At 44.9% G+C, this 72089-nt stretch overlaps 2 non-coding genes across 2 annotated transcripts; both read left to right on the top strand.

The window, feature by feature from the left end:
- The first annotated feature begins 11969 nt into the window (after positions 1 to 11969).
- TRNAL-UAA (transfer RNA leucine (anticodon UAA)) lies at positions 11970 to 12052 on the top strand. The gene has a single exon. It is a non-coding gene; the product is annotated as a tRNA-Leu (tRNA).
- Positions 12053 to 43176: 31124 nt separating this feature from the next.
- Positions 43177 to 43259, top strand: TRNAL-UAA (transfer RNA leucine (anticodon UAA)). The gene has a single exon. It is a non-coding gene; the product is annotated as a tRNA-Leu (tRNA).
- Positions 43260 to 72089: the final 28830 nt, after the last annotated feature.

Raw genomic sequence — 72089 nt, 5'->3', positions numbered from 1 at the left:
GCTTGCCAACAAATGTTCATGAACTCAGCCGTTGCCAGGGATCGCCACGAAATTATTAGGTTCATCTGCCAGCCCGCTTCTACATTGTGCCAGTGCAAGAGTGAGAGACTGCAAGTCTGCAACATGGCTACTACCTCTGACAAACTGGTCACTTGGAGGTTTTGGCGACGAGGTATTGCTTTATCGCCACCTACAGCTGTCACTATTGCATTGGAGCACAGATGAGGGGAGATGGCACATGAGGAGGGACACAATGCTTGTAGGCGTTGTTTGCTTTTTTTTACCCACCCATTGTCTCCCCATGGCTAGACTGATCCCTATGACCATTCCCACCCGCTTGCTGCCTGTCCCCGCCCAAAACACACCCTCCTGGGATCTCTTAGAGCTCGCTTTATCAATCCTTAAAATCAACCTTTGTGCTGGAAGTGCCTGCCAGTGTTTCTTCAAAGCAGTCTTCTGAGAGTTAATGGTGTACCTGGAGCTGTAAACGTAGCAGGTCTGGCTTCGGCCACTTGATTTATAAGCAACATGTCCTTTGCTGAAGTACTGTTAAACACAAGCATTGTAGTTTTCCAGTTTCATATTTAGCTTTGCCCATTGGTGTTCATCGTCTTACTGGTTAAGGCTTTGTTTGCGTGTGCATGTTGTTCTTGTTTGCAATAATGTTTTGCATTTTTATTAAAGATTCTTAAAAATGCCCACAGTAACAAAAATGGTTTCTTGGCACACAAATTGTATCAACCATGTGAAAAGAAATGAACATCAGATCCTTTAAAAAGAAAAGTTGCCCTTTTAAAGGAAACCAATCAAAGAGTGAAGCAGCAGAATGATGCATATGAGTGGGCATTCAATACAGTTTTTGTGTTTTAAATATGATCAAGCATTGGTGTCTTGTGGCAAATGCCCAGGTAATGCCTATACAAGAGTCAAATATGTTTGCTTTTCCAATGCTAGTTTTTAACAGGAATTCGGTGCAAGGAACAGCTGTGAGGAAACATATATCATCACAATGAAAAGTAGCCCAATACAGCCCCAAGGGGGGGGGGAGACACCCCAATCAATGTGCTAAAACTAGGTTATTGAAAATATGGGTGTCGCTGTGGATCCTAGTAAAGATGGGACACTCCCTTGTTTCAAACACATGATTTTTATCAAAAGATGCATAGGATGCCTACACACTTACCCTTATACCGATATTCACACTGGGTTTGAACAAGTCTAAGAGAAAAAAGGTTTCACACAAATAGTTGATTAAATAAATTGTGATTTATGAGTGATGAAATGGATTCATAATATATTCCAATCATTAACAAATATAAGCTAAATTTAACAGTGTAACACGAAAATGGGTCAACATGTGTAAATCAAACCCAAAACAAATATAATTCATGTAATGACAAAAAAAGGTGGCAAATTAATAATTGCCAAAAAGAAACACATATTGGAGCACCATTACGAACAACATTAAACATTAAATAAAACAAACAGAGATAAACGGGGTGTTAAAAAGAAAATGTTAGTCATGGAATTTTATTTAGGCAAAATGTGTGTCACTATTATTCAAGCATAAGTATTAGTCAAGCCTACGTTTCAAACCTAACAGCTCTTCCTCAGGGCTCCTTAAGTTACAATCAAAGAATTTGTGTCCGAGCTTATAGTAACAAGTATGAATTTCTGACCATTAAGGTAGAGAATGAAAAACCTATTTCTTGGTAAATAGTACAGAAATGTTAGTAAATCAAACCGAAAACATATATAAATCATGTAATGACAAAAAAGATGGCGAATCAAAAATTGTCGAAAAGAAACAAATATTGAAGCACAATTACAAACAACACTTAAAAAGCCAACAAAAAAAACCCAGATGAACAGGGTGTTAAAAAGAAAATGTTAGTCATGGCATTGTATTTAGCCAAATTGTGTGTCACTATTATTCAAGGCAATATAATTCCCTGTACCCACCTCTTACATCCACGGAACCCAATCAAAGCTATGAGCTTTGGGTCCACACAATATGTGAATTAACCCACTTTAGTACTACTGCATACTATTTATGCATACTACTTATATTCAAGACAAAACCAAGCTACAGGTCCACTACTTATAATGTAGACAAAACCAGACTACAGATCCCCGAATACAAAGGGCTGTTGGTAGCAAAGGCAGAACTTGGTCAGGATTGGCAAGTTTGCAGCTTTGATGGTCACTTACGAAGTATTGCCTCTAGAAAATTAGCTGGTTTATTGTTGTAGCAAAATAAACATACCTACATATTTAGAACTCTGCCAAATTAGAAAAAGAAACCTATATCTATGTTTCATACTCAATTTTGGAGTGAAGCTTTAATATAATGACAGCAAGTACACACATTTAGCTAGGGTCTACAAGCACTAATCAGGAAGTGTGCGTGATGAAGTCTCCACCAACAGTTCAATCTGATGTTTTTAAGATACTGTTGGTGTCCTTGACAGAACATTTTGAATATATTTTTATAAACCGAAACATAGAATTCTCAGTGGAAAAGGAAGGGAGAATTTTGATGCACGCAGTAACCAATAGAGCAGAATGAGTTGAACATCACCACGTATCGCTGCAGTAGCAGCTAGTGGTCACTAATTGACTATGAGGGGCGACAGCGTATATGAGCGCGGTACCAAGTCGGAATCGGGGTCCTTTGGGTGTTTGAACTGCCCAAAGCATACTCCGCCCACCGCTTGTGTAGTTTTGAATGCTTGGACCGTGCATCCTCCCCTAGCAATGGGGATATCTTCTCCTGCGTGAGCATGCTCGGAGTGGAGAGCGGACAGACTTGGGTTGCCTGGCAACGGAGACGCTGTTTTCGATGTGGGGGCGTTCCAGCGTATTGTTTCCTTTTCGGTGCCTGGTAACGTGAGCAAAGGACTGAAGCTGGCCATCGGACAGTCGCTGGTGTGTTTTGGCAGCAAGACAGTTTGTTGAGCTTGGGTGCGAGTGCAGGATTTCAGTGGCATCATAAGCTAGCCTGCGATACTGTAGCATCTGCTTGTGTTGTGTGTACCAGTGCAGGCAGTGGAACGCTATGAGGTTGCCTGAAACCTTACAGGTCATCAGGGTTCCAAGACTGTGGGCCTCATTACACGTTAGGCGGTAAGGGTTTACCGGTACTGGTAAGGGCACCGGTCCTGGGAAACCCTTACCGCCTTACTACGAGTTCCCTTTGCGGGACCCGACCTTAACGGCTGGTTTTACCAGCCGTTAAAGTAGGGTGGCGCAAAGGGACCTCGGTGCTAATTACGGTACCGCAATTTGCGGTACCGTAATTAGCTCCTTCCCCATTCCCATTATGCCCTATCGGGGCAAAAATGGGAATGGGGAAGTGCCTTGGTGAATGGGGAATTACCGCCCCCGCTCACCTTGGAGTAGGGCGGTAATTCCACCATCCACCAAGGCGGACACAGTAAAATACCGGCGGCAACCATGGCGCTAATAGCGCCAGGGTTACCGCCTACCGTGTAATGAGGCTCAGTCAGTTGGGATTCAGGATGGGAGATCTGACTTGAGAGGATGCTTGTTACTTAGCTCCTGCCTCCCTTACCCCAATTTGCCCTGTAACTTAACTAAAGCAACTAACGTTTATATATATCAGCCTCCAGTGTCATCTCTATCTTCCTGTGGCTCCAACAGTATCCCCAATACTACAGATACCAGTGAGGCACAGGGTTAGAAAGAACTATCTGCAGAAGCGTATGTGGGTCATATATTAGTCACTTGTGGTGACAATATTGGTGAGGTGCGCCATATAGGACTTTGAGACTGCTTCCCGGAGGACCAACTTTCCAGAAAATAAATTGTGCCTTTCTTGCCACAGTTATTTATACATTATATGTTCCCCTGTTGTGTTCTGTGTGGTCACATACTGTTGAGAATGCAAATGATCCAGGTCCTGTATTCTTGCCTCAGGCAGGTGAGCCGAATGTGAGGTGGAAGGACTGGAAAGAGGACTTTCTGAAATGTGTGCTTGCTGTCTATGGTCCCAATTATGCTATAGAAAGGAAGGATGCACTTCTGTGTCATTGTTTGGGGCATGCTGGGCAGGTGATATTTAAGATATGTCCTGATCCTGTACAATCACCAGATGATGCAGTTTTAAGCAGTTTTGAGGCTGGCATTGCCAAGCTAGATAAACATTTGAAAGTGAAAGAGAACAAAATATTAGCTAGGTATCATTTCGCACATAGAGAACAAAAAAAGGGGACACTATCGAAGAGATTGTGACAGTGTTGAGAGGTCTATCAATAATTTGTCAATTTTGACACTGTCAGGGGGACCATCTTCGCGATCAACTGATGATTAAGTGTGCCAATGACCATGTGAAGGAAGAGTTACGGAAAGAGAAAGACCCAAACTTGGATTTGAGCCATAGAGATTGGCAAACATGTTGAGTACACTGCGTTATGCATCAGAGGACTCAGCAAGGCGGATGGTAATGGTTCTGGTTAACACAATGCTTTGTATAAAGGGAGGAGTGGGATGAATCAGAGTCAAGGTTTCAAAAAAAGATGGAGGGTGAAGAATTAAGGATAGAGGGAAGGCGAAAAAATGCCCTTGTGAGGAACAAGGAGGGTGGTGATCATGACCGGTATGCACAAAAACTATTTGGCTGCAAACCTAGAACATGTTTTAGATGTGGTAGCTTGCAACATCTTGTAATGGATAAGGATTGTACAGCGGTATTCGTGGAGTGAAGAGGATGAGGTTTATCAAGAGGTGAAGAGGCAAGTCAAAGGGTGGTGGAGGGAGAGTTATGAGGAAAGAGCTAAAGCAGTGCACATTATGAAATTTAAGCGAGTGGGAGATTAATTAAGCATTCAGGGAGAACATGTTTGTAGGGGTCAAAGGTTATTAGTTCCTGATGGGATGAGAGAGATCATGGTGACGTTAGGCCATGAAGGGCATATGGGAATTTCCAGGACAAAGTCTCTTATAAGGATAGATTTTTGGTGGCCAGAAATGGGTGAATTCATTAAATGTCAGGTTAAAGAATGTGGAGACTACAAAGACAGGGATGAAGTATTAGAGGTGAGGACCCCTCCCATGGAAGTGCCACAGGCTCCAGATGTTCCCTGGGAAACCATTGCTGTTCATTTTCTAGGTCCTTTTGAATTTTGCAGGTGTGTATGTTAGTTATGTCATCATTGTGATGGATTTACTGTCAAAATGGCCAGAGGCAGGAATATGGAGAGAGGTGATGATGGGAAACATGATAAAGTTCTTGTAGAGTGTATTTTGGACAGAAAGTTTAACCTTCCAAGATATTGAGTGACACTGGACCTCAGTTCATGTAAAGAGAGTTTCAGAGTTAGTTGAATTGTGTGAGAGTTAAACATAAGAGGACTGCATTACATCTTCCACAGAGTAATGGCTGTGTGAAGAGGTTAAACAGAACAACCCTGGATGATATAAGAATTTCAGCGAGTGTTAATAAAAATTGGCAAAGAGCATTGATGCAAAGAATATTTCAATGTAGGATTAATCCCCATGGTATGACAAAAGTGTCTCAGTTCAAGTTATTTAGGGGACGCAAACCAAACACAAACAGGACACCGGTACCCTCCCCTACAGCAATCAGGCCGCGAGCCATGTCGGATGAAGAAGTCACATCTACATGCGGTGGAGGGCTGTCAGGACAGGTTCCCCCCTCGAGTGGAGGTTCCCAAGTACTGCACCTGCCTCAATTGTTCGACATATGCAACACCAGCAACCTAGGCCCCCGATGGACGACCTGGCTGCGAGACCTCAAATTCTATGTAGGGGCGACATGGCTCCATGATGGTATACGGCTCAAGAACACGTTGTCGATGGCAGTGGGACCGGAAGTCAGAGACATTGCAGATGAGCTCATCAACCTCGACACTGCATCTTATCACGACCTGCACACCAAATTATCTGAATATTTCACACCCCATACAAATGCCGACTATGAAAGGCATGTTTTTCATACTACACGCTAAGTCAAGGGAGATTCCCTGGACAATTTTGTGATGAAGCTAACAATCAAATTAAAACACTGTGAATTCCATCGATATTCAAATGAGGAAGCCCTATGATCCCAGGTCATAGCTTGTTGTAACTCCCAGTCGTTCCGAAAGAAACTACTGCAGAAACAGCGGTCACAGGAAGAAATTCTAGCTCTAGCATGCATGGAGGCAGCGGTTGAATCACAACTGGACAGCCTAGTCAAAGTTTCACTACAGCCAAAAACCCCCGAACCAGACGCCATGAACAAACTCTTCACCACACCGAATCAACCGCCTAGATGCACGGAAGCCACATGCTACAGATGCGGGTACGAATACCCTCACACCGGTGACTGCCCCACCCGTGGGAAGAAGTGATCACTTCAGGGCTGTGTGCAAGAACGCGCCCACCACCTAAGCAGCCGGAGAAGTCTCAGGGAATGAAGGAGACCAGCACCGCCAAGCCCCCGGAAGGCCGTACCACTGACCCACGATGTTAACGACGCGACGGGCGCAACCACTAAAATCATACACACAAGAGGAATCTAGGCGCAGATGCTACGTCCGCTACATTGATATGAGGTTGCCGTCCAGCAGTGACTCACCCTCATCGAGCGTAGACCAGAGGAAAAAGGGATACATGTGGGCTTTAAACAGCAGCACGCCAACCCAGCACTGTCTAGTCCTGACACTACAAGTCAACACCACGCCACTGGACTTCCTAATAGACACCAGAGCCATGGTTAACATCATCAGTGAAGAGGCATTCAACACCCTCATGAAGGCACCGAAGCTCAAAAGGTCCACCGTTGATATCTACCCATACCGCTCTACCACGCCACTGCCAAGCAAAGGCGTAATCTCTGCCATGTGCACGCATAAGGCCCACGCAGCAAAAATCCAACTGCATGTTCTCAAGACGTAAGTAAACAGCGGCTGCATACTTAGCTTTAAAACTGCTGTGGAAATGGGCTTAGTACACAACCTACATCAATTGATGGCCCATAAATACTTTACAAGACCTGAAGAAATTGAAGCAGCTTTTCAAAATCTGTTCAAAGGGCTGGGAAAGCTGTGAAATCGCAAAGTCCAACTCCACATCATCCCAGAGGACAAACTGGTCGCCCAGCATTACAGGGGCATACCCATTAATATTCAAAGGCAGGTGGAGGAGGAGATAAATAAACTCTTAAAGCAACACGTCATAGAGCCTGCCACACGGCCCACCCCATGGGTATCACCCATAGTGCCCGTCCGGAAGAAATCCCTGGACGGCTCCATCAGACTATGCGTGGACATGAGGAGGGCGAACAAAGTGATAGAGAGTGACGGCACCAGGCACTCCGGATAGCGGACATGAAACACATATTGCATGGTGCCAAGATCTTTTCAAAGTTGGACCTTACAAAAGGCTACCACCAGATTGAGATTGCACTTGAGTCACAATATATTACCACCTTTGTCACCCACATGGGCCTATTCCTATACAAACAGCTCAGCTTCGGCATCTTGTCTGCGGCAGAGATCTTCCAGGACGAGATTCACATGGTCATCCGCCATGTCCCAGATCGCCTGAACTACTCAGATGATGTACTTGTCTTCGGCAAATCAAAAGAGGAACATGATGCGGCCCTACACAAAGTCTGCTCAGCACTTGATGCGGCGGGACTGACACTTAACCGAGCGAAATGTGAATTCAGAAAAGGCTCACTCAGATTTTTCGGCAACATATTCTCTGAGGCTGGACCCCGAAAAAAGGTAGCGGCATTAGACACCACCCAGCCACCCCAAAATGTTGCAGTCATTTCTGCGACTTGGGAGCTACTACTTGAGATACTTGCAAGATTACACCACAGTCAGCAACCCCCTCTGCCTACTCACACGGAAGGACCAGCTCTTTGAGTGGTCGTCGGACTGCCAATGCCCCTTTGAAACCATTCGGTACAACATTTCCAAGGCAGAGGTCATGGCCTATTTTGACGCAGGCAGGAAGACCGGAATCATCGTCGACACCAACCATGTCAGCCTCAGCGCCATCCTGATGCAGCGGGACCCGGCGTACCCGAACACCAAGTTTGGAGTGGCCTACGCAAGCAGGAGGCTCACAACCACTGAACAGGCATACTCCTAGGCAGAGAAAGAGAGCCTGGCAGTGGTGTGGGCCTGCAAGTACTTTTACCTCTTTCTGTACAGGATGATATTCAGTGACCCCAAGGCAAGAATTCCCCCCAGAATAGCCAGATGGGGACTGTGGCTACAGGAATATAAGTTTGACATAGTGCATTGCCCTGGCAAAAAAAGGCAACCCTGCAGTTTACCTATAAAGACACCCTACGGGTCCCCCACAAACATGCCCGTTCATTTACGATGCCTGCATTAACTATGTCATCCATCACCTGCAACCCCTACCAGTGGATTGAGACACTCTATGGAAAGATTCGGCGAATTACCCGGCCCTCGCAATAGTGACTCACTGCATCAGAACTGATAAAATGGCGCACATCAATCACCAGGCCAGGCAATAGCGATAGTCTGTGAGAGACGGCATAAGATTGCTGGAGCTAGTGAAAGATTAGCTGACGGTGGTGGACGATCACATCGTCATGAAGGGCTGCAAGGCCGTCATTCCATCGTTGCTGTGAGAACAGACAGTCACGCTGGTGCACGAGGGCCACCGGGGGGTGGTGTCCACAAAATGCCTCCTTCGTCAAATGGTATGGTTCCCCAAACTGGATGCCCTAGTAGAAGAGGTGGTCGGCAAGTGCAACATCTCTGTGCTGGTGGCTCAACCACCGCACCCCAACCCACTGCAGATGTCCCCGCTTCCAGAAGGCATCTCGGAAGAACTGGCCATAGATTTCTTCAGACCTCTACACAATGGAACTTATGTGGGGGGTGCTAACTGACGAGTACTCCCAATTCCCAGATGCCCAAATGATCAAATCCACAGCGGCGACATGGGTCATTCCAGCATTAGACTGCATGCTGTCAAGCTACGGGATACCGAAGGTAATAAAGTCCGACGACGGGCCACCGTTCACGAGCTATGATTTCGAGAACTTCACACACTACATGGAGTTCCAACACCAAAGGATAACCCTGCGTTGGCCCCAGGCCAATGGCATTGTGGAACAGTTTATGGCCAATGTCAAGAGAGGCCTGCAGACAGCCCAACTCGTCAACAAGCTGTTTGAACAGGCGCTGTATCAACTGTAACTGAATACCCCCACACGCCACACAGCACCACACGAATCAGCCCATCTGACCTCATGTTTCGTCAAGCGGTGACAATGAGACTGCCTGAAGACCCTGTTCCACCGCAGGCTGCACCTTTGGAACAACGGTTCCAAAGGTGCAGGTGGTTTGAGACCAGGAACAGAAGGCAAAATGAAAGAGAAAGCCGATTCCCAATGAGGGGCGAGAGAGTGTGAAATAGAACCTGAGGATCAGATGGTGGTATGCCAGCCGAAGGCAAAAAACAAAGATACAACATTTGTGCCCGAACGGCTGGTGGTAACCAGCAAGAAGGGCACTGTGATCGCCACCATTGGAGGACACCAACACTCCATAACCCGGAACTCCTCCCATTTCAAGAGACTTGCGGGCATCATGCCCCAGAGGTGGGAACAATCCTATGACAGCACAGCACTATCTCTATCTCTACCTGTGGTGTTTCCCAGGGGTCTAACCTCTCTCCTTGGCTGTTCAACCAATACCTGGCACTTCTTGCCCACCGCGTTGCCGCTCTCTGCCCTAACTTTTAGTGCTATGCGGATGACACTCATCTCATTTTCAGGCTCCCCTCAGCCACCTCCTCCCCTCCCTCATATCTGACTGTTTGTCTGCTATCCAGGAGTGGTGTGCCAATGATCTCTTCCTTAATGCCAGTAAGACTGAGATTCTCCTCATCGGCACACCCGGTCCCTCCTTTCCTGCCACTCTCTGGCCGGCCTCTCTTGGCCCTTTTCCTGCTCCCACCTGTGAGGCTAAAAACCTCATGGTCATCTTTGACTCCACACTCTCCTTCTCTCCTTACATCTCTGATGTCTCTAAGACGTCACACTACCAGCTGCACCTCCTCAGAGGTATTCTTCCTTTCCTCTCCTTCCCCCAGAAGCTCACTGTCTCCAGAACTCTGGTTCTCTCTGGGCTGGACTACTGCAACAGCCTCTTTCTAAATCTGTCTGCCTCTACTCTACGCCCTCTGCAACTCATTCAAAACAGGACTGCGAGCCTTGTCCTTGGCCTCAAGCCCAGCGATCGTATCTCTCCAGGACTTAAATCTCTGCACTGCACTGGCTCCCAGTGGCTGCAAGGATTAAGTTCAAAACCCTCTGCATTGTCCACAAGGCCTTCTGGGGCCTGGGACCTCAATGCCTTCAACTCTCTCTTCCTAAATATCTTCCTTCTTGAGCCCTTCACTCATCCGCCTCCAACTCCCTGATGGTCAGTTGTTTCCCCAAGCAACGAGTTGGTGGTAGATCTCGTTCTTCAGCTGGGGCCTCTCTCTAGAACAGCCTTCCTGCCTCTCTGAAAATTGAGGAGAACCATCTCCGGTTCCGGAAGCACCTCAAGACCTTCCTCTTTGCTTCTGCTTTCCCTCCTCTTCTCCCCTGCTGAATTCCTGGCTGAAGCTGTAACTCCACTGGTCACCTGGCAACCCTCTGTTCTCTGGCCCTGGTCTCCTCCCCACCAGTTGCACACCTGCACTGCCCCCCTGGCAACCCTTGCACTAGGGGCTGTTTCTGTATCCCTACAGCCCCCTACCAGCACTTGACACCTGTTGTCTGCACTTACCCTTTCCCCTTGCCACCATTGGCCACACTTCTTATTATTCTTATTTATTCTACTTATTTACTGCTATCCTATGTACTACACTCCCCCTCCCCCCAACCCTCCGCCTCACCTGCAGTTGCGCAATCTCAATGTCACCTGAACTAGTAAGATTGTTGTCTCTGTCTTCCCTCTGTCCCCTCCCTTGCCTCGTCGCGCCTTGAAACACTTGTGTATAGGCGCGTTATAAATGCCAGATCATATCACAGAGGGCCTGCTCTCAGATGATCCCTATCAAGGAGATAGGGATCATCGGAGTCAGACGGAGAAGAGAGTATTGGAGGAGAGTGGCAACCTGCACATGAACTCCTTCTCCCCACAAGGCCACAGCAATGCTGCATGAAACCTCAAAGACTAATTGAAGAGATGGGGTGAGAGCGTAAGTGATGTAGCATGTTAAAAAGGGGGGAGATGTCACATTGTGGCGTGGCAAGACCCGCACCCTCCCGCATCGTTATGTGGGTGGCCCATGTTTGTGCCCCAAAGGTTGAGGGAAGTGACTTTGGGCTAGGGAGGGTGGCGGGATGAAGGGTGGAAGAGGTTCCTGTATGGAAGTATTACACAGTGCGTAAATAAAGAAGGTTCACCACGTTGCTGTGTCCGTATCACAGTCATCACATGCGTGTGTCCTGTGACAGAAGCCGTGCAGGTTAATGAGCGTGGTCTGCTCAAGTTCACAGATGCATTCATCAGAACCCAGGCCCGGCTGTAAAGCCTATTAATTTTTAACCGAACATGTTTTTACAAATGTACTCTAAAGTTCATCATCCCTGTGTTTAAAACTCATTGGTACAGGGGTCGGGTGGAGGGGTGGGGGTGACATGTTGTGCTGGTTCTAACTTTAATTTCTTTCATTTCTACCTATTATTTGGAAATGCTGCTCCTCGCCAGCACAATTGCTATACCATTCAAGCCATAATGCTCATGTCATTCAGGAGATACTGTTATTTAGATGTTGACACTTTGCAGATATGCTGATACATACCCACCAAAAGGATAGCTTCACCATGTAATAAAGTGCCTCACTGCCTTCTGGCTTTGCAAAGGAGAGTATTATAATAATGAGTACACTTAGATAAGGATATCAATTGCAGTCCTTTGAACGAACATTCAGGAGCAGCTCAGTATAAAGTTTTCATCACCAGGATGGCCGAGTGGTTAAGCCGTTGGACTTAAGATCCAATGGACGTTTGTCCGCGTGGGTTCGAGCCCCACTTCTGGTATGTATTTTGTTTTCCTCTAAAAAATGAGTGCTGGCTTGAATGTTTACCGTGAGCTTTTGTTTGGAAAACGGAGTTCTACTTTTGTGTTCTCCAAATTATAACAATTGTCTGACTTTTGTATTGTTCGTGACTCTTTCGAATACAGAACACAGCTCCCCCTGGTGGACTTGATGTCCAATGTCATGTAAATGTCGAGCGTGGACACTTGCAGAACTACTCACTCTTCTTTACATACAAACCTTTTATGGCTGCATTACTTAGGTTTGCATCACAAAGTCATTCGTTTGCATTTATTAGCCATCACCATTTGCCAGTTTTAGCCATTATATGACATCCCCTAATATCATTGCCAGGCGTTTGCATGATATGGTTTGAGGTGTCCATATGTAAAAAGGCCAAGTACTCGCAATGGACGCTTGTCCGCGTGCGTTCGAGCCCCACTTCTGGTATATTATTTATTTTCCTCTAAAAAATGAGTGCTGGCTTGAATGTTTAACGTGTGCTTTTGTTTGGAAAACAGAGTTCTACTCTTGTTTTCTCCAAATTATAACAGTTGTTTGACTTTTGTATTGTTCGTGACTCTTTCGAATACAATAGACAGCTCTCCCCCCTCCCCCCATGGACGTGATATGGCTCACTCTTCTTTCCTATGTACAAACCTTTTACGGCTGCATTACTTAGGTTTACAAGCATCACAAAGTCATTTGTTTGCATTTATTAGCCATCACCATTTGCCAGTTTTAGCCATTATATGACATCCACTAACATCATTGACAGGCGTTTGCATGATATGGTCTGATGTTTCCATATGTAAAAAGGCCAAGTACTCGCAAAATTGGTAGGGCTTTCCAACAAATGTTCATGAACTCAGCCGTTGCCAGGGATTGCCACGAAATTATTAGGTTCATCTGCCAGCCCGCTTCTACAATGTGCCAGTGCAAGAGTGAGAGACTGCAAGTCTGCAACATGGCTACTACCTCTGACAAACTGGTCACTTGTAGGTTTTGGCTATAAGGTATTGCTTTATCGCCACCTACAGCTGACACTAATGCATTAGAGTACAGCTAAAGGGAGGTGACATGTGAGGAGGGGCACAATGCTTGTAGGCGTTGTTTGATTTTTTCTACCCACCCATTGTCTACCCATGGCTAGACTGATCCCTATGATCATTCCCAGCCGCTTCCTGCTTCTCCCCACCCAAAACATACCCTCTTGGGATCTCTTAGAGCTCGCTTTATCAATCCTTAAAATCTAATTTTGTGCTGGAAGTGTTAAACGGGAAATCTTATCGTGCCTCCTTTTGATTTATATTGCCCTAAGCCTAGTCGCTCTGCGAAGAAAACCACGTTGCAAAGTCCGATTTTAGATCGACTTCGCCGCCATTTTAGGTTCATCCGCCATTTTGATTTCTGTTCGTATGTGATTCTCTGTTCTAAAATGGTGGACTGTGTTTCTAACTTGCAACCAAGCCTTCCCGACCTTTGAGTTCTGTTAATTGTTAGACTGCCCAAGGGCCGACTGTTTAGACTAGGTAATAAGACCTTGCCCCGAGCATGACTTGTGGTCTAAGGATTGTCTGCACTAACAAGCCTCATCCAAGAATACACATCGAGGACAATGTCATGTAAATGTCGAGCGTGGACACTTGCAGAACTACATTGTGAAGGGATATGTACTAAGGCTTACTGCTGAAGTCTAAAGCACACTTCTCCATTGTAACTTGTTGGAAACACAAACCTATGTAATCCATGTGCATATTATTGTATGAGCTATATGTGAACTCGGCACAAACTCTAGACCGGAGATTATTAACCTGTAGAGGGGTTGGACAATATTGGTGGAAATGTATATAAACCCAAATGTTTAGATGTCCAGCTCTCTCCCTCCTCACTCCGATGGGCTGGTACTCTTTTTGGGGTGTCGAGAGCCAGATAGCTATCTGTATCAGATCTTTGTTTTTTTGTAACTGCTCAGTATTAAAGATCTGTGAATCTTTATAGCCTGTGCTTAGTGTATTTCCTTTTGTGGTACTCAGCCTCTATATTTCCTTGCTTTTACAGATGGCGCCCGAATAGGGACCCTCAAGATTGATGCCATCTCGTTGAAGTGTTGACGCGGCTATCGGACCGAGATCCGACGGTGAGAAAGGGGGCCCCTTCTTGGATGGGATGCGATACCTCAACAGTACTGCACAACCCGATCCCTGGATGGTGAGCCCGCGGTCCGAGACGGCATCTTGACGAGGATCCAAATATCGAGGTGGGCAGTTTTGCCGAAATCACCAACCACGTGGGTCCTTTGTTGTCCTTTGTAATCCGATCGAACCTCCTTTAGTTCTTTGATCAGGTGAGTCGTGATCCGATTCTTAAGTATCCTGATAATTTGATTTTGGCGTATTGTCCTCACAAGAACAATTATTGACCAGGTAACACCAGGAATCTGATATGCCTGAGAAATTGTCTGCCTGTTTAAGGGCATTATTCCGCAGAGACAGACAATCTTTGGAATTTAGCCGTCCGGCGCCACAGGAGGGGTTGCCGGCGTGTACTATGTACTGTAAGCATGGCATTGGTAGAGTAGTGTTAATGATATTTGGCACAGACAAACTAGACATGCTTCTGAACTTCAGTTGCCAACCAATGGTAGCTTTGAGATTCCTCGTATAGAATATTTAGAGTCTATATTGTTAAAGAAGAAAGCTAGACCTGCAGCATTTGATGTATTGCAAAATTGGAAAAAAGAAGCTATGCAGCAACTTAAAAGTAGAGAGAAACATGTGCGCCGACATATGTCCAACGCTGAGAAAGCGTTATTGTATGATCCAAGTAAACAGTCAGAGTCAGTTAGAAATATGGATAGGGCTTTTCAACTTGGTATCCAGAAGATATATCTGTCTAAAGATTTTCATTTGTCTGATGAATTAATTGACAAGCTTTTAAATGAACGAAGGTCTGGTGCCACTGCACCACCTCCGTATGTTCCTATTCCTGTTGCTTTACCTCTTCCTGCTGTCGTCCCTCCTCCCGTAGCAATTCCTGCTCCTCCTATCGTTGCTTCTATTACTCCTCTTCCTCCAGTTATGGTTCCTCCTCCTATCGTTGCTCCTCCATCTTTACCTGCCCCTTTGCCTACTGTTACTGATCTGGTAGATTTGTCTTCTGCACCATTGATAGCACCTTTGTTACCGATTGTACAACATTTGTCTACTCTTGCTCTTTCAAGTGGTTCTGTTCCGCTTGTAGTTGATAAGGGAGCGGAATCAAAGATTGTAACTCGCAATACAGTGTCTAAAGAGAGAAAGCGTGATTTGACTGCATGGGCTAGACAATGCATAGAGAAGGGGGAACAATCTGATGTTTTTGCCACATTCTCTAATCTAGAATGTTTTCCTGAGAAAAATGTTTTTATCGAAGGATTGAGAATGCATTTATCCGTAATGTGGAACAGACTGAATGATGTAGATCTCCCATAAGGGTTAAGGGATCTGAATGTTTTAGCATATGCAAGAGATACTGCGGAGAAAGTATATGAGCACGTCAAGAGGGTTTTTGAGTATAGAAGGGAGTTAGAAAGGTTACGGAATGAAGAAATTGATGGTGATAGTTTTAGTGCTATTTTTGTACAGAAGCGGTTCCTTCCTCTTTGTAAGTCGACGAGTGAGGAAATGCAAATTTGCATAAAAGATGCAATTAGATGGATTTCAGATATGTCGATATCTCCCGTAGAAGTATATGACACGTATAGTCAGTATACGCCAGAAATGCAGAGGAAAGTGATACAGGTTATGGTAGAATACCTGCAGGATGAATGTATTAAAAGAAAGATTTGTTGTCCCGCAGAGTTATTGAATATCTTATAAGAGAGCTTTTTCATCTGACACTCCTTCAGCTGCTTTAGCGCTCGATTTAGCTCTGTTGCTCAGTAAGTGTTCGGAGTTGCCTACTTCTCAGTTGCCTATGAGAAAGGTTCCGCCGACATTTGTCCCTAAAGTTGAGATTCCAGCTAATGCCGCAGCAGGTACTGCTGCTTATGACATTACTGCACATTATGTATCACAGTTTGTTCATGTCCCGTGCTCAAGACAGGAAGTGAACACTATCAGACAATCCATCCCAGATATTAGAAAGAATCCGACAGGGTTCTATAAAGAGATAGAATCTGTCTTGCAGTCGTCAGTATTCAATCTGAGTGATATAGATTTGTTATTTCCCGTGCTCCTACCCATTGATTTGTGGAAACAGATTAGGACAGTAGATAATGTACCAGGGTTAGGGGACACATGGGATAATATGGCTAGACAAGAAGGAGATAGACCAGCTGGCGAGAGACCACCACACGTAATACTGACTTTGCCTGATAGAATAGTTATGAAACTGAAAGCCTTAATTCCTGAGAGAAGGATTGTCTGGGACAAACTTACTGCTTGTGTCCAAGGAAAGTCTGAGGGTGCTACTGAATTTTTTAATCGGTTTGAACAAGTGTTTTCAGATTTCAGTGGACAAGATTTGAGCACAGAGTATGGAAAATGACTATTTGTAGACAAATTTGTGCGTGGATTGTTACCTGACATCCAGTCGCAAATTATGACTTCCGAGAGCGCTTGGCAAGCTAAGTCTCAGCCTGAAGTGTTGCATATGGCTCAGTATTACGAAAACCGAGTCAATAATGAAAAAGATAGGATTGAAAAGAAAAAAAGGAGACTTGATGCAACAGATCGTTAAGGGTCCTAGAGGGGGTAGTACACAGTTTAGAGGACAGTATGTTCCACAATGTAATGTGCCGTTGGGTCCTGTGCACTCGAACCAATGTGCTTATTGCAGACAAGAGGGTCATTGGCAAGCACAATGCCCGATCCTCCAGCAGAGGTCGAATAACAAATTTGGTATCATGGGTAGACGATCCAGAGGCCGCCCTGGGGCAGGGGGTCTGGTAGAAGCCAGTTTTCTCAGAATTCACAGCCTTTTTCGCAAGACAATCAGTCACCAAGTGTGGATAATAGAAACATTTTTTATCATCCTTCTACTGCACATCTCTCGGAAGACCTTCCTTTTGACGATATATTGTTTTGCTAGGATTGCCCGAAGCAGGGTTTGGAACCAACGCCTATTCCCGTTAATCAGAAAGGTCCCTACGTCAAAATGATAATGGGGAATAGGAAACATCTATTCTTGATAGAAACAGGAGCGCAGAAGTGTTCCATTGACCATTCACGGGTTCCAAACATTCCACTGTCAGGGCAAACCGATGTCTCTGTTAGGTTTTCTGGTACACCAGTGGTTAGTCCGGTTTCTTCGCCGGTACCGATCAGACTGGGTCCATTTACGGATCACTGTCCGTTTCATTTGACAGCGAACTGTGGGGAGAATTTGTTGGGGTTGAATCTGTTGGAGGAATTAAATGCAGTAATTCATTGTTCTTCGGATGGAGTGCGTTTGACGATTTCACCATAGCAACTTTCTGCCTCACAGTTCCTGACTAGACCTTTGCCGCCGGAATTTAGTGACGTTCCGGAGTGTTTATGGGCGATTGATGACAAAGATGTCGGTGTTTTACACATTGAGCCTGTTAAAATCATTTTGAAACAAGGAGTAAAGTTGCCACGTATTCCTCAGTACAAGATTTCCGTTGATGGTGAGCAAGCTTTGAAGTGTATAGTTTCCGATTTTGTACACCGCAGGGTAATTGAAGAAATGGCAGGTAGTTTGTGCAATAGTCCGATTTTGCCTTTGTATAAGAAAGGAGATAATGCAATTCCTTTTCATTTTATCATTGATTTATGCGCTATCAATATTGCTTCACAATTTCCTATTGTGCCTGATGTAACAACGATATTCACTATGATCCCAGCTTCTGCTACTTATTTTAGTGTCATAGATCTTAAGAATGCTTTCTTTAGCATTCCTATACACAAGAATAGCAGATGCCTGTTGGCGTTCACCTTAGGGGGGCGCTCGTTTACATTCACCCGTGCGCTACAAGGGTACATGGAAAGTCAGAGCATTTACAGTAGGGCTTTGAAAGAGCAGCTTGATACACTCGAGTTGTCCACTGCTTCAGTACGTAGATGATCTTCTCTTAGCTGCTGATTCAGAAAGTGCCTGTAAGGAGGGCACCGTGTTGTTGCTTATTCACCTAGCAAAACATGGGCATAAAACTTCACTGAAAAAGTTTCCATATTGTTAACAGGAGGTCGCCTATTTAGGCTATCTCCTGTCAAAGGAGGGAAGAAGGTTGATGCCTGAACGTATTAAAATCATTTCTAGCATGTCTGTCCCAAATACACAGAAGGAAGTCAGAGCCTTGATAGGAATGGCTTTTTACTGTAGGCAGTGGATCCCCAATTTCTCACTAGTGATTAAACCAATGTTGGCTTTGACAAAGAAGGGCATTTCTTTGCATTGCCGTGGAACTTGGAAAACCAGAAAGCTTTTGATCTGCTCAAGACTTCACTGTGTTCAGCATCAGTTTTGGGCACACCAAATTATGAAAAGGCCTTCGAGTTGTATGTGCATGAATGTGATGGATGTGCTTTGGCTGCATTAACGCAGGAACATGGAGGGAAGAATAGGCTGTGCGGTTACTTTTCTTCCGCCCTTGATCCTGTTGCATGCGCTTTGCCAAGGTGTTTGAGAGATGTCACTGCTGCTGCTCTGTCTGTAAAACAGAGCGAGGGTATGGTCCTAGGCCATGCTTTAACCTTGTTGGTACCTCACTCTGTAGATGTTCTATTAAACAGAACGCAAACACAACACCTCACCTCCGCATGATTAACGAGATATGAGTTGATCTTGTTTACACCGCATATACAAATCAAGAGGTGTTGTGTATTGAATCCGGCTGAACTATTACCTTTCCCACAAGGTACTGCTTGCAGTGACGAAATGTCACATGACTGCCTTTACACCACAGAACAAGAGACTAAAGGCAGGGTTGATCTGAAAGATACACCTTTGAACGACCAACAAGGGGAGCTGTTTTGCGATGGCTCCTGCTTCAAACCTCCGAATGGTACATCCACGGCTGCTTATGTCATCATCACACTAAGCGCGATTGTGGAAACCAAAAGAATTTTGCATAACTCCGCGCAGGCCGCAGAGATTATTGCGTTGACTCGAGCATGTGAACTTTCCAAAGGGCTTAAAGTAAACATATATACTGATAGTCAGTATGCTTTTGGGATAGTTCACAACTTCGGTAGACTTTGGGCAGAACAAGGTTTCTTGACCTCACATGGAACGAAGATTCAATATGGCTCCTCGATAGTGCGGTTACTTTCAGCGCTTGCACTTCCCACTCAGTTAGCGATCATGAAATGCGCAGCGCATCAGAAAATCATAAATGATGTAGGAAAAGGCAACGCTTTTGCTGACCAGATAGCCAAATAAACTGCTACTGGTCTTTATTCAGATATGTGCACTACAAGGGAAGCCACAAATGTCTGTACCATAGATGAAAGAATTTAATCTGTAAAGAATATCCAAGCTGATGCCACTTCAGAAGAAACTAAGCAATGGGCTGAGTGTTTGGCGAGGTTGGATGATGATGGGTGTTGGGTGGATAAGGTAGAGGGAAAATGGATGCTGCCAGATGCGTACATCACTATGATGGTTGCAATGGCTCATGGGCCCACCCACATTTGCGCGAGGAAGATTTGCAAAATGTTAGAAAATGTCTGGGTGAACGATAACATCTCGAAAACAGCTGAGCGTTTTGTCCAGAGCTGCATGATCTATCTACAGCACAATATGGGGAAGGGCACATCGACACCATGGGGTAGTTTTGGTCCACCTTCTGTTCCCTTTGAAGTGATCCACTTTGACTTGGAGCGATGCAATAATTTTAAATTCGTTTTGGTTGTTATTTGCGCTTTTAGTAAATGGGTTGAAGCCTTTCCTTTAAAAGATGCCACGGCAAGAACAACGGCGAAAACCATGCTTAAGGAATATTTTCCTAGTTTTGTTTCGTCAAGGGTCATCTGGTCGGACAATGGTCCACATTTTATCGCTGCTGTAATTCTGCAGATATGCGCGGGATTACAGATCGATAAACGGTTCCATTCTGCCAGACATGCTCAGAGTGCTGGATTGGTAGAGAGACACAATGGAATTTTGAAGAACAAGCTCGCTAAGACGTGTGCCGGCACCAAATTGAAATGGCCGGACGCCTTACCGATAGTGTTACTGTCAATGCGCACCACCCCACAGACTAAGACTGGGCACTCCCCATATGAGGTGGTAATGGGTAGGCCAGCTAACATTTGAAACCTCCCAAAACCCAGGGCTCTGAGGGACATTGAGCATGTACTTCTTTCTGATTATTGGGAACGGTTAAAGGAATGGTTCGGTCAGAAAATATTATTGTCCCTATGTGTCGGCCATGTGCTTTTAACCATAATTCGATCGATCGTACAAACATTTCCTATGCACCTTACCCGAGTTTTAGTCTCTTGAACACAAGCAAAATCAGGCAGCAGGGCATGGCCATCTTGTGATAATCTTATCACTTTCCGCATCACCCTGGGTGACCTGCGTTTGCGGCACTAAATCATATCCCCCGCGCTTGAGCCTGACATCACTAGACGCGTACCGCCCATTTCACAACGCCAAAGCACGTCTCGTGTCAACATTCTCTGCGCCTCAGCTAATGACGTGTCACCATGGAAACGGCAGGAAGCCTCTTTCCTCGATAAGTATAAACAGAGCATTTCACAACACACAACAGCAGATTTTCTTTTCCATTCCTCTCGCTGTATTTCTTTGAGTATTCTGTGACTCGTTTCTGTGCTCTGGTCAGCTACCTTCATTGCTTGTAGCCCGTGTGAACGGATACCAGTACGACCGCTATAAATTATTTTCGTTTCTTTACTACACAATGGCAACAATGGTGCCCTACCTGTACGAGCCCGAGTATTCCGAGGAGGAACTACTGGAAAGAGAAAGCTCTGTAAACGATGGGGATTTGGACAACAGTTGGGCGGACGTTTCAACAGATGAAGAGCCTGGGCCCAGTCGCATGGACGGTGTTTCCACCTGGTGTACCTGCAATCGGTGCGCGCTAATGCCAACCGAGGTGGAGAACTGCTGCTGCCGAGAAAACTCTGGATGCTTGTCCTACATATCGCAAGGCGATCCACAGCCGCAATGCGTTACCGAGCTGCCAGACTTCACGGCAGTCTGTCTCACACGGTCCTTGTTGAGGATTTTGATGGTGCTTATGCACGAACTTCACGCAACAGTTCGCCCTCGTAATCCAAGTAACGAGTAAGTATAGTCTGGTTGTGATGTCAGTTAGGCCACTACTATTTCACGGTTGTCCCCTATATTCTCGTAACTTCAAGATATCATTGTCATATCCGTTTAGTCTTGCAATTCTCTAGTAATAGTCGCATAAAAGTCGTTCATTGTCGTGCAGTGTCTAGTTAGCATTTGTCCTGGCAAAAATGCCATTGCATACAAGAATTGTCATTGACAACTAAGGTTTAATACACTTATCTTGGTCATTTAAAAACAGATTGTATCTTTCTCTTTCATAGGTGGTACCGGCTGGTGACCTATTGTTCCTACACATGGGGGCTTCATGGGAGGCTTGGACACCGCGTTCGACGAGTAATACCCGCCTGTGTCGTTGGCGGCATTAGACAAACTTTCCCCAGTGACAGCGGGCAGTACAGGGGATTTTCCTTCGCTTAGCTGCAACCAGACCTTTACAATGTCTAGTATTTTTGTGCCATCAAAATAAGAAACCAAATAAAACACAACATATTTTTTATCAATGGTTGTTTCAGTTTTAAGTGAATCAAGCGTGTCTCCATTCAGCAGTGTTCCGGTGCCTTGTCTGCACACCTTCCGGCCCATCCATCCCACCCCCCAATATCAAAGGCAGTTCGCACCAGTGGATGTGCACTGCCATGGGGTGCTGTCAGGGGCGCGAACGGCCAAGGTGCCAAACAACAGGTACACTTCAAAAGGTATCCTACGCCCAGGGTCCATTGTTCACAAGGCCTCCGCAGACCCCGTTTCTCCAGGCAGGCCTCCCCTGAAGCAGACCGTGCACCTGCAATCCACATAAGTGTGTCTCCATTCAGCAGTGTTCCGGCGCCTTGTCTGCACGCCTCCCGGCCCATCCATCCCACCCCCCACTATCAAAGGCAGTTTGCACCAGTGGATGTGCACTGCCATGGGGTGCTGTCACCCCTTTTTGTTATTCTTTATAAACCACTTGATATTTACCATGAGAACATCTTTGAGCACTGTAAGTCAACTCGTGAACGTGCTACTCTGTGACCACTTCGAGTGAACTCGTCAGTGTGCTACCTGTGAACATCTCCCTGTTCTCCTGCCACTAATTACTCTGCTTGCTGAATCCAACTGTTTGTTGGTCAAGGTAAGGGTATGTATCCTAATCATATCTCCTTCATTTGTAAATTTATATCTATTCCAAAGTAACAAACTCCGTAGTGCTATTTTAATTTGTATCATTGCTATTGACTTGAGTTTCTTTTGTTATGTTATCGATATATCAATTTTGATCAGTGTCAATTGGCTTCGTATTGCATCCTTCGCAGACCGTGTCTATTATATAAGCATGTTTCCTTTTCATGCACGATAGTACATTCAAGGGACGACTAACATGTTCTGATTTTCAACACAATTAATCGTTTCTGAAATATATCCCATAATACAGCCGCACACGCTGCACTGGTTTTGCTATGATGCCCAAAAGAAAGCGTGCAATGAACAATGTATAGTCCAATTCATTCTTTCTCACATGTTTATGCAAAATAATTTTCTAATAATGTTGACCTTTATTTTGCAGAATTTACAACAATGCCTGCATGTTCTATTTTCGGTTGCCCTTCGAAGACCCATGACAAATCCAAAGGCATTACAATGCATGTATTCCCTAAAACTGTTGATCTAATAAGAGAATGGGTCAGACGTTGCGGATATCCACCGGAAGAGCTTGAAAGTAGAGTCAAACAAGTCTTGGAGGGCAAGAGGGGCCATCGATACCGCATCTGCAGCCTGCACTTCGACCCAGATATGTACGACACATCCTTGTACACAAAGAGGAATCAACTGAGAACAACTCGAAAATTGCTCCCAAACGCTATTCCGACTTTATTCGTGAAAATGCTGCCACAGGTGAGCCACGCTTCCGGATTTAGCTTTACGCCTGTATTTTCGGTGTAAATGTCACTTATAGTACTTTCCATATATATGTGATTGAATAGCTGTTGAAATAATTACTATTTTGCTAAACATCAGTCCTTGTTTTGTAGAACCCACATAGAAAAATGTTTTATGGGGACGGATAACTATGCTATATTATGCATTTCAATAAGCATAATTTTCTCATATTCAGTCTCCTTACATGCCACTTTTTAATGTTGGAATTTCTAAATCGAATAATACTTTCCTTTACCACTCCATGACTATCCACTGAATATGAAGCTACAAGATTCAACATCCATGTCTTGCCTGGAGTCATCAACCACTTCAAACGCGTATCAGGTAATCTTACCTAGCTATTCTGTTCCAGACTGGTTTTATGCACGGAATTCTAGATAATGTGATCATATTTTCGCAATGTATCATTGCTTTACACAATGTTTAATTCCTACTTTACTATTCATATGTACCTTTGTCGTCTTTCCAAATTGTGTGTCCAGTTTCCAATCTTTTCGTCCTTAAAAATGCAAGTACTGTGTTTCAGGGAGATGCTGAGGCGACCACTACAATTACAACATCCCTCGTAGTAGATCCAGTGCCAGAGGTATGGGTCTTCACAGTTCAATAGGACGAGATAATCTGATCATATTTACACATCGTGTAATTGTTTTACCCAATGTTTCATTCCTACTTTACTATTGATATGTACCTTTGTTGTCTTTCCAAATTGTGTGTCCAGTTTCCAATCTTTTCGTCCTTACTAATGCAAGCACTGTGTTTCAGGGAGATGCTGCAGCGTCCTCTACAATTAATTATCCCTTGTAGGTATTCTGGAACCAGACCTTGCAGTTGATCTGGAGCCCGAGGTATGCGTACTGACAGTACCTTCTAATGAAAGAAACTCTAATTATATGTGTAATGCAAATTACTTATTTTAAATGGATACTATTTTTTGTAGGGATGTATACAAGATCCGTATATTGAACCGGAGGAACGTGGATCTGAGTTGGTGCGCCAGTTTGCTGATGTTAGAGTAAAGAAGGTTTCAAAGAAAAGAAATAAAAATAAGGTTAGTTATAAACACTTTATATTGTTGGCAATAGTTTTGTGCTAAGGCCTTCATTATATGCTTTTTTTAAATGTAAATTGTACAACACTGTATGTTGGATTTACACTGAACATCCCTTTTCCTATCTGTCTTGTAGTTGCCTGATGGAGTACGGACTATGCAGACAAAGACAGCGATACAAATGACAGATGCTGCTTGCCAAACTGTTTTCACCATGGAGGAACTATTCATTGAGGCGCGGCGTGTTCACACTCGAGATGCCTATGTCCAATGGCCAGAAAATTAATTTAATATGACCAGCGATTCCAGCAAAGTGGTTTTGGACCATTGCTACAATGCGCCTGCTCCGCCAGAGGAAGGTGAAATTGAATTTATAGATGATAGTTTAACATTACTAGATGAGCACTTGGCACAATCGACACCCGCCAAAATAATGCCCCCCAAAAAACAGCCCACATTGATGTTTTCTCCTATACATGGTCAAGTAACAGATGTTGAAATGACAGAAACTGAAGCATCAACACTATTGACCGACGAAACAGACAAAGATATCGACTATAGTATGTCCTGTTTGGCTGATATGTCCACAACGGTTCAGTCCGAAACAACAGTGTTGCCAGATGACAGTATAATAAAATAGGCCAAATACATAGTATTCGACAGCAGCTGGATGGAGATTATAAAGATGCTGAAATGTGTGCATTCAGTGGGAGGAGAAGTTTGTGGAAAGCCATTGGTGAGCGTGACTCGTCTAACACAAGGCAGTAACCTCAAAATAAATGCCACCTGTGAAAAGTCACATAAAGCATTTTTATGGTCCACTCAACCGATGCTGGGGAAACTGCCAGCTGGCAATCTACTGTGTGCAGCAGCTTTACTTTTCAGTGGCTCTAGTTTCACGAAGTTATCCAGTTTCTTTCAGTTTGTGGGACTCTATTTCATTTCCAAAACGCAATACTACAAATACCAACATGATTATCTATTCCCTGCCATTAGTGATGCTTGGAAAATTGAACAATTGGCTATTCAATGTACATTCCCCGACAAACGGTTCAGGCTAGCCGGCGATGGACAGTGTGACAGCCCCGGATTTTCTGCTAAGTATTGCACCTACCATCTTCAGGACATGGAAAGTAAGACAATTGTGAGTTCGGTGGTCATGCAGGTGTCCCAATGTAAATCCTCGGTGGCCATGGAGAAACTTGGTTTTATAAAATCACTGGAAGATCTACATCGAGGGGAATGCAAATCAACCTCATAGCCACGGCAGACACGTTTCAATAGCCAAGACAATAAGAGAGCAGTATCGAAATATTAAACATCAATTTGATGTATGGCATGTTGCCAAATCAATCAATAAAAACATCTCGGCTGCAGGGGAAGAAAAAGGTTTGGAAAGTATTTCGCAATGGTCCCAGTCTTTCAGCAACCATCTTTGGTGGAGCTCCAAAACGTGTGATGGGTCTGTGGAAATTCTACTGGAAAAATGGCGGTCACTAATGCACCACTGTTCCAATGTTCACCACTGGACAGAAAACCAACATTTCCACCAATGTGAACATGGCCCTTTGTCCCCAGAGCAGGCACGGATGTAACGCTCACCTGATTCCCGTAGAGGCGCCGGTCTTGACTGGGCGTATACCGTATCTTCAAAGGTGATGTGTAACACACGGCTGGCTCTTTGGGCTGGACCTCTGTGCACTGTATGTTTGACTCGAAGGGTAAGATGTCTGCAGATAGAAAATATGGGATTAAGGAACTGGGTTATTGAATGTCTCTCTCTTCTTCCCTTTCTCTTCTCCTGTAGAACCCCAAAGGTTAACGCTCTCACCTTAGGTAAGTGAACGCCGTGCTCTCCATCTGCCTCGGGGCAGGGTGCTGTAACCAGTTTCTTCACTGGATAAGGGAGCAGGCCTCTTGACTTCAGAGGACTGCTGTCCGTCGTTTACTGCACGAACGGTAAGTTTCGAGTAATTCTAATGTCTTTAAAGTCTTTAGTAATGATGTTTCTTGTTTTGCAGGGTTCCGGCGATGGCGGATGACGGGCTGAAGTGAGTTGAAGATGGAGCCCGTGTGATGAATAGAAGCGCCTGGAAGCACGTAAGTAAGCGCTAGTTGCCTGCTTCACGATGCGCTCTAACTGTCTTTTTATTTTGCAGGTACAAGTTCGGAGCGGCTGCAGGGTGCCGGAATACCCACTGGGTTAGATGTGGAAAGGAGTAATGGCACGTGAGTATTAAAGTTCCCCAATGTCTTTAAACGCACCTTGTTTTGTCTTTCAGATGTGGGATGCAGCGCCGAAGGCCTCCGGAGCGTGCGAAGAGTTGGTAAGCTTTTGTCTTTCAGATGCCGGAATGCAGTGTGAAGACCTCCGGAGCGCACGAAGAGTAGGTAAGCCTTTGTCTTTCAGATGCCGGAATGCAGCGCGAGGCGTTGGTGACAGCCGATGGACCAGGTAAGTGAAGAGCTGTCACTGAAGACCGTAATGCTAACCTGTTCTTTCTTGTCTTTATAGGTGTTGCTGAAGACTGGATTCAGGATGGTAAGCCTTTTTCCTTAGGCCCAGGATCAGATGCAGAAGACACGATGAGCGTTCTGCTGCAGAGGATGCAGAATAACGCAAAGCAAGATTCATCCATCGGGTGTGGTTTAAATAGCCTCCTGTAGTGCTTAGGTGTCTCCTTCCACAGCCACGCCTAGGTAAGAAAAGAGTTCCTGCTTTCCAGAAGAGTTCCAGTGTTCTGAATCTAGGGAGTGGCTCCTGCCTCACCCAACAGGAAAAGTAGTTCCAAACAGAAGAGGATCAGAGGCTCAACTGGCAGGCAAGTAAGCAGCATGGTCTGCTGCAGGTAAGTCCACCCAAGCATTATGAGCCCGGCGCTTCCAGCGCTGGGACTGGGCATATTTATGAGCCTGGTGCCAATGGCGCCAGGACTGGGTCCAAAAGGTCCCAATTGGGACTGGTTGGCACTCGGAACCTGGGTTATGGATCTGTTTCCAAGGGAGTTGGGAAAACCCTGACCTTTTGGAAGCAGAGATCATGACAACGGAAGAAGAAGTGGTTGATCCCATCTTCACCTCCACACAAAGCTCGTGAGAAGATTGTGTTTGATAAAACTCTATCAAGAGATCTTAAGGGACTCACAGAATTCTGTCACACAGGAGATTTGGAGGTGTTCCACAATATGTGCCTAAAGTACAGGCCAAAGAGATTGCATTTTGGCATCCAAGGGATGAAATGTAGGACTTTGCTTGTGGTATTAGCGCATAACGAGAATGTAGGCCGGGAATAATCTAGGACTGCAGGAAATTTAGGGATGCTTCGCTACACTATGGCCTTTACGAAAAGAAGCAAAAAATGGGCTGTCAAGTCAGTATATGAGAAAATGGAATTCGATTTTGTGAAAGATCATATTGTTAATGTTGTCGAGATGCATACTAATGGAATTGTGCACAAATCTGTTCAGAGCACACATACATTGCCACAAAACATTGCCAGCGTGCCATGTCCACCCAAAGCAGAGCTTGTTAAATCGTTCAAATCCCGGTTGAAATGATTACCGTCTGTTTTTATTTGAGCAATTTTTTTTTCTATAAAATGTACAAATAAAGTATGCAATTTGTCTTTTGAAATCTATCCTCTAAGTCCTTTTCTTAATAATATATTACAATTATTACGATTGCTTTCACATTTCACAGTTTTGTCGAGATACTGTGGGACCTTCATTTTTCGTGTTAATGACCAATAGGTAACAGCGTGTAAGAATATTCGGGTTTTGGCAGTTGCCTTGCAATAAAGTTCTGCAAAAAGCTGAATATCTGCTTGTCCTACAAAAGGGATTAGACCTAGGCCACAAAACATTCTAGGCACGCAAGAAGTACTGACTGTGAAAACATGCCATGGGGTAGGAGGCCATGAGATAAGCAGAGGTTGGCCTATCACTAGACACATTTTGACTCATTTTATGTGTTACATCGACTATAATTTCGGAATAGGGGGCATTATGTCATTGGGAATTTTTCCCCGACAGCTCAGCAGCGCCACGAAAAACGAGCAGTGACAGCCCCCAATTCCCTGTGCCCGTGCTTTAAAATTCATGTTCTCATGGATGAGTTGACACGGGATGTTGCAAAGTAAGAATGTATGTTCATTTTGAGTGAAGGTCACCAGCTGTGAATTTTTGCTTGGGAGCTGGGAGGCCCACGCGTCCCGCGACCGGTATAAAGTTCCATTGCTTTTTGACCTTGAGAGGCAGGGACCATTCTGAAAGGGATTGAATTGAAGGGGGGGGGTGTAATAACGTATGATATGATAAGGTTGCCCATTCCGAAACTGCACCTAGTTACATATAAGTTCCGTTCATGAGAAATTGTTGACACAAAGAGAGGAGTCTGCATTACGGTCTGCATTACGCCAAGAGAATGGAAATGCCGAATATAATGTAAGTTTCTCTTTAGACGATTTCATACCAGAACTAGTTGAAATACGAATAGCTGACCGTCATTGCTGGGTGACATTGTACTTGTTTGTTCTGTTTGGCATAGTGCAATGAAGTGCTAGTACAACCTTTGTGTGCTGGGCTATCTACCGGGCACATGGGCAGGCCAGCATCGAGACGCATGTAGACCACCACTCGTTTCTCCCTGGCTCTATGCTAATAAATCTTTACATTGTTTTTGCACCTCGAATTCTGCCCCAGTATACGCATTACATTTAGAGCTCAACATTCTCGATCGCACTATCCTCGGAAGCAAATAGCAGAGTACTTTTATATTCCACATTGTCGTCTCTCGGTTCACATTGTGTCACCTCTGTGCTAATAAAGAAAATGATTAATTGTAATAAAGATCAGCTACTGAGACACATTTCGATTTTTATCTTTTGCAAACAGGTACATTGTGCCGTTCTGCGATTGTCATCTATTCCAGACCCCGACCAATTGCTTCTTCAACCGCCAGCTGCAGCTACATGTCAATCACTGGATCTACTTAACCGTCTTTTGGGACGACAGACGCGTGACTCACAATAAACATTTGCGGATTTATGGAATGAAAGCAAAGAAAAAAAGTTACATTTTCATTGATTATGTCAGACGCCGAATGTTATCGAAACATTTTATGTGAAATACATGTACTTTACCAATTGTACAGTCTTGCTGTTTATTTTAAAAGTATAGTTTCATATTCCTAATTGTGACGCGCTGTGCTGTGAGATGATGTGTGTTGTTTTCCGGGTTCCGCGTCTAGTCACGTAGGTGACGACTGGGCGCGTTTGGCTACGCTGCTCAGCAACGTCACGGAGAGAGGGGGAGAATATAAATGATTTGGTGATGTCAGGCTCAGGAACGGGGGATATGATTTAGTGCCGCAAATGCAGGTCACCCAGGGCAATGCGGCAAGTGATAAGATTATCACAAGATGGCCGCGCCCTGCTGCCTGATTTTGCTTGTGTTCAAGAGATGAAAACTCGGGTAAGGTGCATAGGAAATGTTTGTACGATCGATCGAATTATGGTTAAAAGCACATGGCCGAACCATAGGGACAATAATATTTCTGAACGAACCATTCCTTTAACTAAAAATCTGTATTTGATTTACCAACAGGTGCGAGAAGCCCTCCCAGCAAAATACGAGGGGCCAGGTCATAGTATCTGACCTGGGCAGTGGGTGCTCCTTAAGGTAATTGAAAGAGCATCCTGTCTCGCACTGCGGTGGAGAGGGCCCTACCAGGTCCTCCTGGCCACACAGATGGCGATTCGGGTGGAAGGCAAGAAGCACTGGATACATGCGTCGCATGTCAAGAGGATGCCCTTCCCTTTGCCAAACGATAAAAAAAGATACGGATAAAATTACTTGTTCTGCTCCCAACGGTCACTCAACATTGAGCAGTACTGAGAGTGCTTCAGAGACACTCCCTGAGCCCGTGGGTCCTGGGGAAACAGCTGCTTCATCTCCACACTCTCCTGTAGATCCTTTTTCACCACTGTTAGGTTCTGTTGTAAATTCATCACTTCCATCAGGAAGCAACGACACACTGTTCGCAGATCACACTGTACCAGGAGTCACAAGGTACAATCTGCGTCCACGGAGCTAGACTTACTGCACGGTTCGGCTGTGCCAACAGGAAAATCATCATAGGGCTTGTCCTTTGTCCTGTCTTTTGTATACAAAGGAAAATAGTTGGCTGGGGATAGAGAAATACTAAGAAAACGCGTGACCTGGAGATCACCAGCAAATGAACTACAGTGTTTTTCTTTTCGCAGAACTTTGTCAGCGAAGAGATTCAAAGGAACAATGCCTGTTATCGCCTCTACCTGTATGGAACAAATAAGTGACTGTGTGGCCAGTAAAGACAATGGACGATCGAATACATGGTCTCTTAAAACGTATTGTTTTCTTGTAATCATGTTAACCGGTTTCACAATAGTAATTGCCTTAGGATTTTGGTACATGGAAGAAATACATCCGCTCAAAACACTTTTGCCCACTGAAAATGTACCCACTATACCTAAACCTTTCATGCATCTGCACACTCTATCTCCTAGAGACTCTCAACACAGACAGAGTTACCACAATAACACACTACTGCTTATAATGAATGCAACACACACCATTTTGAACAGGTATAACTGTTGGGCCTGCTCTAATTTACCGCAACATGGAGACAAAGGGTTGAGCGGGTATATTCATCCTTTACCTCTTACCACTGCATGTTATGCTTCTCTAAGGGAACTATTCTTTGGCCAATGGAATGATAGCATCTCGGGGAACTTTGATGGAACGAATTTGAACGAGTTTGAAATACGAGTTCTAACGCCCCTGGGATGCTCACTTTTTGCAAACAGAAGCAAGCTAAATGTCACTTCCATTAGGCCTTCTGATAGACTGTCTCAACCTTTTCAATCTTTGATCTCTTTCAAGATGGCTCCTATAGGCAATAGGGATGCCACGCCACCTTCCTACACTGTTAACCATAGCCCCAACTCAGTTTCTTTCTGCATACAGAGGAATGGTACTCAGTCAATGGGTGATTTCAAGGGTTGCACCAATGTTGCAAACTTGACCAGTGAGGACAGACCTTTGTATGTAGGCATATCTGTCTACTTCGTTTGCGGTAATTAAGCTTTCCCATGGCTACCTAGGAAGGGCAGGGAACCTGTTATTTAGGAATTCTGTTGCCAGGGGTATTTATAGCTAGTACCACAGAAATATCTAGGGCTCGTCCAAGGCGAGACGAGAATGGCGATACTTCGTCACAAGTTCTGGGTGATGTAGCAAAATCCTTTGTACCTTTTTGGGGGCAAATACTAAACTCTGAGACTATCAGGAGACTAGCGAGAGTACTGGAGAGAACCATCAACCGGACCACTGACATACTCTATAACATGACTCTAGAACAGAAAGCGATAAGGTTAGTGGCCCTTCAGAACCGGATGGCATTAGACGTCATCCTGGCTGAGAGTGGTGGAGTATGCAAATTAGCGGGGTCCGCTTGCTGCGTTTTCGTACCGGATTCCTCCCCAACCATCTTTGAAGCTATACAAAATCTGCCCGTCCTTATTTCAGAAGTGCATGTTACCGAGGGAACTTGGGATCTTAGCGCTTGGTTCTGGAACTTCTTACGATCTTGGGGATGGAAGCTACTTTCGGTCGTATTGATTATTCTGGGCATTCTGTTGTTGCTGCATACAATGTCTTCCTGCCATATTTTCAATGTTAGGGGGATGTTGTGCACAGACAATAGGAACGTTAGCACAAAAGGTACACGCACAGGAAAGAATGACCAATGAATTTGTATTGAAGGAAATTTCTGTTACAGACCTTATGGCGATTGATATCTCTCATGATTGTGATTCAGGTTGTATGGACATTGACACGTGGAGTTACTCGAAAAGTGACTAGTTGTATTTTGGCACATGGCTTAGGCCAAAAGGAGGGTTTGTTAAACGGGAAATCATATTGTGCCTCCTTTTGATTTATATTGGCCTAAGCCTAGTCGCTCTGTGAAGAAAACCGCGTTGCAAAGTTCCGATTTTAGATCGACTTCGCCGCCATTTTAGGTTAATCCGCCATTTTGATTTCTGTTCGTATGTGATTGTTCTAAAATGGTGGACTGTGTTTCTAACTTGCAACCAAGCCTTCCCGACCTTTGAGTTCTGTTAATGGTTAGACTGCCCGATGGCCGACAGTTTAGACTAGGTAATAAGACCTTGCCCAGAGCATGACTTGTGGTCTAAGGATTGTCTGCACTAACAAGCCTCATCCACGAATGCACATCGAGAACGATGTTATGTAAATGTCGAGCGTGGACACTGGCAGAACTACATTGTGAAGGAATATGTACTAAGGCTTACTGCTGAAGTCTAAAGCACACTTTGCCATTGTAACTTGTTGGAAACACAAACCTATGTAATCCATGTGCGTATTATTGTATGAGCTATATGTGAACTCGGCACAAACTCTAGACCGCAGACTATTAACCTGTAGAGGGGCTGGACAATATTGTTGGAAATGTATATAAACCCAAATGTTTAGATGTCCAGCTCTCTCTCTCCTCACTCTGACGGGCTGGTACTCATTGCTGGGTGTCGAGAGCCAGATAGCTATCTGTATCAGATCTGTGTTTCTTTGTAACTGCACAGTATTAAAGATCTGTGAATCTTTATAGCCTGTGTTTGGTGTATTTCCTTTTGTGGTACTCAGCCTCAATATTTCCTTGCTTTTACAGAAGTGCCTGTCAGTGTTTCTCCAAATCAGTCTTCTGAGAGTTAATGGTGTACCTGGAGCTGTAAACGTAGCAGGTCTGGCTTCGGCCACTTGATTTATAAGCAACATGTCCTTTGCTGCAGTCCTGTTAAACACAAGCATTGTCAAAGTCAACAGTTTCGGCTTGTGTATGGGTATACTATATTGCACCATTTTACAGCTGCTACCATTAATGGCTAGTTAGTACCATTACGTCATGCACATGCCTGTCCGATCTCTTCACAAAAGCCAAAACTGATGGCATTACAAATGCTTGTTTAAATACCTTTGTACTTGTTATTTATTCAAAATGTGAGCAAGACTTAGTTCTTACTGTTGTCTACTTACAGCTGCTGTCTTTTTTTAGTTTTCCAGTTTCATATTTAGCTTTGCCCATTGGTGTTCATCGTCTTACTGGTTGAGGCTTTCTTTGCGTGTGCATGTTGTTCCTATTTACAATAATGTGTTGCATTTTTATTAAAGATTCTTAAAATGCCCACAGTAACAAAAATGGTTTCTTGGGACACAAATGGTGTCAACCATGTGAAAAGGAATGAACATCGGATCCTTTAAAAAGAAAAGTTGCCCTTTTAAAGGAAACCAATCAAAGAGTGAAGCAGCAGAATGAAGCATATGAGTGGGCATTCAATTCAGTTTTTGTGTTAATATGACCGAGCATTGGTGTCTGGTGGCAAATGCCCAGATAATGCCTATACAAGAGTCAAATATGTTTGCTTTTCCAATGCTTGTTTTTAACAGGAATTAGGTGCAAGAAACAGCTGTGAGGAAACATATATCATCACAATGAAAAGTAGCCCAACACAGCACCAAGGGTGTGGGGGGGGAGATGGAAGAAACAACCCAATCAATGCGCTAAAACTAGGTTATTGAAAATCTGGGTCTCGCTGTGGATCCTAGTAAAGATGGGACACTCCCTTGGTTCAAACAAATGATTTTATCAAAAGATGTATAGGATGCCCACACACTTACCCTTATACTGATATTCACACTGGGTTTGAACAAGTCTAAGAGAAAAAAGGTTTCACACAAAGAGTTGATTAAATAAATTGTGATTTATGAGTGATGAAATGGATTCATAGTATATTCCAATCATTAACAAATATAAGATAAATTGAACAGTGTAACACAAAAATGAGTCAACACGTGTAAATCAAACCCAAAACAAATATAATTCATGTAATGACAAAAAAAGATGGCAAATTAATAATTGGCAAAAACAAACAAAAATTGGAGCACCATTACGAACAACATTAAACATATAAAAAACCAAACAGAGATGAACAGGGTGTTAAAAAGAGAATGTTAGTAATGGAATTTTATTTAGCCAAATTGTGTGTCACTATTATTCAAGCATAGGTATTATTCAAGCCTACGTTTGAAGCCTAACAGCTCTTCCTTAGGGCTCCTTGAGTTACAATCAAATAATTTGTGTCTGCGCTTATAGTAACAAGTATGAATTTCTGACCATTAAGGTTGAGAATGAAAAACCTATTTCTTGGTAAATAGTACAGAAATGTTAGTAAATCAAACCCAAAACAAAGATAATTGGCAAAAAGAAACAAAAAGAAACAAATATTGAAGCACCATTACAAACAACATAAAAAAAACAAAAAACAGATGAACAGGGTGTTAAAAAGAAAATGGTAGTCATGACATTTTATTTAGCCAAATTGTGTGTCACTATTATTCAAGGCAATATAATTCACTGTATCCACCTCTTACATGCACAGAACCCAATCAAAGCTATGAGCTTTGGGTCCACACAATATGTGAATTAACCCACTTTAGTACTGCTGCATACTACTAATAATCAAGACAAAACCAAGCTACAGGTCCACTACTTATAATGTAGACAACACCAGACTACAGATCCCCGAATACAAAGGGCTGTTGGTAGCAAAGGCAGAATTTTGTCAGGTTTGGCTAGTTTGCAGATTTGATGGCCACTTACCAAGTATTGCCTCTAGAAAATTAGCTGGTTTATTGATGTAGCAAAATAAACATACCTACATATTTAGAACTCTGCCAAATTACAAAACGAAACCTATATCTATATGATTCATACTCAATTTTGGAGTGAAGCTTTAATATAATGACAGCAAGTACACACATTTAGCTAGGGTCTACAAGCACCAATCAGGAAGTGTGCGTGATGAAGTCTCCACCAACAGTTAAATCTGATGCTTTTAAGCTGCTGCTCGTGTCCTTGACAGAACATTTTGAATTTATTTTTTATAAACCGAAACATAGAATTCTCAGTGGAAAAGGAAGGGAGAATTTTGTTAGACGCAGATCAAATAGTGCAGAATGAGTTGAACATCACCACGTATCGTTGCAGTAGCAGCGAGTTGTCACTAAGTGACTATGAGGGCAACGTTGCATACAAGCATGGTAACAAATCGGAATCAGGGCCCAACGGGTGTTTGAAGTGCCCAAAGTATACACCATGCACCGGGGCTTGCGTAGTTTTGAACGCTTGGAGCATGCATTCTCACCTAACAATGGAGAGGTCCTCTCCTGCTTTGGCATGCGCGGAGTGGAGAGCGGACAGACTTGTTTTGCCTGGCAACAGAGACGGTGTCTTCGATGCGGGGGCGTTCCAGCGTATTGTTTCCTTTTCGGTGCCTGGGAACGTAAGTGAAGGACTGAAGCTGGCCATCGGACAGATGCAGGTGTGTTCTGGCCGCAAGACGGTTTGTTGAGCTTGGGTGTGAGCGCACGATTTCAGTAGCATCATACACTAGCCTGCAATACTGTAGCATCTGCTTGTGTTGTGTGCACCAGTGCAGGCAGTGGACGGCTATGAGGTTACCTGGAACCTTACAGGTCATCAGGGTTCGAAGACTGTCAGTTGGGATTCAGGATGGGAGATCTGACTTGAGAGGATGCTTGCTACGTAGCTCCTGCCTCCCTTCGCCCAACTTGCCCTGTAACTTAAATAAAGCAACTTACTTTTATATGTATCAGCCTCCAGCGTCATCTCTATCTTTCTGTGGCTCCAACAGTATCCCCAATACTACAGATACCAGTGAGGCACAGGGTTAAAAATAACAGTCTGCAAATGCGTGTGTGGCTCACATATGAGTCACTTGTGGTGATGATAATGGTGAGGTGCGCCATAAGGGACTCTGAGACTGCTTCCCTCAGGACCAACCTTCCAGAAAACAAAACAGTGCCTTTCTTGCCACAGTTATTGATGCTTTATATTTTCCCCTGTTGTGTTCTGTGTGGTCACACACTGTTGGGAAGCAAATGTCCCAGGTCCTGTATTCTTGCGTCAGGCAGGTAGGTGAGCCGATTGTGAGGTGGAAGGACTGGAAAGAGGACTTTCTGAAATGTGTGAATGTGTGTTTGCTGTCTAGCGTCCCAATTATGCTATAGAATGGAAGGGTGCACTTCTGTGTCATTGTTTGGGGCATGCTGGGCAGGAGATATTTAAGCTATTTCCTGTTCCTGTACAATCACCAGATGATGCAGTTTTAAGCAGTTTTGAGGCTGGCATTGCCAAGCTAGATAAACATTTTGAAGTGAAAGAACAAAATATTAGTTAGGTATCATTTTGCACATAGAGAACAAAAATGAAGGGGAGACTATCGAAGAGTTTGTGACAGTGTTGAGAGATCTAGCGATAAAGTGTCAATTTGGACACTGTCAGGGGGACCATCTTCGAGATCAACTGATGATTGAGTGTGCCAATGACCATGTGAAGGAAGAGTTACGGAAAGAGAAAGATCCAATCTTGGATTTGAGCCATAGAGATTGACAAACACATTGAGCACACTGCGTTATGCATCAGACGACTCAGCAAGGAGGATGGTAACGGTTCTGGCTAACACAGTGCTTTGTATAAAGGGAGGAGTGGGATGAATCAGAGTCAAGGTTTCAGAAAATATGGAGAGTGGAGAATTAAGTATAGAGGGAAGGCGAAAAATGCCAATGTGAGGAACAAGGAGAGTGGTGATCGTGACCGGTATGCACAAAAACTATTTGGCTGCCAACCTAGAACATGTTTTAGATGTGGTAGCTTGCAACATCTTGCAATGGATAAGGACTGTACAGCGGTATTCGTGGAGTTCAGACTGTGGGGCTGGGGGGGGGGGTCATTTGGCCAAGTGCTGCAGGCTAGCCTCGGGCAGAGGTGGTAGCATAAATGAGAGTAAATGTGATGAAGAAGATATTGAGCGCGGAATGCAAGAGGGCTAGAAAACTATACATGCAGTTAACACAGTTATGGGGATCAGTATAAAGAAAACCAGGTCAGTAATTAAGGTGAATGAAGCTGACATTCTTATGCTGATTGACAGCGGTGCAGACTACACACTTATTGGGAAAGATCTGTGGGAGTCCAAGTTAAAATGCTGTGTTCTGAAAGAGGTTAATGTGAGAGCTGATGCCTACGGGTAAAACCCCATTTAAATAATAGGGGAGATGCATGCCACTTTAGTGTTTCAAGGAAAGAGCGTTATAAGCAGAGTGCTTGTTACGAATGCTGGGGGAACTTGCTCCCGTGGAGAACGACATTAAGGAGATATTCATTGGTGAAGGCTGTCTCAAAGAGGAAGAGTGGATTAAAGCTTGTGGAGAGGATGTGGTTTATCAAGAGGTGAAGAGGCAAGTCAAAGCGAGATGGAGGTAGACTTAAGAGGAAAGAGCTTAAGCAGTGCACGACATTATGACATTTAAGCGAGTGGGAGATTAATTAAGCATTCAGGGAGAACATGTATGTAGGGGACAAAGGTTAATAGTTCCTGTTGGGATGAGAGAGGTAGTGGTGAAGTTAGGCCATGAAGGGCATGTGGGAATTTCCAGGACAAAGTCTGTTATAAGGACAGATTCTTGGTGGCAAGAAATGGGTGAATTCATTAAATGCAAGGTTAAAGAATGTGGAGAATACAAAGACAGGGGTGAAGTATTGGATGCGAGGAGCCCTCCCATGGAAGTACCACAGGCTCCAGATGGTCCCTGGGAAACAATTGCTGTTCATTTTCTAGGTCCTTTTGAATTTTGCAGGTGCGTATGTTAGTTATGTCATCATTGTGATGGATTTATTGTCAAAATGGCCAGAGGCAGGAATATGGAGAGAGGTGATGATGGGAAACATGATAAAGGTCTTGGAGAGTTTATTTTGGACAGAAAGTTTAACCTTCCAAGATGTTGAGTGACACTAGACCTTAGTTCATGTAAAGAGAGTTTCAGAGTTGGTTGAATTGTGTGGGAGTTAAATATAAGGGGACTGCTTTACATAGTCCACAGAGTAATGGTTGTGTTGAGAGGTTAAACAGAACGACCATGGATGGTATAAGAATGTCAGTGAGTGTTAATTAAAATTGGTAAAGAGCATTGATGCAAAGAGTATTTCAATATAGGATTAATCCCCATGGTAGGACAAAAGTGTCTCAGTTCAAGGTATTTAGGGGACGCAAACCAAACACCAACAGGCCACTGGTACCATCCCCTACAGCAATTAGGCAGCGAGGCATGTCGGATGAAGAAGTCACATCCACGTGCGGTGGAGGGCCGTCAGGACAGGTTCCCCCCTCGAGTGGAGGTTTCCAAGTACTGCACCTGCCTCAAGAGTTCGACATACGCGACACCAGCAACCTACGCCCCCCATGGACGACCTGGCTATGAGACTTCAAATACTATGTAGGGGCGATCAGGTTCCATGATGACATACGGCTCAAGAACACGTTGTCGATGGCAGTGGAACCGGCAGTCAGAGACATTGGAGTTGAGCTCATCAGCCTCGACACTGCATCTTATCACGACCTGCCAACCAAATTATCTGAATATTTCACGCCCCATACCAATGGTGACTATGAAAGGCACGTTTTTCATACTACATGCTAGGACAAGGGAGAATCCCTGGAAAATTTCGTGATGAGGCTGAGAATCAAATTAAAACACTGTGAATTCCATCGATATTCAAACGAGGAAGCCCTACAATCCCAGGTCATAGCTTGTTGTAACTCCCAGTCGTTCCGAAAGAAACTACTGCAGAAACAACGGTCGCTGGAAGAAATTCTAGCTCAAGCACGCATTGAGGCGGCGGTTGAATCACAACTGGACAGCCTAGGCAAAGCTTCACTACAGATAAAGACCCCCGAACCAGACGCCATCAACAAACCCTTCACCACACCGAATAAACCGCGCAGATGCACAGAAGACACATGCTACAGATGCTTGGACGAATATCCTCACACCGGTGACTGCCCCGCCCTTTGGCAGAAGAGTGCCGCGTGTGGTGGTGACGAACACTTCAGAGCTGTGTGCAAGAACGCGCCCACTCACCTAAGCAGCTGGAGAAGTGTCAGTAAACGAAGGAGACCAGCACTGCCAAGCCACCAGAAGGGCGTACCAGACACTGACCCACGATGTTAGCGACGTGACGAGCGCGACCACTGAAATTCATACACACAAGAGGAATATAGGCCGTCCGATTGCCCAAGGGGCAGTGGCCACAGATGCTACGTCCGCTACATTGTTATGAGGGCGCCGTCCAGCAGTGACTCGCCCTCATTGAGCGTAGGCCAGTGGAAAAAGGGGATTTGTGTGGGCTTTAAACAACAGCACGGCAACCCAGCACAGTTAGGTCCTGATGCTACAAGTCAACGACACGCCACTGGACTTCCTAATAGATACCAGAGCCATGGTTAACATCATCAGTGAAGAGGCATTCAACACCCTCATGAAGGCACCGAAGCTCAAGACGTCCACCATCGATATCTACCCATACGGCTCCACCACTCCACTGCCATGCAAAGGTGTAATCTCTGCCATGTGCACGCATAAGGCCCACGCATAAAAAATCCAACTGCATGTTCTCAAGACGGAAGTGAACAGCGGCTGCATACTTATCTTTAAAACTGCTGTGGAAATGGGCTTAGTACACATCCTATATCAATTGATGGCCCATAAATACTCTGCAAGACCTGAAGACATTGAAGCAGCTTTTCAAAATCTGTTCAAAGGGCTGGTAAAGCTGAGAAATCGCAAAGTCCAACTCCACATCAACCCAGAGGTCAAACTGGTCGCCCAGCATTACCGGGGCATACCAATTAATATCCAAAGGCAGGTGGAGGAGGAGATCAATAAACCCTTGAAGCAACACGTCATAGAGCCTGTGACAGGGCCCACCCCATGGGTATCACCCATAGTTCCCGTCCCCGAAGAAATCCCCGGATGGCTCCATCAGACTATGCGTGGAGATGAGGAGGGCGAACGAAGCGATAGAGAGAGAACGGCCCAGGCACCCCGGATAGCGGACATTGAAACACCTATTGCATGGTGCCAAGTTCTTTTCGAAGTTGGACCTTACAAAAGGCTACCACCAGATTGAGATTGCATTGGAGTCACGATATATTACCACCTTTGTCACCCACATGGGCCTATTCCAATACAAATAGCTCAGCTTTGGCATCTTGTCTGTGGCAGAGATCTTCCAGGAGGAGATTCACATGGTCATCCGCCATGTCCCAAATTGCCTGAACTACTCAGGTGATGTACTTGTCTTTGGCAAATCAAAAGAGGAACATGATGCAGCCCTACACAAAGTCTGCTCAGCACTTGATGCGGCGGGACTGACACTTAACTGAGCGAAATGTGAATTCAGAAAAGGCTCACTCAGATTTGTCGGCCACATATTCTCTGAAAAGGCATGAGGCTGGACCCCGAAAAAGGTAGCGGCATTAGACACCACCCAGCCACCCCAAAATGTGTCAGAGTTGCGATAATTTCTGGGACTTGCGAGCTACTGCTCGAGATACTTGCAAGATTATGCCACAGTCAGCAACCCCTCTGCCTACTCACACTGAAGGACCAGCTCTTTGAGTGGTCGTCAGACTGCCAACGCGCCTTCGAAACCATTCAGAACAACATTTCCAAGGCAGAGGACATGGCCTATTTTGACGCGGGCAGGAAGACCGAAGTCATCGTCGATGCCAGCCATGTCGGCCTCAGCGCCATCCTGATGCAGCGGGACCCATCAGACCCGAACACCAAGCTCGTTGTGGCCTACGCGAGCAGGAGCCTCACAACCACTGAACAGGCATACTGCCAGGTAGAGAAAGAGAGCCTGGCAGTGGTGTGGGCCTGCAAGTACTTTCACCTCTTTCTGTACGGGAAGGGGTTCACAGTCATCACTGACCATCAGGCCCTCCTGACGATATTCAGTGACCCCAAGGCGAGAATGCCCCCCAGAATAGCCAGATGGGGACTTCGGCTACAGGAATATAAGTTTAACATAGTGCATCACCCTGGCAAAAAAAGGCAACCCTGCAGATAACTTATCAAGGCACCCTACGGGTCCCCCACAAGCGGGTCCGTCCATTGCTGATGCCTACATTAACTTTGTCATCCATCACCTGTCACCCCTAACGGTGGATTGGGCCACTCTACGGAAAGAGTCGGTGAATGACCTGACCTTCGCAATAGTGACTCACTGCATCAGAACTGATAAAATGGCACACATCAACCACCAGTCCAAGCAATAGCGAGAGTGAGAGACGACATAAGATTGCTGGAGCTAGTGAAAGATGAGCTGACGGTGGTGGACGATCACATCGTCATGAAGGGCTGCAAGGCCATCATTCCATCGTCGCTGTGAGAACAGACAGTCACGCTGGTGCACGAAGGTCACTGAGGGGTGGTGTCCACAAAATGCCTCCTACGTCAAATGGTATGGTTCCCCAAACTGTACGCCCTAGTAGAAGAGGTGATTGGCACGTACATCTCTGTGCTGGTGGCTCAACCGCCGCACCCCAACCTACTGCAGATGACCCCGCTTCCAGAAGGCATCTGGGAAAAACTGGACATAGATTTCTCCGGACCGCTACACAATAGAACTTATGTGGGGGTGCTAATTGACGAGTACTCCCGTTTCCCAGATGCCCAAATGATCGAATCCACAGCAGCGACATGGGTCATTCCAGCATTAGACCGCATGCTGTCGACCTATGGGATTCCGAAGGTAATAAAGTCCGACAACGGGCCACCGTTCACGAGCTATGATTTCGAGAACTTCACACAATACATGGAGTTCCAACACTGAAGGATATCACTGCGCTGGCCCCAGGCCTAAGGCATCGTGGAACGGTTCATAGCCAATTTCAACAAAGGCCTGCAGACAGCCCACCTCATCAACAAGCTGTTTGAACAGGCGCTGTACCAACTCTATGTGAATACCGCCACATGCCACACAGCACCACAGGAGTCAGCCCATCTGACCTCATGTTTCATCGAGCCGTGAGAATGAGACTGCCTGAAGCCCCCGTTCCATAGCAGGCCGCACCTTTGGAACAACAGGTCATGGTTTGAGGCCAGGAACAGAAGGGAAAAATAAAGGAGAAAGCCGACTCCCGGCGAGTGGCGAGAGAGTGTGAAATAGAACCTGAAGATCAGGTGGTGGTATGCCAGCCGAAGGCGAGAAACAAAGACACGTCGTTATGTGGGTGGCCCATGTTTGTGCCCCAGAGGATGAGGGAAGTGACCTTGGGCTAGGGAGGGTGGCAGGATGAGGGGGGGGAAGAGGTTCCTGTATGGCAGTATTACACAGTATTTGAATAAAAAAGGTCCACCACGTTTCTGTGTCCATATCACAGTCATAGGAATCTGCGTGTGTCCTGTGACAGAAGCCGTGCAGGTTAATGAGCGTGGTCCTCTCAAGTTGACAGATGCATGCATCAGAACCCAGGCCCGGCTGTGAAGCCTATTCATTTTTAACGGAACATGTTTGTTCAAATGTACTCTAAAGTTAATTATCCCCGTGTTTAAGACTCACGGATCGGGTGGAGGGGTGGGGGTGACATGTTGTGCTCTTTCTATCTTTCACTTCTTTCATTTCTACCTATTATTTGGAAATGCTGCTCCTCTCCAGCACAATTGCTATACCGTTCAAGCCATAATGCTCATGTCATTCAGGAGATACTGTTATTTAGATGTTGACACTTTGCAGATATGCTGATACATACCCACCAAAAGGATAGCTTCACCATCTAATAAAGCGCCTCAATGCCTTCTCGCTTTGAAAAGGAGAGTATTATAGTAATAATTACACCTAAATGAGGATATCAATTGCAGTACTTTGAATGAACATTGAGAAGCAGCGCACTTGCTCTCATCACCAGGATGGCCGAGTGGTTAAGGCGTTGGACTTAAGATCCAATGGACGTTTGTCCGCGTGGGTTCGAGCCCCACTTCTGGTAAATTATTTATTTTCCTCTAAAAAATGAGTGCTGGCTTGAAAGTTTACTTTGTGCTTTTGTTTGGAAAACAGAGTTCTACTCTTGTTTTCTCCAACATATAACAGTTGTCTGACTTTTGTATTCTTCGCAGCTCTTTCGAATACAGAAGACAGCACCCCCTGGTGGACGTGATGTGGCTCACTTTTCTTTCCTATGTACAAACCTTTTACGGCTGCATTACTTAGGCTTACAAGCATCACAAAGTCATTCATTAGCCATCACCATTTGCCAGCTTTAGCCATTATATGACATCCGCTAACATCATTGCCAGGCGTTTGCATGATATGATCTGATGTGTCCATATGTAAAAAGGCCAAGTACTCGCAACATCGCTAGGGCTTGCCAACAAATGTTCATGAACTCAGCCGTTGCCAGGGATCGCCAGGAAATTACTAGGTTCATCCGCCAGCACGCTTCTGCAATGTGCCAGTGCAAGAGTGAGGGACTGCAAGTCTGCAACATGGCTACTACCTCTGACCAACTGGTCACTTGTAGGTTTTGGCTATAAGGTATTGCTTTATCGCCACCTACAGCTGACACTATTGCATTAGAGTACAGCTAAAGGGAGGTGACATGTGAGGAGGGACACAATGCTTGTAGGCGTTGTTTGATTTATTTCGCGCCTTGAAACACTTGTGTATAGGCACGTTACAAATGCCATATCATATCATATATCATATTTACCCACCCATTGTCTCCCCATGGCTAGACTGATCCCTATGACCATTCCTACCCGCTTGCTGCCTCTCCCCACCCAAAACACACCCTCCTGGGATCTCTTAGAGCTCGCTTTTTCAATCCGTAAAATCAAACTTTGTGCTGGAAGTGCCTGCCAGTGTTTCTTCTAAGCAGTCTTCTGAGAGTTAATGGTGTACCTGGAGCTGTAAACGTAGCAGGTCTGGCTTCGGCCACTTGATTTATAAGCAACGTGTCCTTTGCTGCAGTCCTGTTAAAGACAAGCTTTGTCAAAGTCAACAGTTTCGGCTTGTGTATAGGTATACTATATTGCACCATTTTGCAGCTGCTACCATTAATGGCCAGTTATTACCAGGGCTCAAGTCGAGGGTGCACGCAGGGGGACAGAGTCCCCCCACTTTATTCAGAGGGTGGACTTAGTCCCCCCCAGCTAAAAGAGAAACATGGATGTCCTCTTTGAATTTATGAAGACCTCGGAGATCAAACCGCAGTCGTCAGGTTTGTAGGCTGGACACTTCACCACTGTACTATATAACCTGATGAAAAATAAAAAGAAACTAAAGGTGAAGTATCTCATTTCAGTACTGCAAGTCCCAGGGAAAACATTTGTATTGTCTCTTGGAGTTTAAAACATGCACACATTTTAACGTTTTCAAATCACTATTAGAAGAAAATATCCTGTCTTGGTTTTGTGTGTGTGTTGATTTTATGAAAAGGCAAATGCCATTCGTCCTGTTCAACTTGGGTGGTTATGCAAAGCCAAGTTAATGAAATGCGCATATTTCACCTTGACAAGCTCATTTCTGACGACGTCACATCTGATTGCGTTTGTTGATGAGTCCCCCATTTTAATTTTTAGGACTTGACCCCTGGTTAGTACCATAATGTCATGCACATGCCTGTCCCATCTCTACACAAAAGCCAAAACTGTTGGCATTACAAATGCTTGTTTAAATACCTTTGTGCTTGTTATTTGGTTTGCAAGCAGCAATTCAAAATGTGAGCAAGACTTAGGTCTTACTGTTGTCTACTTCCAGCTGCTGTCTTTTTTTAGTTTTCCAGTTTCATATTTAGCTTTGCCCATTGGTGTTCATCGTCTTACTGGTGGAGGCTTTTTTTGCGTGTGCATGTTGTCTTATTTGCAATAATGTTTAGCATTTTTATAAAAGATTCTTAAAAATGCCCACAGTAACAAAAATTGTTTCTTGGCACACAAATTGTGTCAACCATGTGAAAAGGAATGAACATCAGATCCTTTAAAAAGAAAAGTTGCCCTTTTAAAGGAAACCAATCAAAGAGTGAAGCAGCAGAATGATGCATATGAGTGGGCATTCAATACAGTTTTTGTGTTTTAAATATGATCAAGCATTGGTGTCTGGTAGCAAATGCCCAGGTAATGCCTATACAAGAGTCAAATATGTTTGCTTTTCCAATGCTTGTTTTTAACAGGAATTTGGTGCAAGGAACAGCTTTGAGGAAACATATATCATCACAATGAAAAAGTAGCCCACCACAGCCCCAAGGGGGTAGGGTGGAAGAAACACCCCAATCAATGCGCTAAAACTAGGTTATTGGAAATCTGGGTCTCGCTGTGGATCCTGGTATAGATGGGACACTCCCTTGGTTCAAACACATGATTTTATCAAAAGATGCCTAGGATGCCCACACACTTACCCTTATACCGATATTCACACTGGGTTTGAACAAGTCTAAGAGAAAAAAGATTTCCCACAAATAGTTGATTAAATAAATTGTAATTTATGAGTGATGAAATGGATTCATAATATATTCAAATCGTTAACAAATATAAGATAAATTGAACAGTGTAACACACAAATGAGTCAACACGTGTAAATCAAACCCAAAACAAATATAATTCATGTAATGACAAAAAAAGATGGCAAATTAATAATTGCCAAAAAGAAACAAATATTGTAGCACCATTACGAACAACATTAAACATATAAAAAACCAAACAGAGATGAACAGGGTGTTAAAAAGAGAATGTTAGTAATGGAATTTTATTTAGCCAAATTGTGTGTCACTATTATTCAAGCATAAGTATTATTCAAGCCTACGTTTCAAACCTAACAGCTCTTCCTCAGGGCTCCTTGAGTTACAATCAAAGAATTTGTAGCCACGCTTATAGTAACAAGTATGAATTTCTGACCATTAGGGTCGAGAATGAAAAACCTATTTCTTGGTAAATAGTACAGAAATGTTAGTAAATCAAACCCAAAACAAATATAAATCATGTAATGACAAAAAAGATGGTGAATCAAAAATTGGCAAAAAGAAACAAATTTTGAAGCATCATTACAAACAACATAAAAACAAAACAAAAAAACAAACAGAGATGAACAGGGTGTTAAAAAGAAAATGTTAGTCATGGCATTGTATTTAGCCAAATTGTGTGTCACTATTATTCAAGGCAATATAATTCCCTGTACCCACCTCTTACATCCACGGAACCCAATCAAAGCTATGAGCTTTGGGTCCACACAATATGTGAATTAACCCACTTTAGTACTACTGCATACTATTTATGCATACTACTTATATTCAAGACAAAACCAAGCTACAGGTCCACTACTTATAATGTAGACAAAACCAGACTACAGATCCCCGAATACAAAGGGCTGTTGGTAGCAAAGGCAGAACTTTGTCAGGTTTGGCTAGTTTGCAGCTTTGATCGGCATTTACCAAGTAAATGAGCTGGTTTATTGATGTAGCAAAATAAACATACCTACCTATTTAGAACTCTGCCAAATTACAAAAAGAAACCTATATCTATATGATTCATACTCAATTTTGGAGTGAAGCTTTAATATAATGACAGCAAGTACACACATTTAGCTAGGGTCTACAAGCACCGATCAGGAAGTGTGCGTGATGAAGTCTCCACCAACAGTTCAATCTGATGTTTTTAAGATACTGTTGGTGTCCTTGACAGAACATTTTGAATATATTTTTTATAAACCAAAACATAGAATTCTCAGTGGAAAAGGAAGGGAGTATTTTGTTAGACGCAGATCAAATGGAGCAGAATGAGTTGAACTTCACCACGTATCGCTGCAGTAGCAGCGAGTTGTCACTAAGTGACTATGAGGGCAATGTTGCATACAAGGTGGGACCAAGTCGGAATCAGAGTCCAACGGGTGTTTGAAGTGCCCAAAGCATACACCATACACCGGGGCTTGCGTAGTTGTGAACGCTTGGAGCGTGCATTCTCACCAAGCAATGGAGAGGTCCTCTCCTGCTTCGGCATGCTCGGAGTGGAGAGCGGACAGACTTGTTTTGCCTGGCAACCGAGACGCTGTCTTCGATGCGGAGGCGTTACAGCATATTGTTTCCTTTTCGGTGCCTGGGAACGTAAGCGAAGGACTGAAGCTGGCCATCGGACAGACGCAGGTGTGTTCTGGCCGCAAGACGGTTTGTTGTGCTTGGGTGTGAGTGCACGATTTCAGTGGCATCATACACCAGCCTGTGATACTGTAGCATCTGCTTGTGTTGTGTGCACCAGTGCAGGCAGTGGAATGCTATGAGGTTGCCTGGAACCTTACAGGTCATCAGGGTTCCATGACTGTCAGTTGGGATTCAGGATGGGAGATCTGACTTGAGAGGATGCTTGCTACTTAGCTCCTGCCTCCCTTCACCCAACTTGCCCTGTAACTGAAATAAAGCAACTTACTTTTATATGTATCAGCCTCCAGTCATCTCTATCTTCCTGTGGCTCCAACAGTATCCCCAATACTACAGAAACCAGTGAGGCACAGGGTTAAAAATAACAGTCTGCAGATGCGTGTGTGGCTTACATATGAGTCACTTGTGGTGACGACAATGGTGAGGTGCGCCATAAGGGACTCTGAGACTGCTTCCCTCAGGACCAACCTTCCAGAAAACAAAACAGTGCCTTTCTTGCCACAGTTATTGATGCATTATATTTTCCCCTGTTGTGTTCTGTGTGGTCACACACTGTTGGGAATGCAAATGTCCCAGGTCCTGTATTCTTGCGTCAGGCAGGTAGGTGAGCCGATTGTGAGGTGGAAGGACTGGAAATAGGACTTTCTGAAATGTGTGAATGTGTGTTTGCTGTCTAGCGTCCCAATTATGCTATAGAATGGAAGGGTGCACTTCTGTGTCATTGTTTGGGGCATGCTGGGCAGGAGATATTTAAGCTATTTCCTGTTCCTGTACAATCACCAGATGATGCAGCTTTAAGCAGTTTTGAGGCTGGCATTGCCAAGCTAGATAAACCTTTTGAAGTGAAAGAACAAAATATTAGTTAGGTATCATTTTGCACATAGAGAACAAAAATAAAGGGGAGACTATCGAAGAGTTTGTGACAGTGTTGAGAGATCTAGCAATAAAGTGTCAATTTGGACACTGTCAGGGGGACCATCTTCGAGATCAACTGATGATTGAGTGTGCCAATGACCATGTGAAGGAAGAGTTACGGAAAGAGAAAGATCCAATCTTGGATTTGAGCCATAGAGATTGACAAACACATTGAGCACACTGCGTTATGCATCAGACGACTCAGCAAGGAGGATGGTAACGGTTCTGGTTAACACAGTGCTTTGTATAAAGGGAGGAGTGGGATGAAGCAGAGTCAAGGTTTCAAAAAAGATGGAGAGTGGAGAATTAAGGATAGAGGGAAGGCGAAAAATGCCAATGTGAGGAACAAGGAGAGTGGTGATCGTGACCGGTAAGCACAAAAACTATTTGGCTGCCAACCTAGAACATGTTTTAGATGTGGTAGCTTGCAACATCTTGCAATGGATAAGGACTGTACAGTGGTATTCGTGGAGTTCAGACTGTGGGGCTGGGGGTGGGGGGGGTCATTTGGCCAAGTGCTGAAGGCTAGCCTCGGGCAGAGGTGGGAGCATAAATGAGAGTAAATGTGATGAAGAAGATATTGAGCGCGGAATGCAAGAGGGCTAGAAAACTATACATGCAGTTAACACAGTTATGGGGATCAGTATAAAGAAAACCAGGTCAGTAATTAAGGTGAATGAAGCTGACATTCTTATGCTGATTGACAGCGGTGCAGACTACACACTTATTGGGAAAGATCTGTGGGAGTCCAAGTTAAAATGCTGTGTTCTGAAAGAGGTTAATGTGAGAGCTGATGCCTACGGGTAAAACCCCATTTAAATAATAGGGGAGATGCATGCCACTTTAGTGTTTCAAGGAAAGAGCGTTATAAGCAGAGTGCTTGTTACGAATGCTGGGGAACTTGCTCCTGTGGAGAATGACATTAAGGAGATATTCATTGGTGAAGGCTGTCTCAAAGAGGAAGAGTGGATTAAAGCTTGTGAAGAGGATGTGGTTTATCAAGAGGTGAAGAGGCAAGTCAAAGCGAGATGGAGGTAGACTTAAGAGGAAAGAGCTTAAGCAGTGCACGACATTATTACATTTAAGCGAGTGGGAGATTAATTAAGCATTCAGGGAGAACATGTATGTAGGGGTCAAAGGTTATTAGTTCCTGATGGGATGAGAGATGTCATGGTGAAGTTAGGCCACGAAGGGCATATGGGAATTTTTAGGACAAAGTCTGTTATAAGAACAGATTTTTGGCTGCCAGAAATGGGTGAATTAATTAAATGTCAGATTAAAGAATGTGGAGAAGACAAAGACAGGGATGAAGTATTAGAGGTGAGGACCCCTCCAAACCCATGGAAGTGCCACAGGCACCAGATGTTCCCTGGGAAACCATTGCTGTTTAATTTCTAGGTCCTTTTGAATTTTGCAGGTGAGTATGTTAGTTATGTCATCATTGTGAAGTATTTACTGTCAAAATGGCCAGAGGCAGGAATATGGAGAGAGGTGATGATGGGAAACATGATAAAGTTCTTGTAGAGTGTATTTTGGACAGAAGGTTTAACCTTCCAAGATATTGAGTGACACTGGACTTCAGTTCATGTAAAGAGAGTTTCAGAGTTGGTTGAATTGTGTGAGAGTTAATCATAAGAGGAATGCATTACATCTTCCACAGAGTAATGGTTGTGTTGAGAGGTTTAACAGGACGACCATGGATGGTATAAGAATGTCAATGAGTGTGAATGAAAATTGGCAAATAGCGTTGATGCAAAGAGTATTTCAATATAGGCTTAATCCCCATGGTAGGACAAAAGTGTCTCAGTTTGAGGTATTTAGGGGACGCAAACCAAACGTCGTTGACGCCGGGTTTGTTTTGTTTGTCAATAATTATGACCTCGGATGTAGATCAAATTGAGCAGTTCCATAGAAGTGGTGCAAGGGCAAACGTGTGGTAGGATAAGAACTTTGGATGTAGAAATTAAAGGTTTGTTTCTGGAGACAAGATAAAAGTAAAGTTGCCAAGGAAAGGGAGGAAATGCGAGTCAGTTGAAGTATTCACAGGGGAAGACTGTGGGTAATAAGTATAGGAATGCTGTAAAAGTGGACAGGGGTGAGATATGGAACACGCAGAGAGTAGCACGTTTGAAGTGAATGTCTCCATCTCATAACAATTCAAAATGTTCCAACCAATAACAATTTCTCTCCAAATGCATTGAGTCATATTTTCCTTGTAACAAGTCCGTTGCGTTGTTCTTTCCAAATGCATTATTTGGCAATATGTTTTAGGAGGGAAGGTGATATGTTACATAGTTCATAACTTCAAAGTTATATTGTACATAGAGGTCGTTGTAGAACCTTCCATGTATTGTTCCAATTAAAATTGTTGACATCCACGCACAAGAATGCTGAGAAGGAATGGAGTTGGAGACCAGGGGCTTAAGGAGCCGGAAGTGCTGCAGCTGTACCTTATTATCCTTTCAAAAACATAGAAGAGAACAGTAAGGACGAGTTTGAATCATTTTATTTCAAGTCCCATAACAGCATGTAGCTTGATGTAACTGTGCAATAGAGCTAGTTCAAAGAGTTCCTGGGGGGAGGGGTATAGAGGGGGTTGGTGTCTTAGACAAGACGGGGAAGGTAGTGGGGGAATGGCCATAGGAATTAGCTGGACATGGGCGTTAAGTGAGTGGGTAAAGCACCAAACAACACCCAGAGGTTGTGTGTCGCTCCGCTCATCCCATCTTCTGCCTATCTGTACCCCTATACCAATAGTTTTTGGCACATCTATGATGCTAGAACGCCACCTTAAAGCCAAAACTAAACATGTGGCATGTGAGTGCTCACACGAGAATGGCCAAGAGAACTCTGCTAGTGCAATCGGACACTGAAGGCAAATGGGTACTGGCTAAACTAGAGCTGGCAAGAGTGATCACGATTTATCCCCCTAGTTTTAATAGCATATCCCTATAAAGGATTTGGCAATAGCCTCAAGCGCTACTAGTTGTGAAAACCTGATTATCAACGGGAGTGTTCAGACTAGATGCTTGCGACTTACAACAAACGCTTAGGCTCAGTCTTTTGAGAGTGGGTGGAAGAGGTGGTTTGGTCTCATGTTGAATATTGGGATTCTAGATTTCTGCAGGGTGCTCAATACACACAACATTGTGAAGGGTCAGGAATGAAAGTAGGACACATTTTGGACATGGATTTGTCTAAAGACCTTTATGAAAATAAAGTGATTGGGAAAATGCTGTCCCTGTGCTAGAGGTGTTTCCCTGCCTAAACCAAAAACTAAGGAACTGTCAGTGTCAGGGTGGTATCCAAAACAAAACTGTCCTGTATCCAATATACTATACTGGCCCTCACACTCTAATAAAATAAACCTGAAGGTGAAAAGGGTAATGTCTTTACCCTTCAGTTCTTCAAAAGTGTTCAAAACTAAATGAATAACTCCAACATAACGTCTCTCAAAGATAAAGTTCCTCAAATCACAGGGTATCACCCTTACCATGATATGGTATGATATGATATGATATGGCATTTATAACGCGCCCATACGCAAGTGTTTTACCATGAATTCTTCCTTAAAGTTTCTTTGACAATAGTAACTTTTGTCTTTTCCTCTTGTTCAAATCTCAAAGACCTTTGATCTTTAGATTGTCCGGAAACCAGGTATACTCTCCTGCCAGGGTTTTTATCTGTTTCTCTGATTTCACACTTGTAACTGCCTGGTATACTTTCCTGCCAGGGCTTCTTGTTTCCCGCACTTGCACCTGTCTGCTATGCTTTCCTGTCAGGACTTCTTGTTTCACACACTTGCAACTGCCTGGTATACTTTCATGTCAGGACTTCTTGTTTTACACACTTGCAAATACCTGGTTTGCTTTCCTGCCAGGGTTTCTTGTTTCACACACTTACAACTGCCCAGTTTACTCCCGTGCCAGGACTTTTTGTATTTGTCTGTTTCCTTGACTCCACCTTTGGTAGTTTATCACTTTAGCTCTCTCTGCTAATTTCTTTATTTCACAGTCTATTTGTTTGTTAGTGTTTGGCTCGCACTTCCCATCTTTTATCACTTTGGCATTATATGTTAAGATGCTTTGTCCATCAAAGATTCTCTCCTGAGATAACCATGCTTTTAACTTCTCACTTTCAGTATCAAGAAAAGATTTCCTCTTTTCGTCCAATTTACATTGTTCAATGTTTAACATATGGCGTGCCTGCCAATACGCTGCGGTGCTCCCTGTGTCCCAGTGTGGACTCCCCGGCTCTTCACCTGCCAATACGCTGCGGTGCTCCCTGTGTCCCAGTGTGGACTCCCCGGCTCTTCGTGGCATCTCCTGCTCGGTCTGCGGTTCACTGATGACAGCTGCTGGGTACTCTCCCCTTCGCGCTGCTCAGCTTTCAACTGCTGGCTGGGTTTCTCCTTTCCTCATGGCTTCCCGGTAAGTTTCTGTTTGCGGTCTTCCACCGGTGAATGGCCAGGAGCACTGTTCTTGCTTCTGGTATTCCCGTGTGAAGGCTTCTCTGCGTATTCCTGTTCTGCTCACCACATGAGCTGCTTGGCTCCAACATGCTTCTCTCTGTTCTCCGGCCTTTCGAGGAGCTGCAGCCCGCTCCCACCAGCAGTCTGACACTTCTTCCGGGATCTTCTTTAAACACCAAGGACACAGGTGTATGCTCATAACAACTAGAGCGTTGCATGTGTTCAGGGCTTTCTCTGATCTGATCTTCTTTCCCCCGTTCCTCTTCTTCGTTGCAGTGATAAGGGTTTTTGGGAATGGTAGTCTTGTTTTACCAACTTGCACTGAGACATTGTAGGAATGGTTTCAACATGTTTTGATGGCAAGCCAAGATCTGAGAACTGTTCTGAATACTTGTTTAAGAAGGTTGCAGCACTCTACTTTGGGGAAATAGGGAAGGAACCACAATAGGCCATTAAGATGTTGTGTATGGGGAATGCACCCTGTCTGTTAAAAGGGGGATACCATGTCTCATCTGTGGACATCACCACTCCCTCCCGGAGGGTGTCTCCCCCCATGTGATCCTACCTCATATGGAGGCCCCCAGGGCCAGGAGGATCCGGTAGCGGCTGCCTTCCCCTGGCCACATGGGGGGAAGTTATTGCTGGAAATGGAGTAATGATGCTGTCAGATTCATTACAGGTTTTACTCCGCATCCCACCACTCTTTTTGAAGAAATGATTTCATACTGGCTGTTAAAAATTGGCTTCTGCTGCTTTGGCTGCTGGAATTGGTGGCACGCACAGGTCTGGCCTCTCTCGTGTTGGCACTACATTACATCTTGGCTTGCTGGGTCTGATACATTTTTAGTGGAGACTACATTTCTTACTGAACAGTAAGATACACATTTTCATCTTCTAATAGAGGGCTCTCGATATGGGAACACATTGCTCATTACAGGTCTGTCTCATTTACAATAATGTGTACTTCTTTAGCATCATGCTAGACTCCTGCGGCCATTAAGTGACGCATTTGCCGGTGTCATTATTACTCCATTCTGAATGTTACTCGATGTGTCGACCTCAGAAAGTCAGCCACGCCACGATATTGGAAAGTGCACGGGATCCATATGTCAGAGACTCTCCTTAGTCACGTAGCTTTCCAATTTTGGCTAGACAACACAATTGTAACAAATATGTGGTTCAATAAAGTCAGTATATTCATCTGGGTACTTGTTCACAAATATAAAGTAGGTTTTTATCAAAAGAGTCATGAGTGTGTAACCATTTCTTTCTTGGATGTCACTTGAGAACACAAATGCTGCAGTACCTGGGTGGGGCAGAGCACAAATCCTGTACACTACAAAATGCTTTGTTTCTCTTTATGTCATTTGACAAAGTATGCAAAAAAGTTAACAATGCGGGCGGGGAGGGGTGGGGGGGTTGCTGTTGAGCAGCCTGCAAAATGGCTTCCCAGTGTAAGAGCTCAGTGCCCAGCCGCCTTTTATCCGTTGACATCTGCGGTTCTGCTTTGGATCCTATGTCCCTGCTACGATCCCTACACTGAGGCCAACGAGCACTATCCGCACGTCGAATTCTGAGAGAAATCGAACCCTCGGAGCCGGAGATCTTCGCCCTGCTGTGTCTTGCTGAGGGCTGCCCTTGGGCCTCCGCCGGGCCCTGTCCTCATCGTGGCCTGATCGGGTGCCTCCCGCCGGATTCGCTGCTGGCTGCTCTGCCCCTGGCGCCTTGGGGCACACACTACACTCGTGGGCTGGTCCATTCCTGCCCTGCCAGACTGTCCTTTCCGCTGAGGGCTGACGGCTTAGGCCGTGGCCGCCCGTGGCGCGTCGGCTGCCCGTCTACAGTCGTGAGGGGCCTGGGCTGAGCTGTCTGGTGCGGATTGGTGGGGACCGCTGTCGCGGCCTGTTTCCTGCATCGCTGCTGATCTGTAACCCGGCTGAACCTAAATGGTGTGTCCATTTTCTAAGGGATTTCTGTCTTGACGCCGATCCGGTGCCGGTCAGGTGAGGAGCTGAGGGGGTGGCTCCGCCTGTGCCCTACATGCATCCGCAACTCTTCTACCCTCTCCCTTGACATTGCCTGGCGGCGTGTGCATTGCTTGGTCCGTTCCCTGGAACACCGGGACACAGCCACTCTACGGCAGATCGCCCTATCACCCACATTTCAGCCACGTGACTATAGGGGGTACCTCTCCCACTGGAATCTCCCTCTGCCGTCCTGCCATACATTGCTTTGGAGCTGCAACCTCCATTTGACAACGCTCCCCGAGGGAACCGCAATAGAGAATGTGATGACCCATCTTGGCTGAGATATATAGTTAGATTCCCTGCTCACCGGGTCTCTTCAATACCTGACTCACTAGCTGGACTGACCGAGGGGGGCTGTGTTCTCAACTTGCCGGGCTGCTCTCGTCGAGCCTGTGGCAGCCCCTAACGCCGCCGGAGCCCGCTCCCTTCATCTTACTACCTCCCCCTCTGGTTCCGTCCATGTCGAGTCGCTCCAAGGGATCTGATAAAGGGGGTGCCATGGACAAATTTGCTAAAACGGTCCCTCGGCCTGAGGTGGGCCACACGTCGCCCCCATAGGAAGAACTTGACAACTACTCTAATCCGGGGGTGGCGATGCCAGACCTCACTGTCATGATGGAATCAATGGCTAAAAACTTTGCCTCCTTTCATGAGAAGCTCGACGACATTAATGCGAATGTTGCCTCACTCAAAGCCCGTGTAGACCAGGCTGGATCTAGAATTACTGAAGCTGAAAACCGGATCTCCACTAATGAAGATGCGATACACGCACTTCAGGACACTGTGGCCACCTTATCGCGCGACATGAAGAGCGTAAAAGCAAAATGCGATGACATGGAGTCCCGCTCCCGTAGAAACAACCTTCGCATCATTGGGGTCCCTGAAACTGCCCTGAAGGGGCGCATGGAGGACGCGGTCGAACAACTACTCAAGGACTTGCTGGGTGATCTGGACTTCTCCCCTTATTTCACGGTGGAGCGGGCTCACCGGACCCTCTCCTCGCGACCCAGACCTGGCGATAGCCCCAGAAGCATTATAGCCAAGATTCTTAATTATTGTGACAGGGACCTCATCCTTCGCCTGTCACGGGAGAAGGGGGAGCTGCGACTTGAGTCTCATACTATCAAAATCTTTCCAGACTTTTCGGTAGTGGTGCAGCAGGAGAGACGTCAATTCCTCTGCGTCAAGAAAATGCTCAAGGAACGCAATGTCCCATAGGCCATCTTATTCCCTGCACGACTCAAACTCACCCATAAGGGCAAACTGTACTTTTTCACCGTCCCTGACGAGGCGGTGAAATTCATCAAGATGCAAATACCGCTTCAGGGCTCTGGAGACGGCTGTATTAATGATAATTGATTGCGAATGGCAAGGATTGTAGACATTTATCGGACTTGTTAACTTAATCTGCAAATGCATTACTGGTAAGGTTGCTCTGTTCACTGTAACGTTCTGCGCCTGTGTTGAATCACGTCCCTGCAGTCCTTACGAGCTACAGCATTAGTGCGCACATCCTTATTGGCGTGTTAGTGAGGCACTCCACAGAGCTAATCTTGCATTGTTTTGTTGTCCTACCTCGATTTCTGTCTTCCTGTTGTTCAAACGGAGGTCCTTAATCTCTCTGCGATATTCCCCGTTCCCCATATATGGGCATGGGGATGTACACTATTTGACTGTCTAAACTGTTTTGGGTTGTTTCGGAACCGCAGGGGCTCGTGCGCAGTCCCCGACTACCCGCCTCGCGGGCGGGGCCTGCGTCATGTGTCCGCCACCACTGTTCGTTTTGCAACAGAGCCATTTGGCTCCAAGCGCACTGGAGCACGGCAACGGCGCACCCCCATTGCGATTGCACTGGGTTTTTTTTTAAACCTTTGGAATGTGTTGGCCCCAGTTGGGCCCTAGGACAGGTTGGGCCAGGTTGGGGGCGGCCCAACTGTGCGCAGTTAAGGGTGGGCGATGTTTACACTGCTGATCCATGGTTAGTGGTGAGGGTGGGGGGTGGGAAAGGGGTGTTTTTTCAAAAAGGGACACGAGGCTTCGCGGCGCGCATGCTGAAGGGCCACATGCCCACTTGCTGTTCCAACTCTGGGAGCTCATGCCATCACTGGATCTGGGATGTTCACTGAAATATGGGTGCTGTGTGGGTAGATGCCTGCCTCTGAAATGGCTACTGTCATAATGTCCTGGAATATTCGGGGGCTGAGCAATCACACTAAGGCCCGTAAGATCGTGGCCTATGCCAACAGACACAATTGCAAGATATTGCTTCTACAAGAGACACATTCCAATGGACTCATCCCGAGGGCTGTTGCCCCGTCATGGGGTCCTGCTAGGTTTTTTACCTCTTATTCCACACAATCTAGGGGCGTTCTCACGATGATTCACAGATCAATCAAGTTTGTGCTCCATAAAAGCTACATCGACCCTGAAGGTCGTTATGTTATACTACACTGCACACTGGTAAATAAAGAGTACCTGCTGGTTAACACTTACTGTCCCAACGTGGATTCTCCGGAATTCTTTGACACTGTCACTACCATACTGTTGGGCTTCGTAGGGGTGCAGATCATATGGGGGGGGGGGGGTCTGAACCTTGTTCTGGACACTGTCCTGGACAGAACTCCCACGGCTGCCAGAGCTCTGTCTGGTGCGGCGCGCAGGCTGCATGGCCACATGCAGTCGCTCAACATCTGTGACGCCTGGAGAACACTTCACCCCCAGAAGCCGGAATACACCTATTACTCTTCTGTACACGATAGCTCGTCCAGGATAGATTTGTTCTTGGTCTCTAGAGAGGCCATGGGTAGCGTGGAAGATACATGCATTCTGCCCCGCACATTTTCGGATCACGCTCCAATTACGCTGTCCTTAGGACTGGGAACTCCCATTCCAACACTCTGCACCTGGCGCTTTAAGTCCGAAGCCCTAAAAGACATTGTGTTTAAGTCTGAGATACTAGCTGACATTGAGTCGTTCTTTGAACTTAACTCTCTTCAGGACACATCCGCCACGGTTAGATGGGAGGCCTTTAAGGCTTACATTATGGGTATGTCTATCTCCCGGGAGGCAGAGGTGTTAAAAGCTATTAGAGCCACTCTTGGGCGATCTGAGGACAAGCTGAAAAGATTGGAGCAATGTTGCTCCTCCGGAACTGACCCCACCACTCTTGCCCCAATCTCGGATGAGCTCCAGGTATTTAACACACTAGCTACCAGGGAAGTTCATTACTTCAGCCGACCGCAGGCCACCAGGAAATATGGAGAGGGAGACAGACCCGGGAAAATGCTTGCGACACTTGTGAGGGGGGAACTGGGCCGAACGCAGATCACTTCCATCAAAGATCGAAATGGTGACGCTCAATGGGCAGACCAACAAATACTGGATATATTTACTGAGTTCTATAGATCCCTTTACTCTCAGCCCATAGAGCACACCGAACAACATATGCGAGAGCTCCTTGACCAGATCCCCACTACGGAAATTTCCCCACAGACCCGGGACCAGTTGGATGCCCCCTTTACGCTAGACGAGATAGTATCTGCTATCGCAGACTTACCTAAAGGCAAGGCGCCGGGACCTGACGGCCTCACTGCGGACTTCTACCAAGAGCACATAGCTATTCTGGCCCCCCGGCTGTTGGAAGTCTGGAATGAGGCACTCCGTGCCTCCATCCTTCCCCCTCCATGCGGGAAGTGGCCATCACGGTGCTGCTCAAACCGGGTAAACCTAACGACGAGTGCGGGTCCTATAGACCTCTCTCTCTCATGAACCTCGACACAAAGATCTTTGCTAAGATCATTGCTAATCACTTTCTGCCCATTATGACGCACTTGGTACAAGAGGACCAAGCAGGCTTTGTTCCCGGCAGGTCCACCTCCCATAACATCAGGAGATTGTTTAATGTTATGTCCCGTATAGATCAAGACGTCCAGGCCGTAGCGGTTACGCTGGACACTCAGAAGGCCTTCGATATGGTCTCTTGGAAATACATGTGGCTGGTCCTCGAAACAATGGGTATTGGCCCAAACATGATAGGGTTCATTAAATTATTATACACTTCCCCTGTTGCGCGGGTACGAGTTAACTCACTAACATCCGAAATGTTCACACTACTCAGAGGCACCAGACAGGTTTGCCTCTTCTCCTCGAACTTGTTCGCTTTGGTGATAGAACCAATGGCGGACTTTGTCCGTGCACGACACTCGTGTAAAGGAATAAGACTGGTTGACGATCCTGAAATAATATCTTTATATGCTGACGATGTCCTACTATACGTCAGAGATCCCTCAACCCACCTAGACCCCATACTTAGAGACATCACCCGCGTCGGCACCCACTCCGGATTTACGATTAACTATTCCAAATCGGATATCTTCCCGCTCACTGAAGCTACTCTACAGCCCACCACCGAGTATCCCCTGCGCTGGGCCCCTGAGGGTGTTAGATACCTTGGGGTGCAGATATCCCTCACTAAACCCACCTTGCTTGCCGATAATTACTAAGCTGTAGCACGAACAGTCGAAACCAAAATTTCACGATGGCACACTCTTCCGTTGTCCGTTGCTGGCCGACTATCTCTTATTAAAATGATCTTGCTCCCCAAGCTCTTATACACCTTTTGCAATATACCCATATGGCCTGGAAGGGCTTACTTCACTAAATTGCATACGCTCTGTGCACAATTCCTTGGCACTCTGGCGCAGTGCGCAAGAAGTGGACCGACATGGCACTTTCATACAAATGGGGTGGTATTGCTGCTCCGGACCTAGCACTATACTGGATCGCGGGCCAGGCCCAGCATGCTGCTCATTGGTATCCTGGCTCTCCAGTGCGCCCACATGTCAAACTGGATCGGCTTGCATCTGCTGGTATCAACTTAATGTCCTTAATACTACATCAACACTATGCACCTGATTCCCCCATTGACCCCATTGCTGCGACTTTGTATGCCTGGTCACGTCTGCTATACTCGACAAGTGGGCCCTCCCCATATTACAAATGGCTTCCCATATGGGCCTTCCCTGGCCTGGAGCCCACCCTGGATACCGCTCTGGCCCAACACTGGGGTGCACTGGGGTACCGGGCGCTATCCGACTTCTATCCCGAAGGCAAATTCATAGAACCCCAAACTTGGAGACAGGGGCACACCAGATCCCCCTAGAGACTCTTCAATACTACAGGCTCCGTGCCGCGTTCCGCACCATGTGGCCCCCCTTTCCTGAAGAGCCCCCAGATAACCCGGCAATAGCATATATCGCTAACTCGGGCAGTGCACGGGGCGTCGTCTCTTCACTGTATCAAATTCTACAAGACATTATCCCCACTCCGGCTCTCGGGGCGCGCGACAGATGGTCGACTGAACTGGGCCTAGAAATACCTGATGAATTGTGGGAGGATATGTGCTGCCACACCCAAAAAGTCTCCCTCAACTTCCGTTTTCGTGCCATGTAATATAAGCTTCTTAATAGGCTCTACTACACTCCACGCAGGACTTTGGGGTTTGCTCGCTCTGAGGTGCACCTCTGCCCACGCTGCAAGGCAGTGGTTACTGATCACTTACTTATGTTCTGGTCCTGCAACAAATTGTCTGATTTTTGGGACGGTGTTCAACATACACTAAGTGCAGTAACTGAAACTGTAATTGATTCAGATCCTTTGGCAGTTCTGTTTGGGGTCTGGAGGACTGACGAGACTAAACGCCTGAAAAGGTTTTTAAATATAAGTTGCATGATTGCCAAAAAATGTATACTCCAGAACTGGAAGCGCTCCTCCCCACCGGCCTCTCAGAAATGGCTGGGCATGCCCACATGGTCATGGAACTGTGAGGAGGAATATCTGACTATGCTGCCCGCCCAATCTCGCCCCAGGAACATCTGGAGCGAATTTAATACGTATCTCAACAACCAAAGTGAGAACACGCCCGGATCTGGCTTGTCTCCAGTCTCCATCCATGCATTGTGACCTCTGTTGTGTCCTTCTTCATATGTTGATGCTCTGTAACCACTGTTGGAACTATATTTTGTAATCATTATGATGTTCAATGCTATGCCTGGTTTATATGCTTGTTGCCTTGAAGGTTGTGCTTTGTGAACCTCTGCCGTCAAAAATAAAAGTTTAAAAAAAAAAAAAGTTAACAATGCAAATAGGTAACCAGGGCACCTCTCCTCGGATGACTAAAGGCTGGGCACAAAACTGAGTCCATTCCAGCTCTGTTCCACAGACCACAAGTCCCAAAATGCACCAGTGCGAGTTACGGATAAGGTGGTTAAACATGTATTTATTTTTTATTTAAATTTGTTTGGCTGATAGATCAACCTTTCAATACATTTCACATAAAAAATGGTTTACACATATTTACAACTCAATTAATTCAAGGAAAATAAAAAAATATTGTTTCAACTCATACAATTTTTCTGAAAATCACATCAAAGAATTTATAGAAAGAAGACAAAGTAAAAATAGAGCTTTTTGATTAGTTATCTTTAGCAATTTTCTATATGAACTCTTCACTTGCCAGATTTAGCTCTGCTATAAAATTTGCAACTGCATATGTAAATGATTTATACCTCATGTGAAATATTATTTGCCAGGCTTCTTGCATGTCCAGATTAGTATACATCTCAAGACATTTCCGAAAATGTCTACTCCTTTGCTCAGTTATTTCATGGCATTCAACTATAATGTGCTTCAGGGTTTCATTTGATGTTTTACAATATCGCCAAAGGGTGTCATTCATTTTTAGGGCATACCATCTGCCTGTTATTCAGACATGCATTAAACCTGATCTGCATGAGATGTCCACGGTGCTTGGCATTCAGCGATTTCATTAAATATGCCTCAGGTAAGCCAAATTGTTTTGACAAAAATTGATTTATACTGAAGTCTTTATATTGGAGGCATCTTTCTCTAGTTTTTATCCAGTCCATTTCCCAGAGTTTGATTTTAGCTCTCACAGGATTGGATAAGAGTAGCTCTTGGGTAATATTTGCCTCGTGGAGATGTTCATGAATTTTCAGTTTCCGCAAGCGTATAAACTTATCATTCGATATTTGCAGATAATCTGAAATAGTTAATAACAGGCCATTATCATTGTGCAATGAAACACATTTTCGAAAGAGAGTGCACATTTTCCACTTGCAGCTAGCATGGAGAGATATAAGCCCCAGCTCATGTCTGATGATAACAATGGGAGTGGCAGACGGTAGATTTAGTATGTTTTTCCAAAATGGGCCCTCTTCAGCATCCCAGATGGAATCCGATTTCCATCTCTTTGTCTCAGCGCCATATAGCAATATTGGAGCCGTTTTCTGCTTATAACAGCTTAAATGTGGTGCGATGGAGAATTTGCAATATTTTGCACATATTATGCGTGCTTGTGCTATACTTGTCCAATTTGCATTTCAAAGATGATTCATATGGCAGATCTGAATGATTTTTGTTTACGTTAACCCCCAAATATGTATAAGACGAGACTGCTTGCAGATCTGCCCCATCCAATTGCCATTTTATTTTTTTATTCCGATGTTTTAAAGGACCAAATTGAACTATTTGAGGTTTTTTGTCATTTATGGAAAGCATGTTGTTTTTAGCGTATTCCTCAAGAGCTTTTAACATGCTACGGAGTCCTGTCAGGGTCTTTGAAAAGTCGTCCGCATACAGGAGCCATTGAAGGACATGGTTACCAAGTCTGGGAGAATCCGTTGTCAAACCCACAAAGCTCAAGCCCATGTCATGAATGAAGAAGTTGAAAAGGGCTGAAGCAAGGATACACCCTTGCTTCAGTCCCCTTGATGTTATTATTGACATTATCCCCTCCAGATTCATCCTGATCTGAATGGTGGTCTGATCGTGAAATTGAATTAACCATTTCAATATTTTCCATGGACAGTTGTGTTTTAACAATTTTTTGAAAAGTACTATCGGAGGAACCGAAACGAAGGCCATATAGACCGGCTGTTTACATCTGATTTGCGGCTATAATTGAATTTATGGCTAGTGGATTGACAAAAGTTCCCAGACTTGAAATAAACCCTGTTTGGTGTGGATCCCGCAATTTGTTTTTTGTTAACCATTCATTGAAATCCTGCAGGATCAACTTAGCAAACATTTTTTCCGGGACATTCCAGTAGGGCTATTGGTCTATACAAAATAGGTGCCATCCTGTCACCCTTTTTGTACAAGGGGATGATTATAGATTTTTTCCATGATGCAGGAATACAGCCTTTCTGATTGACTTGATCAAACATATTTTCAAGAGTTGATGCCCATCTTTCTGGATCCTTCTTGAGCATAGTATTATCCAGGCCATCGGGTCCCGGGGCACAGGATCGACTTAACTTCGCTATGAAGTAGAGAAGGTCACCTTTGTCGAACTCAACTGCATGGGACTCCCTGATTGACTCCAGATTGCTCAGAAAGGGTTGAAAAGGAGATTGATAGATCTGCTGGAAGTATTCCATCCATGCACATTCAGCAATCAGGTTAATTTGAATGGACGATTGATTAATCAAGGTGGATTGATTCATCATGGCCCAGAGAGCAGCAGTAGATTTTGATGAAATTTGTTTTAGCATTAACTCACTATCCAGCTGATATAAATTAGCTTTCCTCCCCTGTAACCAATTTTTATAAGACAATTTTAGACTTTTTGTTTTAGATAACCTTTCGGTCAAAGATAGATCCTTTAGTTGGCGTATATTATGCCTTAGTGTATCTTAACATTGGGATCAAATGCATGCACATTTTTATTTTTAAGGACAGATTTGCCTATTACACCCAGTGCAAACTTTTGCATTGCTGTAACATAACATTGCCCTTGCTGGGCCAGGATTAAGTCAAGGTCAGTCAACGACTTTTCAGACCATCTTAAACAGTTTTGCCCAGTGTTTACATGCACATTACCTTTGTATAGTTCAGTAGGTCTTAGTGTATTGTTGACATTCCATGACCAGGACAGGCACATTTGATTATGGTCACTCTTCTCATTGGTCTTCATAGTGAGAGAAATTACCATATTTACAAATGCACGGTTTGTATAAATATATCAAAAAAGGGAGGGGGCAACCAAACGTGGACTCCCTGCTCACTGTCTTCAGAGAGGCACAGCTCCACTTCACGGATGAGGCCCAACAAGGCTGAAACACATGTATGGGGTTGCTGTTGGTACTCTTGTTCAGAAGAGAATTGCCATAGCATTTTGGTGCTGGACTTCCCATGTGGGCGGGACAAAGACTGATATGCAAATGGATATTTCCCATCTGTGAAAGGTACAGTGAGCAAAAAGCAGATGGCTGTGAACTCTCAAAGTGGTTAATAACCGCTGAACAGGTTATCATGCCGTGTTCTTTCGAGAGAGGGGCGCCTACTACCTTTTTTGTATATTTGTGTAAATATAGTCTAAGGTTGCCTTAAGGAGCCCTGTGGTCCAAGTGTGCTGAGCCGGTACATCACCTTGTATTGCACCGTTAAGCATAACAAACTGCCTTTGTTTCATTATTTCAGAGTTATATTTATTGGGGCTAGAGGACATTAAATGAAGATTTAAGTTGCCCACAATCATGACAATGTTAATGTCCTTCTCTAGGTTTACAGCTTCATGAATTGTGTCCATGTGGGCAAAGAACAAGTTAGATGGTAATTGAGCCCTGCCCCAATAAATATTGATTATAATCATAAAGTGAATATCTCTCTGAATTTTAGCAATTTGGATCTAAGGTATAGGAGAAGCGTAAGCAGAGGATTTAAAATCTTTAGAGTTTTTAGTGCCCACTAATGGGTCACTAATGGGCCAGCCATAGGGCGTCCTCTAGGTTGCACAGAGCTGGAGTTGTTAATATCTTGAATCCATTCCAAACTGGGATGTCAACCAGCCATGTCTCCTGGAGGATAATTATATCATAAAGATTTAAATCACTCTCACTAGCATTAATGAAACGATGAAAACCATGGTGTTCCAGGAGATTAGGCTTACAGTTTCGTCTATATGTCATTGTTATGCCTGGCTATGAAAGTCTCTCGACCCACTTTGAGTGTTATCTATTGAGTTCTTAATAGTTTGCATATTATTTACACAATCAGCTCCATAAACCCTCATAACCTTTTTAGGGGCGGGTTGATTCTGGTTTTTGTTCATGTATTGATTTTCTTGTGTTAGAATGAATCCGATATCATACAAGGAAGCTCTTTCTCCCCAGATGATATTCGATACCACACCATGTCAAAAGAGAAATTATATCGTGCCTCCTATTGCAATAAATATATGTATATTGGCCTACGCCAAGCTGCTCGAAAGTCGCTTGTGAAAGAATCCGTGTTGCAAGGTCCTGACCTCTAGATCAATGTAAGCCGCCATTTTTAGGTTGATCCACCATTTTAGGTTTGCTTTGTAAAGTCACCCTGTGAGTTAAAATGGTGGACGATGTCATTCCAAAAATACAACATGGCCGTCTTGACCTCTGTACATAGCTAATATGTAACTTGACTGCAGGCCACTTGTTGAGGTCGTGAACTGAGACATTGTCCTTCGTTGACCTGTGTGTAAGGGATTACTCGTGCAATGAAACTAATCCACGAGTATACGATAAAGACAATGTATTCAAATACTGAACGTAGAACTCTTGTTTTACTACATTGTATTAATGTTTAAGAAGACTTACATGGAAAATCCCAGAATACACAGTTGGCGTATAGGCTTGTTGATATATGTATTAAAAGCAAAACAGTTATGTGCGGATATGTGAGACTTGGCATGAACCCTAGATCGGTGATGTATTCGTGGAATATTAACCCGAAGAGGGGCTGGACATCGTGCTCACAAAAGGTATAAAAAGCCAATATATTCTAATGTACAGCGTCTCTCACTGAACACATTGAACCATGCTGTAGTTCGTTGTGTTGTACTGAGGGCCGATAGCTATCTGATTTTGCTCTGTTTTTGTAACTGGATTCAGTATAAAATAAAATACTTTATATGTTTCTTTGTAACCCGTGTTCGGTGTATTTCCTTTTGGGGTACTCAGCCTCGATATTTTGATTTTGTTTTCACAGTTGCCACCTGAATAGGGACTCTCAAGATTGATGCCGGATTGTCGGAGTTTGACACACGTTATCGGACCGGGATCGGACGGTGTGACAAAAAGGGGCCCCACTGAATGAGACGCGACACCTCAGCAGCGCTGCAAGACCCGATCCCTGGACAATTAGCTTGTGGTCCGAGACGGCATCTTGATGAGGGTCCACTTATCGAGGCGGGCAGATTTGCCGAAATCACCATACACGAGGTAAGATTAGTTAGGTAAGATTCTTTGAAATCCGATCGGACCTCCTTAGGTTTGTTCAGGTGAGTGGTGACCCGACTCTTAATTCACTCGCAATACTGTACCACCGGAGAAGAAACGTGAGTTCATTGCATGGGCTAAGTATTGTATGGAGAAGGATGATCAAGCTAATGTTTTTGCAACACTTTGTAATATGGATAATATTCCTGAGAAAAATGTTTTTATTGAAGGTTTAGGGATTCAGTTATGTGTAATGTGGGGAAAGTTAAATAATACAGATCTCCTGCAAGGGTTAAGGGATCTAAATACTTCAGTGTTTTCTAGAGACACTGTGGAGAAAGTAAATGAGCATGTCGAGAGGTTATTTGGGTATAGAAAGTAGTTAGAAAAGTTGCAGAATGAGGATGACGAGGAGGAAAGTATGTATGTACAGAAACGGTTCCTTCCTTGTAGTAAATCGATATCTGAGGAAGCACAAATTTGTATGAAGGACGCACTTAGATGGATTTCGGATATGTCGATAACTCCAGGTGAAGTATATGACACATATAGTCAGTATACGCCAGAAATGCAGAGGAAAGTGATACAGGTAATGATAGAGTACCTACAGGATGATTGTGTAAAAAGAAAGATTAGTTGTCCCACAGAGTTATTGAGTATTTACAAGAGAGCTTTTTCACTTGACACTTCTTCGACTGCTTTAGCGCTCGACTTAGCTCTGTTGCTTAGTAAGCGTTCGGAGTCTCCTACTTCTCAGCTGCCTATGAGAGAGGTTCCTCTGACATTTGTCCCGAAGATTGAGATTGCGGCCGATGCTGCACAAAATATAGTCGCTGTGAACATTCCTGCACATTATGTATCGCAGTTCATTCACGTCCCGTTCTCAAGACAGAAAGTGAATACTATTAGACAATCTATTCCTGATATTAGGAAAAATCCGACAGGATTCTATAAAGAAATAGAGTCCGTTTTGCAATCCTCAGTGTTCACCTCAGGTGAAATTGATTTGTTATTCCCTGTACTCCTGCCCCTAGATTTGTGGAAACAAGTTAGAACTATAGACGACGTGCCAGGGTTGGAAGATACATGGGTGAATATAACTAGACTCGATGGAGAAAGGCCAGCTGGTGAAAGACCGCCTCAGGTGATATTAACTTTACCTGACAGAATCATTGCTAAATTGAAAACCATAATTCCAGAGAAAAGAATTATTTGGGACAAACTTACGGCCTGTGTCCAAGGAAAGTCTGAGGGTGCTACCGAGGTCTTTAATCGGTTCGAACAGGTATCCACGGATTTCAGTGGACAAGACCTAGGCACAGAGTCTGGGAAAAGGTTATTTGTGGACAGATTTGTGCGTGGATTGCTGCTTGACAACCAGTCACAAATTATGTCTTCTGAGAGCACTTGGCAGGCGAAATCACAATCAGAAGTACTGCACATGGCTCAGTACTACGAGAACCGTGTCAATAATGAAAAACGAAAAGGTGATTTGAAAACTTAAGTGCTATTGCAGCAAATTGTTAGAGGCCCCAGAGGGGGTAGTTCTCAGATTAGAGGTCAGTATGTCCCACAAGGGAATGTGCCCTTGGGTCCTGTGAACATTAACCAGTGCGCCTATTGTCGTCAAGAGGGTCATTGGCGTGCACAATGCCCTGTCCTTCGACAAAGGTCGAATAACACATTCGGGAAAATGGATAGACGATCCAGAGGTCGCCCGGGTGTAGGGGGCCCTGGTAGAGGTCAGTTCACACAGAATCCTCAGCAACCTTTCTCACAGGACAATCAGATTCCGAGTGTGGACACCAGGAACATATTTGATCATCCTTCACTGCATTTTTATCTGAAGAGCTTCCTTTTGATGACATTCTGTTTCGTTAGGATTGCCCGAAGCAGGGTTTGGAACCTACACCTATTCCGGTCAATCAGAAAGGTCCCTACGTTGAAATGGTGGTGGGAAATAGGAAACATCCGTTTTTGATAGACACTGGAGCACAGAAGTGTTCCATTGATCATTCACGGGTTCCAAACATTCCACTGTCAGGGCAAAACAATGTTTCTGTAGGGTTTTCTGGCACACCAGTTGTTTGTCCGGTTTCTTTGCCGGTACCTATTTCTTTGGGTCCCTTTACGAACCACTGTTCATTTCTGTTGACTTCGAATTGTGGAGAGAACTTGCTGGGGTTGAATCTGTTAAAATAATTAAATGCAGTGATCTATTGTTCTTCTGATGGAGTGCGCTTGACGATTTCACCACAGCAATTTTCTGTCTCGCAATTCTTGACTAGACCTTTTCCGCCAGAATTCATTAAAGTACCAGAGAGCTTGTGGGCTGTTGATGACAATGATGTCAGTGTTTTACAGATTGAACCTGTTAAGATAGTTTTGAAACATGGAATTGAGCTGCCACGCATTCCCAAGTATAAGATTTCAGTTGAGGGCGAGCGAGCTTTGAAATGCATTGTTTCCGATTTTGTGCATCGCGGGGTGATTGAAGAAATTTCAGGAAGTTTGTGTAATAGTCCGATTTTACCGGTGTACAAGAAAGGCGATAATGCAATTCCATTCCGTTTCATAATTGATTTACGTGGCATTAATAAAGTCGTGGCTCCACAATTTCCAATTGTGCCTGATGTAACGACAATCCTAACCATGATTCCAGCTACAGCTACTTACTTTAGTGTGGTGGATCTAAAGAATGCTTTCTTTAGTATTCCTATACACAAGAATAGTAGATACTTGTTCCCGTTCACCTTAGGGGGACGCTCGTTCACATTTACTCGTGCACCTCAAGGGTACACAAAGAGTCCTAACATTTATAGTAGGGCTTTGAAAGAACAACTTGATACCCTTGAATTCCCCTCTACTTTTACATTGCTTCAGTATGTTGATGACTTGCTCTTAGCTGCTGACTCTGAGAGTGCCTGTAAGGAGGGCACTGTGTTATTGCTTATCCATCTAGCCAAGCATGGTCGCAAAGCTTTGCTTAAAGAATTTCAATATTGTTGCCTAGGAGGTCGCCTATTTAGGCTATCTCCTGTCAAAGGAGGGAAGAAGATTGACACCTGAAAGGATAAAACACATTCCTGGCATGTCTGTCCCAAATAAACAGAAGGAAGTTAGAGCCTTGATAGGTATGGCTTCTTACTGTAGGTTGTGGATCCCAAATTTTTCACTAGTGATCAAACCGATGTTGGCTTTGACAAAGAAAGGCATTTCTTCGCCATTGCCATGGAACGAGGAACACCAGCAATCGTTTGACTTGCTTAAGACTGCATTATGCTCTGTTCCAGTTTTGGGCACACCAAACTATGAAAAGGCCTTTGTGTTGTTTGTGCATGAATGTGATGGATATGCTTTGGCTGTATTAACGCAGGAACATGGAGGGAAGAATAGGCCATGCGGTTACTTTTCTTCCGCCCTTGATCCTGTAGCATGAGCTTTGCCAAGATGTTTGCGAGCTGTCGCTGCTGCTGCTGCGTCTGTAAAACAGAGTGAGGGAATGGTCCTAGGCCATGATCTAACCCTGATGGTGCATCACTCTGTAGATGTTCTACTGAACCGAACCCAAACGCAACACCTCACTTCTGCACGGTTGACAAGATATGAATTGATCTTGTTTGCTCCTCACATTCAATTTAAGAGGTGTTGTGTTCTTAATCCGGCTGAAATCCTACCTTTCCCGCAAGATACTACTTGCAGCGCTGAAGAGTCACATGATTGTCTATATACTACCGAGCAAGAGACGAAGGGTAGAATTGATTTGAAAGACACCCCTTTGGATAATCTGCAAGGAGAACTGTTCTGTGATGGCTCCTGCTTCAAACTTCTGGATTGGTACTGAAGTGGGAGAATGGAAGACCAGGCTCCCGTCCTTCACCTCTCGCGCCTGGCCTAGAGGGTCACGGCCCAGACACCCGCCGCGAGAAGAGTTTGTCCATTTACCAGACGACCAGGTACCCTGGTACAGGAACATACGGATGTGTCCATCTGCCTGCCCAGCAGCCCGCACTGGCCATGCCGACACCTGCGGCTCGGATCAGCTAGACTAAAATCCACACGTCGTTAGAGATGCCATGACGACCTAGACAACGGGAAGCACATCTGTACAAATATACACACTGAACATTTCCACACCAATCTACACGAAGAACATACTCAGTGCTCTGACGTAGGCGACAGGCATATTCACGGACGTGCATCTTTATTATTTTTACATAGGCTTTCAGAATGCAGAAACGCAAGACGCATCATGAACTCATCTATAACGCTTGCTCACGCTTCTCTTGAAACCCGTTACCACCATGAGAGGTATAATGGAAACACGATACTGGTCATGGAAATATATGCCATTATAACCTAAAAGCACCTATGCACCAAACGGACTACTTAAGCACCAGGCCCGAGTAGGCCTCAAACAAGAGCTCCCGTGGACATTAACAAAGCAAGAGTCAGGTTGCTGATCCTGCAGAAAGAACCCGGTGGAGCAACCAGCCAAGGTCGCAATGTTGCAAACCCACATCCAAGAACAAATCATCAAAGGCACGATGTTGCAACCTCGCACTCCGCGCCCCAACGATAAAGGCACGCCAGCAAATTAAACCAGACGCGCAGTAGAAAAAACAATATTAATTGTGCAGAATTCTGCCTCTTTCACGGTCCCTCCCCACGTGACCAAGCCGAACCTGACGAGATGCCAAAACCCAGGAGAGAAAAGGCGTCTGGGTCCCTCGCTACGAGACACAGGCCGATACACTTGAAAGGCTCAATGGACATCTGCTACAGTGGGAGCGGTCAGCCTTCCACCTATGAATAAATCCTCACATTGTCTGCACGTACCCATATTGAAACATTGTTGCAATCACAGGTACACCGAGAGCTGGGAACAACGGTGGTCCCAGGCTGGGAAGCTCACGGGTGCACCAATCAGAACATGGGGCTCTTATCTCAGACGTCAGTAATATTAGCCAATCCTCAGGAGTCTTCATGTAACAATTCTTATGTATCTAATTGTAGGGACAACCCAGATATACCACCTGACTACACCTTGTCCACTAATATCATTCTCTATATGTGTACTATACTAACCCTACCACTCGAGCAACCAATTAAGAGTGGCGATAGGTTTTTTGTTAACTTTCTGAAGTGACGCAAGTAGCGCGTCATAATGCAGTAAAAAGGGCCTGCGAGCCCCACGATTGTGTGTGTGTCAGGACGAACGCGTACGCTCCTTGACCCATCCCTGCCGTTTTGTCTAAATAAACAGCAGAGTCACCTTGCTTCTTGTGTGTGTCTCATACTCTATCTCATCTGGGATATACGGGAGGAGTTGGGGCCTCCCTGCCCGGAGGTCTGCGGACGGCCCGGCCGACCCCGGCAGAATTTCCCCCCGACAAGTTGGAGGCACTGCTGAGATCTGTTTAAGATCGACTTTTATTTTTAATTTTTCCAGGCACTCCCGTTGCGAGGAGGCCCGGCGGCGCGGCCCCCTCTGCCGTTGCCCCCTTCTGAGGACTACAGGACCATCGCGGAGCTGCGAGAAGACCGGACAGCGCAATCCGGATATTGGCCCTCGGGAGCCGGTTGAGAAGTATCCCGCCCGCGGTCGGCGAGTGTCCAGACGTGGTCCAGACGAGGGGAGGTGGCGAGCCGCTTGGAGGGGTGCACGCAGTCGAGCGGCCCTGCATCGAGAGAACTTGGTGAGCATGACACGCACAACAAGCAATGCGAAATTGTGAGGGAGGGGGAGGAAGCAAATAAGGGAGGAGGGAGGTATTGTACAGATGTGCGGCTAAGGTTTAACTGAGTGTTGCCAATGGAATGAATGGTAGTGAAACGAGTGCGAGAGCAGTGGGCTACGTTACGCGAAAGAGGGGGGCGGGGCACGAAAACATCACGTGCAGCCGCTCGTAAGACAATGATGGCCTAAATTGCGACTACGTGTGAGGGTGGGTGTGTGTGGTTTCCTACGATTTGACATTTA

Source organism: Ambystoma mexicanum, chromosome 5p (genome assembly GCF_040938575.1).
Source record: "Ambystoma mexicanum isolate Mex_15411 chromosome 5p, UKY_AmexF1_1, whole genome shotgun sequence".
NCBI classification, from domain to species: domain Eukaryota; kingdom Metazoa; phylum Chordata; class Amphibia; order Caudata; family Ambystomatidae; genus Ambystoma; species Ambystoma mexicanum.
Note: the sequence above shows the minus strand (reverse complement) of the source record. Positions and strands in the feature narration are given on the sequence as shown.